The sequence below is a fragment of the Cupressus sempervirens genome, chromosome 9 (genome assembly GCF_028749045.1).
Source record: "Cupressus sempervirens isolate cs-2001-9-10 chromosome 9, ASM2874904v1, whole genome shotgun sequence".
Taxonomy (NCBI): Eukaryota; Viridiplantae; Streptophyta; class Pinopsida; order Cupressales; family Cupressaceae; genus Cupressus; species Cupressus sempervirens.
The window spans coordinates 604628924-604701012 of record NC_143126.1 but is presented as its reverse complement, the minus strand read 5'-3'; the positions used below and the strand labels follow the sequence as shown (position 1 = coordinate 604701012).

At 36.1% G+C, this 72089-nt stretch overlaps 3 protein-coding genes across 5 annotated transcripts; all 3 read left to right on the top strand.

The window, feature by feature from the left end:
• The first annotated feature begins 20094 nt into the window (after positions 1-20094).
• On the top strand, positions 20095-20676 carry LOC149540133 (uncharacterized). Its single transcript, XM_089802659.1, has one exon. It carries the CDS (start codon positions 20095-20097, stop codon positions 20674-20676), a length of 582 nt encoding a protein of 193 aa, XP_089658785.1.
• Positions 20677-21324: 648 nt separating this feature from the next.
• On the top strand, positions 21325-21774 carry LOC149540132 (secreted RxLR effector protein 78-like). The gene has a single exon (XM_089802658.1). The coding sequence runs from the start codon at positions 21325-21327 to the stop codon at positions 21772-21774; it is 450 nt and encodes a 149-aa protein (XP_089658784.1).
• Positions 21775-33226: 11452 nt separating this feature from the next.
• Positions 33227-63404, top strand: LOC149540131 (uncharacterized). Of its 3 annotated transcripts, XM_089801314.1 has the most exons (7): positions 33227-33840; positions 50413-50553; positions 50682-50867; positions 50999-51059; positions 62588-62712; positions 62855-62918; positions 63000-63404. In XM_089801314.1, the coding sequence occupies exons 1-6, from the start codon at positions 33412-33414 to the stop codon at positions 62912-62914; spliced, it is 1002 nt and encodes a 333-aa protein (XP_089657440.1). In that variant the 5' UTR covers positions 33227-33411; the 3' UTR covers positions 62915-62918; positions 63000-63404. The 3 variants fall into 3 exon arrangements, with proteins under 3 accessions (XP_089657440.1, XP_089657439.1, XP_089657441.1); XM_089801313.1 differs by having other exon boundaries at positions 62855-63404; XM_089801315.1 differs by lacking the exons at positions 62588-62712; positions 62855-62918; positions 63000-63404 and adding an exon at positions 59042-59357.
• The last annotated feature ends 8685 nt before the right edge of the window (positions 63405-72089 follow it).

Sequence of the window (72089 nt, the reverse complement as noted above, 5' to 3'; positions counted from 1 at the left end):
CAATGGAATGGAACAATATAAGTGCAATGCACGTTCATTCATAGATCCACACATAAACACAAGGTTTTAATTTTTACCATTCCTCAAAGTTCACTAGTTTAGCATCAGGCAGTTGTATAAATATATCCAGTTGAATATTCAATTGAATAAGCATTAAGGCTCAACCAAGTAGCAGTTGTTTTTTTTTTAGGGATTGAGTCGCGTATTTTAAAATGGGTGATTTTGCAATATAAGTGATCTTATGAAGTGTATTGCTTAACATATTGAATGCATGCAATTTTGAGTTACAAACCTCTGCTTTTAAGTCTATTGTAAATCTGCTCTACAGTCTCCCACAAATCTACCATTAATCACCTCTAAAAGTCTATTATAAATCGACTCTTAAGTCTACTACAAATCTTCCATACAACAACTTCAAATTTGGTGATGTAGAAAATATTGCAGCTCCTTGAAACATCTGCTATAAATCTACAAATCTGGTGATGATCTCCTTGAAACGCCTGCTATAAATCTAGTGATGTAGAAAATATTGTAGCTCTAAATTTGTAAGATATTTTTTTGACTGCGTACACCTTAGACAACTAACTTCCTAATTGGCCTTCCAATGAGGGAAAGAGTATTACTAGACTAAATCTGTCCTTTGGTGTAGATCATAGTATAGGATAAATGTGTTGTTTCATAGTGATTAGCCATTCAAAAGCCTCTCAACAAGATTGTAACCTGTACAAAGCAATAATAGTCATATATATAGACTCTTGTATTTTCAGGTTCCATGAATTTGAATGTGTATCATTAGTTGTATTCTTATTTTTTTATAATACGAGGATGGAGCTTTGTGATTTTTTAACAACTTACACTATGATATATTCATGACATGTTGATGGTTTTTTTCAAGATTTTTTAGCTACCCATTGATAGCTGAAAATGTCATTTACCAATCTCTTAACAAGCATGGATGAGAAGGTACATGTGACTACAGTTGCTACTTTAGCTAAAAATGCCAAAGTGGTGTAGTCAAAAGGGATGGAATGTAAATTGATAGTTGAAGGTAATCTTCTCACAATATCTTTATCTAAGTAAAGTATATCTTAATCAATTGAAATTAAAGTCATCTAATCCTAAATTTTTCCATCATGGAGAGAAAAGATTTAAAAAATTCTAGTCTACAAGAGGCAACCCTTCACCTATTTCAATGGCTTAGCAATCATTTTTGGCAATGACATAGCTGATGGAAATGGAGCAGCAACAAGTCCAGAGGCTCAAGATGGACATCTCTTTGAAGAGGCTATTGATCTTGACGATGATGGGGGCTTTGATATGCACATAGATGATACTCCTCAATTTGATGAAGCAATCCTTCATTCAAACAATTCCACATCATCTGTTAGACAAAATCCATCTCTGCCATTAGCAAGAAAGCCAAAGAGGAGGAAGCCAAGAATGACTTCTTCTTTGGAGATCATGCATGACTAAGCTTCATAATGTCAACATTGATAAGAGGGAAGTCAAGCATGATATATCAAGTGCATTTACTGCCCTCAAGGCCATGCCTGTAGTTAAGAGGGAGACTTTGATTGTCGCATATGATTTTTTTTCTTTAGAACCTACAAAAGCTTGGGCATTCGTAGAGATGATTGCAAAGGAGAGGGAATAATACATTAGATATAAGTTTGGAGGAGTTTTCTGATAAATTACACTCTTTATGAACTTATAAATTTTTTTTTAGACTATGTATGAACATACAATCTTTGTCACACTTGGATGGATATAAAGCATTTTCAGCTCTTTTGGTTCCATTTTTTCTTGAAATGGATGAACAATGCATGTTTTTTACCTTCATTTTGTTCAACATAATTATTTATAGTTCTAATGAGTAAATGTTGTATGTACTATTGTATGCACTATTGTACGAACTGTTGTATGCACTGTTGTATGTACAAAGTAACCCATGTTATTGTTGTATGCATTGTTGTGTTTAGCTAGTACTAGGAATTTGGTGAAACACTTTTGTATGTGAAGAGTATTACTCGACTAAATTTGTCATTTGGTGCAAATCATACTACAAGATAAATGTTTTTTTCTACTTGAGCAAGAATATGTGATCAATATTTATAATTATAATGAATTATGTTTTGTGGATTACTTGCAATAGTTGTTTGTATTCTGCTAATTGTGACATATTGTTGTATGCACTGTTGTATGTACAGAATAAATCACGATGTTGTTGTATGCATTGTTGTATGTATAGAATAAATCATGATGTTTTTGTATGCACTGTTGTATTTAGCTAGTACTTGTTATTTCATTGTATCATTATTCACAATGATTACAAATGAAATAATATGGCGTACCTAATGATTTAGATTGTCTTTGCTATGATACATTGCTTGGAGTTTATTATGACATAAAATAAGTTCCACAGGATTCCTATTTATTATTTTTTGGTATTTGACATAGAAGTAGTTACAATATATATGCTACTTATACAACATCAACAGTGACAATATATTTCATTGTAAAATCACATCTACCTGTTGTATATTGCTAGTTGTTTTTGCTTAAAAAGTTAGAAGACCGTGATGGATTATTGTGTTGCATTTTGGGTTGTCGCTAATATTTGCTTATTCTCTTCTCAATTGTTCAAACATTTTATTTTTGCATATGAAGAAAGAACTATAGTTAGTTATTTTTTGTTGCATGCTTTTAACATACTTTTCAGAGGTATGTTTACATTGATCTATAGGAATATTTTGTTTATAATTTGTTTGTTATTTATTTTCTCTCATTATATTTGTTCATTATTTATATAGGGTTAATGGCTTCAAATACTTTGTCATTGTGTGACTGCGGCATTGGCACCTATAGTAACGAGGACCTCATGCACAAACCATAATCCTGGGCGTAATTTTTTTTGTTGTCCAAATAGTCAAAAGGTTGTTACTATTTTTTAAATTTATTTTTGATGTACTAAGTTATTGTGGTGATCACTTATGTATTTTTGGAATGCAGAGGGATAATGGCTGCAATTTCTTTTAGTGGGCCAAGGATGATCCATCTACGTCAACTGCATCTAACTATACAAAAGATGAAAGGAATGGTTGCAAATTGTGCAACGTTTGAGATATTTCTGCCAAGGAGATTACTTCCATGGAAAAAGTTCAACTCATGTTTCAACGATGTATTATTCATGTTCTAATTGCTACAATCGCAGTATTGGTTATTGGTGGTTTGGGACCAAAGTTGTAAATATGGTTAAAAGACAAATATTGGAGATGTAAATTGTATTATGACTATGTATACTTGATGGTGGAAAAATTAAATAATGATATGTCCTTTTTGTTGTTTTCAACTTAATTATGATTGTGGATAGTATTTTATTTGTGATTTTATATATAAGTGACCAATATATGGGTGATGTTATCTATTTATTTAAAAAATAGTTGACATAATTTAAATTCTCAATGAATAAAACAAAAATAAATATACATTCTTTGAAAAAAAATCAAAACAATATTAAACTAAAACAAATAAAATTTGAGGAAAAAAAATATTAACTTAATCCCATTCCAATTCTGTTTTTGTACAACCAAACAAGGGATTAACATATCCTCAAACAAATTCCAGGTGAACCAAACAAGATTGGAATACATATTTTCCATTCCCATTCCCCATTCTTATTTTCAATTCTAATACTCAATTCCTATGCCTGCAACCAAATAGGCCCTAAAGAAAGTGCCTAGCTAGTGCAAAACCACTTCATGCTTGATTTTTGCATTTTACAATACAATATTATCTTTAACTCTCATTTTCAAAGAGATATATGAATTATAGTCTATAGAAGTATATGAATTATAGTCTAGGGAAGCTAAAGATTCGTTAATGTGAGGACTCCAAGCTTTAACGATCATGGCATCTAAGGCTCATAGTCACAACAATTCACAATATCAAGATAAAAGTTCAAGCATTTCTATTTATACCATAAGCTTATCAAAATTTGATCATCATTAAAATATACGTGTATTATATGTAGCACATGCATAAAGCCTATAAAGGTGCTGTGACATCTAAGATTATAAGATTAGTACATTATTATTAGGATTTGTATCCATGAACACAAGGCATGTCTTAAATAGGCTTTGCACATTCTTAAATAATTATTAAGATTCATATTCATAAATACAAATCATAGCTTCTAAGACTAGTAAGATCTGCATTACTTACTACAGAGAGTAAATTAGAAAAGACAAAATGTATTTAGGTCAACATAGAAGAGATATAAATATCTTGATACTTTGCATCATTCTAGAAGACACCATTAGAACAAAATTATAAGAAATTATATTTGTGAAAACAAGTTTATGAGAAAATTGAAAGAATGGAGATAAAAATAGTATAATCCATAATAGGGTTGGTCCCTTTGCGGCCTTATATCAAGATAAAAGTTCAAGCATTTCTATTTATACCATAAGATTATCAAAATTTGATTATCATTAAAATATACATGTATTATATGTAGCACATGCATAAAGCCTATAAAAGTGGTATGACATCTAAGATTATAATATTTGTACATTATTATTAGGATTTGTATCCATGAACACAAGACATGTCTTAAATAGGCTTTGCATATTCTTAAATAATTATTAAGATTCATATTCATAAATACAAATCATAACTTCTAAGATTAGTAAGATCTGCATTGCTTACTACAGAGAGTAAATTAGAAAAAACAAAATGTATTTAGGTCAACATAGAAGAGATATAAATATCTTGATACTTTGCATCATTCTAGAAGACACCATTAGAAAAAAATTATAAGAAATTATATTTGTGAAAACAAGTTTATGAGAAAATTGAAAGAATGGAGATAAAAAATAGTATAATCCATAATAGGGTTGGTCCCTTTGTGGCCGTGTATGAATGGATCACCAAGGGTCATCTAAAGAGAACTTAAGAAACAAAGGATACACCAAATACGACATGACAAGGATCATCATAGTTTGCTTTTCAGTTCATATTGTCAAACTCTTTCAAGCTAGTTTTCATGCATATGTTGGTTGATTCATTGATACTTGGTGCAACATAGTTGTTTGACACTATTTCATGTTGGACCCATAGATATTGTTGAGGACAAAAATGACATCAATAAATTTAACAACATAAACTAGATGAGATGAGTTCATTAATTAAACAATTTCACCCTAAGTCATTCAATACAACAGAAAGGGGGGATTCCAAACATAACTCTAAATACAACTCAAGTTAGATTAGCAAAACCCTAAGAGGATGACAAGATATTAATGCTAAACCTCAAATATGTTGGAAATATTATAACAAACTAAGCTACTGAGAGGGGAGGGGTAAATCAATAACTTCTAAAACTTTTATCCCAATTAGCAATTAATCCTTTATATGAATTCTGATCCAATTGTGTGCATGAGAAACTGAAAAACATACACAACACTTTAACACAAGATTTGGTGACCCAAAGACCTTCCAAATAGAAAGTAAAATTGGGGTGGGGATGATACACACGAGCTTTAGTATTGCAGTATAAAGTTGGCTTGTTAAGGCTTACAATGATCACTTCTGATGATCTACCCTATTAGGAGCAATAAGGATTGCTAGGTCCACCTTGCAAAAGGATTTACAAACATACAATGAAGTGTGCACTTGGTAAATAGATTTACATAAGATTGTTAGGTCTACCTTGTTAAAGGATTTAACTGATCCATCTGTTAGGATGAAACAGTAGCTGATCTCTGATCTACAACTTGCTTTGCTGAATGATATTCCTCTAAGTATACAAATCACCTTGTTGTGATAGATGAATCTTTGCTACTCCTTATATTGTTGTAGCCTTTGTAATTCACTCTTCTACTCTTCTTTTATGATTACATTACTTCTTCATTTGATTCAATATATTTGGATGTGATACATTACATATATATCAATCCAACTACATAATTATAAAGTTGACCACAATACAAATTTACACACATATTACAAAGTCAGCCAAAGTGTAAAAACTTGAGCTCTGAAGACTGACTCGGTGAGGTTCTGATACTCGGCATTCATTATCAATGTCCAACATCATCATGCACTTGGTAGATGTAGAAGCTTGGTCCATACCGATCACTTCCAAGTAGTTCTTAACTCGGTTTGCACTAGCGACTCAACAAATACTGTGAAACTCGGCATATAAACTAAATCATTTGATTCACACTGCATAGCTCGGTAAACACTATCACCTCGAGCTTGGTATAAACTGAGTCTCTTGGTTAACACTAAGTAGCTCGATCAACACTAGACTTGCATCACATCAACAGTGAACTTGGTAAACACTACACAACTCGGTTTACATTGGTAAACTCAAAATACACTGAAATGCTTGATTTACACTATTGGTCATCAACTCTATAGTAATTGCTCGATTCAAATTGAAATCTGTCCATAGGGCTCGATAGCAATTGTAGGACTCGGTAGCAACTGAAATGTTTGGTTAACACTGTTAACTACACAATATGCTGAGTATGAACTCACAATCTGAATAAGTGTATGTCACTAATAACAAATATGACTAGAATATCAACAATCTTCCCCTTTAGCATTAGTGACAAAAACACTTATTAGTCAAAACTAAATTATCTATCACCTAATATCTCCAACTTGGTAGAGTATACTATTTTTGAGATTTTTCAAATTTGGTCTTGTAAAGGATACATTTCTATACATGTTAATGCTCTTCCATAGTATAATATGCATTTGCTTTATATTCTTCTTACAATCTTCTCCCCTTATCTTTTTACATCTTTCTCCTCATGACTTCTTGGTTTCTCCCCCTTTATATCATCTTATATCTTCTCCCCCTTTTTGACATTAATGCCATAGATTTATACTATATGTATTTACATAGTAATGCCAAAATGAGACAAGAAGTTTGAATGTACCTTTAGTATGAGTGCTAAGGGCTTGTCCCAATTCTCTTGCAAGACCCTGCATGTGTGCAATGCCACCTGTACTTCTACTAATAGTTCAATCATATGGCCTACAATAGAGAAATTATTATCATGGATAAGGGTTTTTTAATATGCAATATGCTTTTGTAGTAGATCCATGTTAGGGAGAGTCATATTTTGAACATCTACCAATGTAGATATAATTCTGGCCTCTTCTTTGAGCAATTCTGCCTATATATCTGTCATAAATTTGATCTTGTTGAAATGGGCAGAGCTTGAACTTGGGTCAAGCTGCAATTGTTGAGCACTAATCTTAAGGTCTTCATCAATTTGAGACAATTTGTCTTTTATTTCCTTTGTAAAAATTGAAATGTCACATAATTTACCAAAAAGTAAAGCTACATTAGTGCATAAGATTTCAAGGGAATTCAAAATAGTAGATAAATCTACTCGGTGAATGGCAATCTTTTGAGAAAATAAGTTCTAAGACCTTATTCTCAAACTTTTTCTCTACTCTCTGTAATAATTTATCTTGTCCATTTAGATCTTCATTGTATTTGTGGAGTGCCTCTTCCAATTGATACAAAACTAGTTGAGAAGAATCAACCTGTATACCTATAGCTTCTGCCAAAATATTCTTGGCATCCTCAATGATTTTGAATTCTTTGTCTTTTTCCTCTCTTAGCCTCTGTTGCTTGGCTTTCTTTTGGAGTAATTCTTCAAAGGTCTACATTTGATCAGGATTGAGTTTTGAAATATCCCAATTAGGAATCACAATTTCCTCATCAAGATCTACATCCTCCTCCTTTTCTTTACCTTTACCCAAAAATTTTGTTCTTGGGTGAGGCTTGATCTCAACTTTCCTTGCACTTATTGTTTCTGTACTTGGAAGGGAAACAATAGTTGAAATAGTAGGGCTCGTTGCAAAAATTGATACTACATTCATTATAGAAATACCTAAAGTATCCAAAACTATTGAAGAGGGAAGAGTTTGTAGCTTGGTAGATGAAGTAGTTAACACTTCAGTCAATGATGTGCTAAGTTGAATTGCTGCAAAGATTTATTGGATGCTTGTGCTTGTAGTGCTAGACACAATCAATCCTGTTCAGACTGTCTTTGTGCTTGATATTGTCACTATTTTGCTAGGAGAGTGAGGAATTGAGGCAATAACCGTTGCAACAATCTTGATTAGGTCAGTTTCCTCAACATCTTGAGTACCTTCCTTGGTAGCCTCTTGCTCTTGTTCCTCTTCATCATCAATGTTATCAAAATGTGTTACTTCTTCATTATCTTTCTCTTCATCCTTTTCTTGATCATCTTCATCATCTTTGTCACTTATACGAATCGAAAAATCACTCAGTTTGTGAGGAAGATAGATATTTTTCCATGTATTTGTTACATTCTTCACAACATGATCTATTTCTTTTAACAAAATAAGACACGTATTGAATCTTAAAGTTATTTTTTCTTCATTTTTCTTTAAAGATTCTTTCACTTCCTTATCATTCAAATTTGGCATAAGTTGCCTCAAGGTCTGCTCATGAATTTCCCTTGTAGTTTGCATTGCATGTTCCCATCTTGGCTTGATTTTGTTCATTAATGCATCTGGAATTTGCTGAGTGAGCTGGTCAGGTGAGTATTTCCATTTGCCCATTTTAGATATCAGAATATCTTCAATCTACTCTTGCTCGTCAACTATTGTAGTCTCATATTTTAATGCCTTGAAATTTGTTATCCTAGAACCTTATTCCAATTCCTTCATCCTTTCTTCCAATGTGGGTGGAGACCTCTTGAAAACTATGTCTCCCCCTTCTTTGTATGCTTTCTTTATGGAGGATCTCCTAGTGAATATTGTAGTGGATGTCTTGGAAAGCTTAATAATGATTACCTTGCCCTTTTTCTTTAGTGGTTCCTCTTCCTCTACTTCTTCATCCTCTGCTTCTTCATCTTCACCTTTTCCCTTGGTTAACAGGAGAGTAGAACTTGTTTTCAACTTGGCAATCCTTTTCTTGCCTTTGCTAACCGCCTGAGGGAGCTTGATCTCTAGCTTTATTTGGGCCTTAGCCTCATCACATGTGCCAAAATATGCAACCTTGGGGTCAACTAGTTCATTTATCAGTGCCTTGATTATATCTTTTGTTTCATCAATATTTATCTCATATCCTAGAGGTTTCACCCATGCAATTCTAGGTCTAACTACCTGAATGTATACCTTGTCACTATCCACCATTAAACATACATCATCCTTATAGTCCTCAACTAGTTTCTTGGGGATCTAGTATTTGTTATTCATTTTCTCCTTGAATGCATCAAAATAATTATCCATAATACTAGTGTAGTTTTCTCCCATCTCAGCAATGTATTCATTTATCTGATAAAGTACTAGCACATCTTTCCTCCAAATAATAGTTACTTTTGATGGAAATAATTTCTGAACATAAAAGAATAAACATGTCAAAAGTGAGCCAAACTTACATGGATTGTTCTTTGATGTTTTGATGCTCTCCATGTTCTTGTTGAATTGATTCAACAGTAGCTTGATAAGGTCAAAAGAAAAGTTATTCTTGACTACTTTGTATACCAAGTCAACTACTTCACACAACACACTATTCAACCTACTTGAACTGTAGATCTTATGTGCAAAGACATGAATACCAAACTTCAATTCCATGTTAGTGACACTACTAATTTTCATTCCCCTACCATCCCACTTGGCTAGGGTTTTCTTCTCCAATTAAACTCGACCTAGGGTTTTTGTTGTTTTAGCTTTTGTCAACATTGGGAGACCAATGATCCTATGGATCATCTTCTTGGTAATCAAAATTGGTTTCTCTAACCACAATTGTCCATTGTGTACATGATTGAGGATATACCTAATCCATTTCACTTGGAAGTCATGGCGCATGTGAGGAATATGGATTAAACCTTTTGCCTTGAGATGTTGATGCTTAGGTTTCAACACACCATCAATGCATAACTCCTTTAAACATTCATCCATTTCTAGAGTACCAATATCCTAAATCACACATTTAAAATGAGAACAAATGTCGTTGATCAATAGTACCTTGGGAGGGATTTGTGAGTGGCTCCACTTGAGTCTAGGGTTTTAGTGACTGCAGGAGTGACCTTAAAATTCGATGCCTTCCATTCTATTCTACAAACCAACATGTCTAACCCTCATTTGATTTTGTTGCTGATAGCTGCCATCTTCACTTGGTAGGGTTTGAGAGAATTTGAAAGCTTTTGGTAATAATTTGCTCAAATCGCTTGAATGCTCTTGAAGATCCCTCTACAAAATTTGCTCTTGAAAATTCATGGTAAAAATGACTTGGATTTCATTCCTTTTATCAAATTTTGCCATAAATGTGTGGTACAAAAGTTAGATGAATTTGATAGATTGTCATCCACTTTGCTTGCATTGATTACTCAGTAGAGTCTTCATTCGGTAACCATATAAAACTTAGTTACTCCCAACCTTGCTCAGTTGAGTTTGTGATCTGACCTCACTCAGTAAGGAAGGTAACTTGGTAGTAACTGGTAACTTTTACTTGGTGATCACTTTCACATCTTGAGTGCTGATATGGATCTTTTGTCCTGACAACTAGAACTTATTTGGATGTCTTCTTTGGTAGCCTAGTTCTAGTTCTCCTTTGAGAAATCAAGTGGAAATAGTGGAGTCACCCAATTCTTGAGTGACTTGATCATCATTGCTTGGACTTGCATTTTCGGTAGACTTTGGAACCCATTGTTGTCTCATTTGTTTTACGATGTTATCAACTTTTGCCTTCTTTTCATCTTCTATTCTTCTAGTATTCATACATTTCTTGGCAAGATGACCAAGTTCTGTACAGATGAAACATCTTTTGGTAGTATCTCTTTTCCTCATATGATTTTTTACACAATTAATTCCAATGTGTCCAAATTCTCCGCAGTAATGACATCTGCACTAGGTGTTATAGTCCAAACCAAATATAGCTTTCACAATTTGTTCTACTAGATTCAATATCTTGGTTTTGCATTCTGATGACTTATGCCCATGCTTCTTACATTTGTGACATTTTCCTTCAGATCTTGGTTTATTTTTGCATTCATTTGCTTTATGACCATGTTGATTAAAATTATAGCATTTTCCATTGAATTTTTCTTTTCCATTTCTCTAACATTTGTTTGAAGTATGACCTATCTTACCACTGTGATTGCAAGTAGGTTTTTGGTTCCTTTGAGCTCCTTGCTTAGATGATTCTCCTTTTGTGCATCCAATTCCTACTTTTCCTTTTTGTCTAAAGTGACTTTGTTCATTCAACTAATTCATGTCTACTCAAGATTTCAACACTGTTTCATTGGTTTTCCTTTCAATGTTTAGATCATTCTACAATCTTTCATTCTCTGATCTTAGGTTCATGATTTCTTCATTTGCATTGGTGAGTTGATCAATGAAGTCTACTTGCTGAAGGGTTAGGTGCTAAATTTTATTGTTCTTTCCTTCTATCTCTTCTCTTATCTTATTTTTCTCTTCCATGACTTCACATAGTCTCACTGACTGAATTTCTTGCTCTCTTCTTAGTTTTCTTACTTCTTCTTGAAGAGTATTATTCTTTTCCAGTAGTTCTTTAGTTGCTTGATCGGCTTCATCTAAATTGCTCGAATAAATGTCTTCAATTCTTTCTTCAATGTAGAGTGAAACATTTATCTGGATTGCAAGATCTTTTTTCTTTTCAGGGATTGAGAGAGTTGCTCCTTTGCTTTCTTGAGTTGTCCAATGGCCAATTCCAACTCTAGCTTCTCGTTGTCAATAGCCTTGTCAAATCTAAATACCTCCATTGCCTTTGATCTTTTCTCAAGCTATTAAACTTTTTCACTGAGAACCACAATGCTCTAATACCAATTGTTGGAAATATTATGACAAGCTAAGTTACTAAGAGGGGAGGAGTGAATCAGTAACTTCTAAAACTTTTATCTCAATTAGCAATTAATACTTTAAATGAATTTTGATCTAAGTGTGTGCATGAGAAACTAAAAAACATGAAAGCATGCACAACACTTTAACACAAGATTTGGTGACCCAGAAACCTTCCAAATAAAAAGTAAAACTAGGGTGGGGATGATACCCACAAGCTTTAGTACTACAGTATAAAGTGTTGGGCCCATTTACCGTTGCACCAAAAGCCATGACTATTAGTGAACATGGAACACCACATAATTAACCACCTGTGGGCAGGGGAGCGCATCGCATCACCCAACAATCTCCCCCTCGACGCGCATACCAGGTGCTTACGCGGGTCGAGAAGGCACCGGGGAGATTTGAACCCATGACTAGGCCAAAACCAGGCTCTGATACCAATTGTTGGGCCCATTTACCGTTGCACCAAAAGCCATGACTATTAGTGAACATGGAACACCACATAATTAACCACCTGTGGGCAGGGGAGCGCGTCGCATCACCCAACAATAAGTTGGCATGTTAAGGCTTATAATGATCACTTATGATGATCTGCTCTATTAGGAGCAATAAGGACTGCTAGGTCCACCTTGCAAGAGGATTTACAAACATATAATGAAGTATGTATTTCGTAAAGAGATTTACATAAGACTATTAGGTCTACCTTGTTAAAGGATTTGACTGATCTACCTGTTAGGATGAAATAGTAGCTGATCTCTGATCTACAACTTGGTTTGCTAAATGAGATTCCTCTAAGTGTACAAATCACCTTGCGGTCATAAATGAATCTTTGCTGCTCCTTATACTATTGTATCCTTTGTAATTCATTCTTCTACTCTTCTTTTATGATTACATTACTTCTCCATTCGATTCAATATATTTGGATATATATATATATATATATATATATATCCAACTACATAATTACAAAGTCGGCCACAATACAAATTTACACACATTACAAAGTCAACCAAAGTGTAGAAACTCGGGCTTTGAAGACTGACTCGGTGAGGTTCTGATACTTGACATCCACTGTCAATACTCAACATCATCATGCACTTTGTAGATGTAGAAGCTTGGTTCATACTAATCACTTCCAAGTAGTCTTGAGCCCGGTCTACACTAGTGACTCAACGAATGCTATGAAACTCGGTATATAAACTGAATCATTTGATTCACACTGCATAGCTCAATAAACACTATCACCTCGAGCTCGGTATAAAATGAGTCTCTTGGTTAACACTGAGTAGCTCAGTCAACACTAGACTCGCATCACATCAATTGGGAACTTGGTAAACACTACACAATTTGCTTTACACTAGTAAACTCAACATACACTGAAATGCTTGGTTTACACTGTTGTTCATCAACTCTGTAGTAACTACTCAGTTCAAATTGAAATTTGTCCATAAGACTTGGTAGCAACTGTAGGACTCAGTAGCAAATGAAATACTTGGTTAACACTGTTAACTGTACAATATGCTTAGTATGAGCTCACAATCTAAATAAGTGTATGTCACTAATAACAAATATGACTAGAATGTCAAAAAAATATACTAAAAAAGTGCGCAAGAAGTCATCTTCCATGCAATGTTCATTAACCTTAAATTTGCAGTGTAAAATGAACCAATTGATTAAATGACAAAGATGAGATGATCTAAGAGCTATTTGTATGCAATTAATGTAATTAAAGCATGAAAATAGATCTTTGATATAAGATGAAATATGGGAAAGATAATTGACCTTGGGATATGCAAGGGAAAGTGTTTTCTACTAAAAAAACTATGAATTTGAAGCTATTATAAAAAATTAGCTAACATTGAATTCGGGATTAGAACATAATACCCAGAAAACCTAAAACTCACGTATATCTAGGAACAGGCTGATTTGGGTGACATCTACTGGTAGGTTCACGAGATGATGAACATGTTCCCAAAGCATAGAAATAAAGCTCACCCATATTTTTTTGAAGCCCTTGACTGATAGTTTTCAAATTCAAATTTGTAATTTTGATAACCTATTCTTGTACACACAAAAAATTGGTGTTGTTGTTGGGGGAGTACTTGCCTTGGTCATTCCCTAGATTGGAGAGTCAACCTTGATATTGAAATGATAATATTGATGAAGGAACTTTTAGCAAGTGTTGCAAGTGTTGATAACAATTATTTAATTGCATATTGTCGTTGGTGGTACACAAATGTTATACTCTAATTGAGCACTTTCAGTTGTAACCGAACTCAAAAGACTCTAGTATTAGCGGAGCAAAAGTTTAGAAGTAGCCAAGTTTAGTGATCAAGTGAAAACTGAGTTGGGTTGATTACCAAAGGGGTTCAGTGTAAATTGAGTGAGGTTGGTTACCAATGAACTCAATGGTAATCGAGTGACCCAGTTTCAATGTCAGCTGACCTACAATAAAATAACTTTATTTATTATTTGGTTTATGTAAGCCAACTTAGTAGATGTTATTTGTTTAGTTGTAAAGGTATTTAAGTCGACTTGACATTGGATCTCATATATATGAAAGGTCAAGTTATGGATTGAAATATGGAAGTTGTGAAAAAAATAAGATGCAAATAAAGTAAGATATTTGATTAAGGGCAGAACATCCAAGGAGATGCAAAGAATATTCTAATCAGGACAGATCTAGAGGATAAACTGGAACAGTGATCTGAATGTGCAAACTAGTTGCTTTGTCAATCAAGTCAATCATTGTTACTATCTGACAATTATAGTGGTCAAGATCTCTTAACATAGTTGACTTAACAGTCTTTTTGTAAATCCTCTAACAAGGTGATATTTCTAGATTGAAATGTTTTAAGACCTCTAACAAGGCCACTCCCAACAAGGCTCACTTCAGAGGAGTGACAAGATGTAACTAGTTGCATTGGTGGTTTTCTAAAATTGGGTTTTCACGTTAAATCTTGGTGTGTCTTGTGTTCATGTTATTTTCTTATTACTTTATCTTTCTGCAACTAAGTTACTAAAGGTTAGTGTTAGAGAAATAAGATATTTCCTTATCAATTAAATCATTTTGATTTAATTTTTAAGTCACTTATTATCTCTAGTTTACTTAAGCTAGACTTTAGGCATATAATAATTAATTATTATCACACAACCTAGGTTTTATCCTATTGGGGTTTTGATCTCCTTTTATAATGATTGATCTCTTTATAATTTTATTCATTCAATTTTGATAATAGCAATCTCCTTTTTGCTCATCAAGAATGTCTGATTTGTGGTTCTAGAAATTCTAGCCTCCATAGCTTTTTGCTTTCTCTATTTGCATGTAGGTGATTCTTGGGAGCTGTGGAGTTGATATTTCATCAACTTCAACATGCTATCAAAGCTCCAAATCTTCATGCTCTTGTTCTGTTTATAAGAGATTTGGCTTGGCTTTCAGATCTATGGTGTTTCTTTTAGAGGGTTTCATTTTTCAAATTTATTTTATATTGAATCTAGGGGTCACCTTTTTTGGTGCACCTTGATCCCAAACAAACCTCGCCATTGATTAAAAACCCCTATTTTCATATAAAATTTGTTCAATTTGGACATAGTTGGAATTTGAGGCAAAAAAAAATTGCCCCCAGATCGAGTACGCTCCCTGAGGCAATGCCATTTATTTATTTAAAAAAAAAAGTGGCATTCACTTTTTTAAAGAGATTTTTTTGGAAAAATATTTTTTCAACTTTCAAGAAAACACTTTATTGCATGCAAAATTTCATACAACTTTAAAAAAAAATGGTTTCTTTCCTTAAGTCACGTCAAAGTCTATTTTGTACTTCAGTATGGTACAACAAGTCTATCAACGTTGACAGTAGTACAGGTGACATCAGCAAATTGAAGGAAAAATTTGATGGTCTTTTAATTGTCGTGCATTTGATTTGTTTTACCTTTTTTGAGTTACCTTTGGTATTTTGGTCATATCTTTGTAATACAGAGGTATTTTTTAATAAATCTTATATCTTCAGAAATCTCTTTCCAAGCCTATCATGATGGTGAAGGTTATTTGGACTTTTGATGTTGTTTGGTTTCTTGTTTATGTAGTCAAAACCATATGTTCTATTTTGCACTCTGAGAGAGATATCTTGAGCTTCCGATCTCCGATTTGGGAAAACTTTATATCATTGGAAAGGTCTTTCTGAACTATTTCCAGTGATGCTGGTTATTTTTCCAAATTTTTCTCCAAGCACATTTTATTCAGTCTTCTGCATTTTTGTATTCTGATGGATAACTTAGTTGTTTTAGGTCCAAAGATTGATTTCATTACTTTAGATGATTCGTCATGGGTCTATCTATTATATTAGCCTTATATCTCTTTTGATCTTTGTTGACATTATTTTTAGTATTTTTGCAAATGCACTGAAATAAAGTGCCACTCTATTGCATTCAGGATCTTGCACATCTTTGTGTTTTGTTGTACTCACGCTACATTATAAAGTGCCTTGGGGGGTTTCATTTTGGCCATATTCACCATCTTCCTTTGTCAAGTGAGTGTTCCTTCCATGACATTAGCTTAGTGATGTATCAATGACATGTGCCATTATAGGTGTTTGTACTTCTTTTGCACTCTCAATATTCCTGATTCTTCTTTCTATAGGAGATATTGCATTCAGTTTCAATGTTCATGTCTTGCCTCTCAACATTATAGGGGGATTATGTTGGTTCTATTATTTTCTTGGTTCGATGGAGTGAGCTATATATTCAATATTTGATCCTATGTACTAGGCAATTGCAGTAGTTTGATACCTATGCATTTCGGTGAGATGGATCATTTATCATACATACATTCTTTCATTCCTATTTTTTGAGGCCATAAAGATACCTTCCATCTTCAATTTATTAGATATTCAAACTTAGCCTTCTCTACCTGGTCATGTTCTAGATAGTGGAGGTTCTTTAGATCAACAGTTTGGCAGTGTTTGCAGCTTCATGCTTTAGTGGTGTTCTTCATGGTCATCTTTTGTTCCTATCTTTTGGAGCATTCTTTCCATCTCTTTTTGGAGTAGGGTTTTTCCCAAGTGGTTTTCTCTATTTCTCCTCTTTATAGAGACTTGGTTGTGCTTGGGTACCTCATCAGGCCTTATTTTCGAGACCCAAATTTTCTTTTAGCAGTCATTTCTAGGTTTTTAACTACTCCCTAAGTTTATCTTAAGGGGGGTGTTAGAGTAATAAGATATTGCCTTATTAATTTAATCATTTTGATTTAATTATTAAGTCACTTATTATCTCTAGTTTACTTAAGCTAGACTTTAGGCATATAATAATTAATTATTTTATTAATTATTATCATACAACCTAGCTTTTACCTTTTAGGGTTTTGATCTCCTTTTATAAGGATTGATATCTTTGTAATTTTATTCATTCAATTTTGATAATAGCAATCTCCTTTTTGCTCATCAAGAATGTCTCATCTATCAATCTCAGAATTCTAACCTCCATAGCTTTTTGCTTCTCTCTTTCTGTGACAAATATTTGCATGCAAGTAATTCTTGGGAGTTGTGGGGTTGATATTTCATCAACTTCAATAATTAGTACACATTAATATCTCAAGATTACTTTGTTAATCGATTTACTATGAATATCTAATTGTAATTGAGTTGTGAAAAGATTTGAGTTAAAAAGAAGTTTCTATTGACATCTAAAAGATTTGGAATTGTTTTAGCAGTAATTGATTCACCCCTCCCCTCTTAGTTACTCCTCTTATATTTCTAACAATAGGAGCATCTGTGATGGTGTGTTAACCCCATGTTTTTCATCTATCAAATGTTGTGTCATCCAAACACATAGAAACTATTAGTGGTACTTGAAGCATTTAATGTAAGAGTTTGAAATTCTAAAGCATCTAGACTTAGGTGCCCCATTTTGAATTTCAAGTTGGTTTGGGCACTCAAATTAGTATACCCTTTGGGGACGAGGAGATGGCACTCTGCAGGTCAACGGTGAGCGCTAGGGCCTATGTGCCCTAGCCACTATTCCTTGCTTTGCATTGGCCGAAGGTGCAGGCATTTTCGTGCACGGGGGGGGGGGGTGCCTATTTTTGCTGATCCGCGAGGGCTGCAGGGGTGGGGTTTGCTAACTGCGTGGGAGAACTCATAGCTGCATTTTGCGCAGTATTGTAAGTTTATATTATTTATTTTTGTTAATTGCGGGTGAGTGCACATATCTGTGATTGTGCATAATAACAGGTTTTTGGGCTAGTGGTTGTGGGGGGAATTGGATACTATAGGTTTTCTATCCCTTCCTCCTTTACTGGTGAATTATTGGGTTGGCTCTATGGTGAATCGAGGCTCAGTATTATCGCAGATTGCTTCTGAGGATATGGAGATGATTGAGCCATCTTCTTCAGTGTTGGTCAATGGTGTAGATCTGATAAGTAAATCCGCATTGGGAGATGGAGGTTCATCCTAAAAAGGAGTACCCTGAATTAAAAAAGTTAGTGGATGTTTGGAAAGATCTAAAGATCGATCAGTCTTAGTCATCCAACCTAAATAGATTTTTGAGGATCTTGAATATTGGCAAAATCATGCCCTCATTTGCAAATTTTTGGTCCTTCATCTTTCCTTACTAGTGTTGGATTCCTAGGCTCGTTAGCTTTGGAATCTCGAAGGCGATATGGAGATTATTCTAGCTGCAAATAATTATTTTCTAGTTATCTTCTCATGCATGTCAGATAGGAATAGGGCATTTGAAGGCAGCCCTTATTTCTTTAATCAGGCGGGGCTTTTTATCAAGCCTTGGCACATGGGCTTTAATTCAATTGAGGAGATCCCCTCGAGGGTACCTGTGTGGGTTCGATTGTTGAGACTTCCATTGGAGTTTTGAAGGGAAAATATTCTTCACTCAATCTCATTACTACTTGGAAAGCCTATGGGAGTGGCTACACAAACTCAAGATCGTAAGGTAATCTCTTATGCTCGTATTTGTGTAGAAGTTGATTTAACCAATCCATTACCAGATTCTATGGAAATTCGTATGGGATCGTCTTCATGGATCCAACAGTTGGATTATGAGACCCTTCCTTTCAGATGTTGCATTTTCCATGAATATGGCCATTTACTCCGCAAGTATCCCAAATTCAGGCTTGCTCCTTTGGATACTTCCAGACCTCTTAAGGGTGACAAGGGGAAGGCTCCAGTATCTACTGATCTTGTGGATAAGGATGGTTTTACTCAGGTTAAATATCGTAACAAAGGCAAAGGTAAGAAGAGAACTTGGCTAGACAAACACAATGATGGTATGTTTAACAAATTTGATGTTCTTGAAGACCTAGTTCAGGAGGAAGGTATTCTGGTTGAGCTTTCTTCTAGGGATAAGGGTTTGCACGTAGTTCAGGAAGAAGAGGAAAAGAAAGAGGATGAGTTGCTACCTTTAGAGGACCCTCAGAATGTATCGATTGATATGGATTTACATCCTCAAGTTTAGAGTATCGGGGATCACCAGGGGTCATAGGTTATGATGAGTCTGATAGAGATGGTTCCAACCTCCCCTGCTCCTAAAGGGGCCGTAGATCTGGCCAAGGGAAATAAAGCCCATCCTACATTAGGCTTATAGTAGAAATATTTTAAAAAGGGGCCTCTTGATAAACTGTGAAGGAGTGGTAGGAAGATGGATCAAGAGAGGGTGAAGATTATGGGGGATACTTTGGTTGAATCTGGGTCTGTGAAACCCATTGATTCTCACTTCTCTCACCCCCAAAAATGATTGTTCTATCATGGAATGTTAGGGGGTTGAATAACATCTCTAGACAAAAGGCTGTTCGAAAATTAATTGATTCTCAGTTACCTGATGTGGTTTTTATCCAGGAAACTAAGCTTGCAATGGATGGCTTAGCTAATTGCGCTCCTCACATTTGGCCCCAAGGCAATTGGCAAGGGGTGGGAGCTCGAAACAATTTAGGGGGGTTTCTTTTTTCTGGAACCCGAGAAAAGTTCTTCCCTTATGGTGTGTTTCTAGTCGATCCTCTATTTCTTTGGTTGCTTCTTGTTTGGACACTGGTGAAAGATGCCTTCTCTCCAATATTTATGCTCCTACTAATATTTTAGGCAAGTCAAATCTTTGGGCTCATATTAGTTACATCCAAGCCTTCGATCCATTTCTCCCATGGATTTTGGCTGAGGACTTTACTCTATTACTAGTCTAGATGAAAAATGAGGTGGGATTGCCAGGTTGGACCCTTCTGCAAATCTTCTTAGAGATATGATAGATTCCTTGCATCTCATTGATGTGAAGCTGAACAATGGTGTTTTCACATGGAATAACAGGAGATGTGGTGCTGAGGCTATCTCAAAAAGAATGGATAGATTTTTGGTTTCCTATTACTGGATGAACAACAAGTTGATGACCAGCTTTGAAATTCTTGATTGGAGAGGCTCTGATCATTGGCCCATCAAGATCTCAGTTACTGCTTATGGAATCACCAAAAACACTTCTTTTAAGTTTCAATTAATGTGGTTAAGAGACCAGTCTTTGCATGACTTAATGGTGGATTGCTGGAATGAGGGGATGCCTGCGCATGAGATGACAATGCACACTTTCTGCAAGAGGCTCCAACATGTTAAGTACAGGCTTAAGAAGTGGAATAAAAAATGTTTTGGGAACCTACAGGCACAGAGAATTGTTGCTCAGTCTAAGTTAGAAAACATTACTCGATTGATTCGAGATCAAGGGAGGACTGTTGACCTAAGTGAAGTTGAACCCTTGGCCCTTAAAGGACTAGAAGACTGGGAGCTTCGGGAGGAGATTTTTTGGAAGCAAAAATCTCGTGTTGACTGGCTTTAGGAGGGGGATAGAAACACTGCATTCTTCCATAGTTCGGTCAAGGCTCAGAGATAGGGGAATTCTTTATCCTCTTTGATTTCACCTGAAGGGGATCACCTTTCTTCCAACATTGATATTTCTTGGGCTGCAATCAACTATTTTTCAGATCTCTTTTCTAAGGAGGACATTGATGTGAGGGAGGAGGAGAGGGAAATTTTGGATTGCATTCCTCACCTTGTTTGTGAGGAAATGAATGAGGCTCTCTTACGTCCCATTTTGTTGCCTGAACTGGAGAAAGTGGTGTTTAATATGAAGAAAGATAAGGCTTTTGGCCCTGATGGATTTCCGATTGAGTTCTTCTAGGAGTTTTTGGAAATAGTAAAATTTGATCTCCTTGAGGTGGTTCAAGAATCTCATAGGAACAAGCAAATGCTCAGGTCCATGAATTCTACCTTCTTGGTTCTTATAGCTAAACAGGAGGGGGCTAATCAGATGACTTAATTTAGACCTATTGCTCTTTGTAATGTCGTTTATAAGATTATCACTAAACTAATTGCTAAGTGACTTAAGCCTCTTCTCAGCTCTCTGATCTCTCCAAAGCAGGGGGGTTTTGTTGAAGGAAGACAAATTTTGGATGGGGTTGTGATTGCAATGGAAGCTATTCATTCTATGGCTAATTCTAAGGAAAGGGCTATGTTTATGATGCTTGACATGGCTAAAGCTTATGATTGGGTGAGCTGGGAGTTTTTACAAGATATTCTTTTAGCGTTTGGTTTTGCTGAGGAGTGGGTGAACTGGGTTCTTAGTTGTGTGACTTCTCCTTCCTATTCAGTTCTTGTTAACGAGGAACCATCTGATTTGTTTAGTGTTTCTCGAGGACTTCGACAAGGGGACCCTTTATCTCCTTATTTATTAATTATCATGGCAGAAGGTCTTGGAAGATTCATTAAGGCTCAAGTGGAGCAGGGTCTCATTCAAGGTTGGAGTTGGGACAACTCTCTCCCTTCCTACTCTCACCTTCAGTTTGTGGATGATACTATATTGATGGGCATTGCTAGAATTAGTGAAGCTGTGAACTTCAGGCGAGCTCTAGATATCTACTTGAGGGCTTTAGGTTAGTGCAACAATGATGAAAAATCTTCCATTTACTTCTTCAATACCCCTCAGCCTATTCAAAACAAGATTGCTAAGATCCTTAGATTTCAGATTGGTTCTCTTCCTCTAATATACCTTGGGGTCCCTTTGCCTCTGGGATCGTAGTATCGAGTGTATTGGCAGGGGATCTTGGATAAGTTCCAAAGAAAAGTCAATCATTGGACTAACAGGTGGCTTTCTTCTGCTGGCAGAATGGTTCTTCTAAAAACTGTGGTGCAAACTCTCCCTATTTACAGATGTTGTGTGCAAGTTCCCCCTTCCTCCTTTGTGAAGGATTTTGATGCTCTTTCTCGACAGTTTCTTTGGTCGGGTACCCTCCTCTCTTCAAAGTGGAGCTTAGTTAAGTGGGGGTATGTTTGCAAGCCAAAGCATGTTGGGGGCCTTGATCTTAGGTCTATGGAACTTGTTGTTACGACATTGGCTACTAAGTTGTGTTGGAGATGGTGCAACAATCAGTAGTTGGATTGGACCAGGATTCTTACTCACAAGTATCTCCCTAGGGTTGATAGTTCAGATGTGTCATGGATCGCTTTGGTGGGGAAAGGTTCTTGTGTTTGGAATACCCTTAAGAGGGGAGCCCAGCTGATTAAGGAGGGTCTATTTTGGATTTGCAACAATGGATCAGATGCTCTGTTTTGGCAGGACTCTTGGGATGGCCACCAACCTTTGATTACTAGCTTTCCCCAACTTTAGCCTCTTTGTCATGCTTTTACTAATGCTGGCTGGTTTAAGGTGGAGCACTTTAAAACTGTCAAGCATTTGGGCCAAGTGGAGGGGACTTGTTGGAAAGATTCTCAAGAATGGCCTATTGGTGGATTTGAAGAGGATCGCACTCTTCTTTCTCATGTGTTGAAGGATAGGTTTTGTAGCTCCCTCAAGGAGAGGGATGTTTTGGCTTGGAGTCTTAGTCCAAAAGGAAAATTCTTCGTGGCTCAGGGCTATGCTGCACTGGATAGGAACCTGCATGGTTTAGCAGAAGTGCCCTGGTGGAAGAAGGTTTGGAATAATTTTTCTTGGCCCAAGTGTAATTTTTTCTAATGGTTGTTAGCTCAGAAGAAGTGTCTCACGTGGGAGAATATTCACAAAAGAGGCTTCCAGGGTCCTTCTATTTGCTTCTTATGCATGTACAATGAAGAAAGTATCTCTCACATGTTTTTCCTTTGCCCTTTTTCAAAGGAAATATGGCATGGATGGTGGGAGTCCTGGCGCCATGGTTGTATCCATGCCGCTTCTCTCATTGACTTTTGGAAAAGCTTGGGTAGACCTCCAACGAAGACCTCCTTTCTACAGGTTGCCTAGATGGTTGGACCGACTCTTATTCTCTGGAACCTTTGGTTGGAAAGGAATCACATAATTTTTTGTGATTCCAAATTGGATAGCCTTCAGCTATGGAGGAAGATTCTTGGTAGGCTTCAGGAGACTATTTTCGCAAAATGTGATATGTCTGAAAGCATAGAGCCGGGTGATCAAGCTACTGTGAGGAATCTGAACTTGGATGGTATTAACCTGAGGCATACTTTTGGAAAAAGGTAGAGTTATGGTAAGCAACGAGTTTGTAGGGTTGGGAGATGGACCCCTCCCCTGGTTGGAATCTTGAAGATTAATATAGATGGTTCTTCTAGGGGGAATCCTGGCCATGTTGGCATTGGTGCTATAGGTAGAAATAATGAGGGTGGGGTGGTTTTTCTTTTCTCTATCTATAAGGGTCAGCACTCTAATAATTTGATGGAGGCCCTGGCCATTAAGTCTGTTGTTGAGAGAGGATGCTCTTTAGGCTAGAAAAAGATCATTTGTGAGTCTGACTCTTAGATTGTTGTTGATATGCTAAATAACCAGAGGTTGGAGAATGTTAATTGGGAGCTAGCCTCTTTGGTAAGACAAATTTTATATCTGTGTTGTGCCTTGGAGTCTATCTCCTTTTTCCATATCCCTCGTGAATGGAATAAAGTGGCAGATTGTTTGGCAAAGTGGGCTTCAGAGAATTTGGATAGTTGGGATATTAGTGGTAGGGATGGATTACCTCCTGATTATTGTGGGAATATTGACCAACTTTTATTGGAGGATAGACATATGTAGTGCTTCTATGGGCCTCAGGCCTTTTCTTTGTAATTTGAAGTTGATTGAATAAATTTTTACCCCTATTTCCAAAAAAAAAAAATAGTATGCCCTTTTAAATATCTATAGTGGATCTTCTATGTTAGTTTTAACAAAAGTTTTAGAGCGTCTTAGAGAGAGTTTTGGAAGAGAAGAGGGAAGAAAGGGGAAAGCTTGTTGGTGACTCCATATTGTTGAAGAGGATGAGTACCAAGTGCCAAGAATTAGAGAGTAAGATAGATCTCATCAAAGAATGTATGTGAACATTATTTGAAATATAATAGAATATAAAGTTTGTATTTTGTATTCATGCTTTGTACACATGGCATTGCATTTTCATGTTATCCCTATATGCTTACTAAGAAATGAAGTATTTTGTGACAACATTTATTGTGTGTGTGTGTGCGCGCGCGCGCGCGCGCGTGTGTGTGTGTGCAACATTTCTTTCTCTTGTCCTTTAAGTTAATCTTGTAGGCTTAGCTTGCCCTGGGTTTGGTTGCAACCCCTCTCTCTCTCTCTCTTTGATAGGACACTAAGGAGTTGGACTACACCAAGTGGTATCAGAATAGAGGTTCATTATGTTGGCAAGAAGACCTATAGGAAACACAACACAAGATGATGGGGTCAAAGAAGAAGAAGAACCATGGATGAGGAGCCTAGGCTTGCAGGGGTAGTTAGAGGTCTTATGGAATGGATGGAAGCAATGGAAGATGCTCAAGGAAGAGGAATGCACTTAGAGGACCTTAGTGAAAATGAGAAAGAACAAGCCAATGAGAGATTTGAAGAATTACAACAACCCAAAATAGGTCCTTAAGAGGATATAATCATTAGAGCTCTCACTAAAGCAAACACTGTGCCCAAACTTGATCCTCCAACTTACAAAGGGGGAATGAATGCTAAAGAATTGTTAGATTGGATCAGTGAGATGGATAAATATTTTGGGTTTGAGAACATTGGAGAAGAGTAGAAGGTTAAGTATGCCTACAATAAGTTGAAGGGTTGTGTATCCCTATGGTGGGAACATGTGCAAATGGATAGGCAACAAAGAGGAAAAGATAAGATTCGGCCATAGGATCAAATGGTTACAGAGATTAAGTCCAAATTCTTGCCACAAAACTATCAAATCAGCCTATTCAAGAAAATGTGAAATCTGAAGCAAAGGGAGAGTAGTGTAGAGGAGCGAAGGGAGAGTAGTGTAGAGGAGTACACCAAAGATTTTTATAGATTAAACATAAGAGTTGGTCATATTGAAGAGGATGTAGAGAAAAATTTCCTATTATTTGAATATATTACACATAGCCATCCAAGATAAGATAAGCATGGTTAATGTGCATAGTGTGGAGGATGCATATCAATTTTCCTTAAAGGTTGAGGAAAAACACAATAAGAAGCAACAAAGTAATTCATGGGGAAAAGGAAAACTTTCACATGGAAGAGGACAACCCAGTAGTGGTAGAGGCTCCACCAACAAACAAGATACAACAAGGACTTTGAGTGTGAATATGCAAGAAGGAAGAGGAAGAGGAGGCATTCCTAGAGAAAAAGAGGGTTATTCTCATGGAAGGGGGTCCTTTGGAAGAGGTGGAGGAAGAATTTTAAGTAGTACTTGTTACCAATGCAGAGAAATAGGGCATTGAGTGTTTGAGTGCCCATGAATTTAATATGACAAAGGAAAAGGAAAAGAGGCTAGAGTGCATGTGTTGGAAGCTGAAAATAAAAAGAATAATCCATCAAGGCAATGAAAAGACCCTAAATATGGAGAATCATTGATGGTGCAAAGAGTTTTGGCAAATCCCGAAAAGGAGAAGTTGGAACAAAACCAAAGGAGAAAATTGTTTCGGACAAGATGTAAGGTAAATGGTAAATGCTACAAACTCAATGTGGATAGTGGTGGCATTGATAATATTGTGTCTGAAGAAATGGTGAGTACATTGAATTTGAAAAGAACCAAGCATCCTAGTCCATATAGAGTCTTGTGGTTGCAAAAGGAGCATAAGTTGTTAGTGAATGAATAGTGTTTGGTAAGCTTTCACATTGGGAATTACAAAGATGAAGTCATGTGTGACATAATGCCAATGGATGCGCGCCATCTTCTTTTGGACAGACCATGGCAATTTGATCGACAAGTTGTTCATGATGAACAATTAAACACATACAACATCGAGAAAGATGGAAGAGAGTACCTCTTAAATACCATAAAGGATAGTGAAGGTGAAGGAGAAGATAAATCAAGAGTATGTTTGGTCTCTAGAAAGAAATTTTTGAGGGACTGCAAGAAAGAGGAAAATTGTTTAGGTATTGTTTCTAAATCAGTCACCATTAGAACAACCAAGGAGGAAGATGAGATACCAAAATTTTCCAAATTTATGCACATTATAGAATGCCACCAAAGTAGATTGAGGAAATGAACAAACAAGCTCAATAGTTGCTGGATAAGGGGTTGATTAGAGAAAATTTGAGTCCATGTGCGATTTCAACAATGTTGGTATCAAAGAAAGATGGAAGTTGGAGAATGTGTACTGATTCAAGGGCAATAAACAAGACAACCATCAAGTATTGATTTCCATTACCACAAATTGATGATCTTATGGATTGCTTGGGTAGAGCTGGATACTTCACAAAATTGATTTGAAGAGTGGTTACCATCAAATAAGGATAAGAGAAGGTGATTAATGGAAGACAAAATTTAAGACCAAGGATGGATTATATGAATGGTTGGCGATGTCATTTGGATTAACAAATGCTCCAAGAACCTTCATGAGATTGATGAAAGAAGTTTTGAAGCCATACCTCGGCAAGTTTGTGATTGTGTGTGTAGATGATATTATGATTTTTAGTAGGACTAAAGAACAAAATTTACAACATATTAAAGTTGTCCTACAAGGCTAAAAGAAGAAAAAATGATGGTGAATTTAAAAAAGTGTAGTTTCACGAAAGAAGTGATGGTATATTTAGGCTTTGCTATTAATAGTAGTGGTCTAAAGATGGATCTAGAAAAGTTGAAAGCAATAGCTGATTGGCCTTCTTTGAGAAGTGAGTTTGAGGCAAGGAGTTTTCATGGTTTGGATAGCTTCTATAGGAATTTTATTCAAAAATTTAGTGTGATATGTGCACCAATAACTAAAATAATGAGAGGAGATAAAAGAGATTTTATTTGGACAACAACAACTAAAAGGAGTTTCAACATTTTTAAGGAGAAGGTCATAGAGCAGTCTATACTAGCATTACCTGATTTGGAAAAGGTATTTCAAGTTGATTGCTATGAAAGTGGGGCTCTAGTAGGGGGAGTCCTAAGTCAAGAAGGAAGGCCCATAACATAATTCAGCGAGAAGCTCAATGAGGCAAAGAGAAAATACTCTATGTATGATCAAGAGTTCTATGCAATTGTGTAAGCCCTTAAGAAGTGGAGGCATTACTTGCTACCAAAGGAGTTTGTGCTATACACAAACCACTATGCATTATAATTCATCAATAGCCAAGGTAATTTGAGTCAAAGGCATGTGAAATGGGTGGAGTTCCTTCAAAATTTTCCTTTTGTTTCTAAACATAAAAGTGGAAAGTCAAATAGAGTTGTAGATACATCAAGTAGAAGATGTCTGTTGCTAAATGAATTGAGAGTAAGTGTTGTTTCTTTTGATCATATGGGAGAGTTATATGAAGAAGATGTAGATTTAAAGGAAGCTTGGGCAACATGCAAGAACCTGGTTGGGGTTGATAGAACTCCATGGTTGGAGTATTTCATACAAGAAAAATATTGTTTAAAGGAAAGAGATTATGCATTCCTAGAGGTTCAATGAGATAGAGCTTGATAAAGGAAAAACATAGTGGAGGTAAGGTGGATATTTTGGAGTGGACAAGACATTGGTACAATTGAGTGGATGTTACTTTTAGTCAGGGATGAGTGTTGATGTGAAAAGGATGGTGCAAAATTGTTGGGTATGCCAATATGCCAAGGGAGTAAAACAAAACACCAAATTATATCAGCCACTACCAATACCAAATAAGCCATGGGATTACATTAGCATGGATTTTGTTTTGGGGCTACTTCAGACACAAAGAGGTAATGAATCTACCTTTGTACTAGTGGATACATTTTTAAAAATGGCCCATTTTATACCATGTTGAAAGTGTAGTGATGCTTCCCATATAGCTTCTTTATTCTTTAAAGATGTGGTTTGGTTGCATGGTTTGCCAAAGAGTATTATTTTAGATCAAGATACAAAATTTGTTGGACATTTTTGGTGTACTTTATGGAAGAAGATGGGAACACAATTGAGATTTAATTCAACATACCATCCTTGAATTGATGGTCAAATGAAAGTTGTAAACCAAAGCTTGGGTAATCTTTTAAGATGCTTGATAGGAGAGAAACCAAATCAATGGGATGTGATTCTAGCGGAAGCAAATTTTTCTTATAACAACTCAATTAACCAAAGTATAGGGAAGAGTCCATTCCAAATTGTGTATGGATACAAGCCAAGGGTAGTTGATGAGTTGAGAAATAATGCTTATTTGACTATAAGGAGTATTATAGTAGAAGATTTTGTAGAATACATTCATGAAGTGCACAAGTAAAAAGAGCTCTAGAGAAGAGTACCATGAAATACAAGGAAGATGTTGATAAATATAGAAGAGTACAAGAATTTGAAGTTGGAGAGCTGGTTATGACACATCTACGTAAAGAGAGGTTTCCATAGGGGACCTATAACAAGCTGAAAAGTAAGAGGATTGGTCCATGTAAGGTTCTACAAAAAATTTCAGCAAATGCTTCTGAGATTAGACTTCCCATTGGGGTAGACATTTCACCAATATTCAATGTAGCGATTTGTATAAGTATTATGAAAGTGAGTCAAGCAAAGAGAAAGGTTCACTTCTTGATTGTCAGATGCATCAAAATGGACACATCAATTGCTAGACAAAAGGTTGAAGACATTGAGTAGATTATTGATTCACACATAGCAAGGAAAACACAGGGAAAATAGTATTGGGAGTATCTAGTTCATTGGAAGAACCGTGCAGCTGATGAGGCTTCTTGGGTTAGTGTTGCAAAATTGGAAAAGTTTAGAATTGAGGTTCCATCCTTGTAGGAACGTTCATGAGCTTTATGCCCATGAAACATTTTTTGTACTCATGGCATATGATGTAGGAGCATCCATGATGGCATGTTAACCCATGTTTTTTTCCTATCAAGCATTGTGTTATCCAAGCGTGTAGGAGTTGTTAGTGGTAGTTGAAGCATTTAATGCAAAAAATTGAAATTTTGAAGCATCTAGACTTAGGCACCCCATTTTGAGTTTTAAGTTGGTTAGGCTGCTCAAATTATTATGCCCTTTTAAATATCTAAGGTGGATCTTCTAAGATGGTTTTTAGAAAAGTTTTAGAAAGTTTTAAAGAGAGTTTTGGAAGAGAAGAGGGAAGAAAGGGGAAAGCTTGTTGGTGACTCTGTATTGTTGAAGAGGTTGAGTACTAGGTGCCAGGAATTAGAGAGTAAGATAGATCTCATCAAAGAATGTATGTAAACAATATTTGAATTTTTTAATAGAATATGAAGTTTGTTTTTCGTGTTCGTGCTTCATATGTCTGGCATTGCACTTTCGTGTTATCCCTCCATGCTTGCTAAGAATCTAAGTATTTTTGACAACATTTATTCTGTGCTTGTAGAGCATTTTTTTCTCTTATCCTTTTAAGTTAATCTTGCAGGTTTAGCTTGTCCTGGGTTTGGCTATAACCCCTCTCTGTCTGATAGGACACAAGGGAGTTGGACTGCACCAACAAGTAGTAGAATTGAATCTAATAATAAGGAATGATATTACCTTTGTAGATGCAATTGAATTTATTATGTAACCAAGTATGCAAATGTAATAGCCTTGACTCAAAGAAACCAAGAGGAAACCATGGAAGTCAAAACCTCGTGAATGGAAATGTTTGTGACATGCCATGGTGAAGAATAAATAAATTTAAATGAATGAAAGATCTCCTTTTTGGAAGAAAAACTCCACTACCACCTTCAAAGAAGAAGCTTGATGCAAGAAGAAAATGTTAAATCTTGAAGAATGCTTATGTAGTTTCTTGAAAGTACTTGCTTGATGTCTCATGCATACATGCATGCTTGATCATGTGTGTGGATGGATGAAAACAAAATTCTCATGCCTCCTTATGTACTAGCTTTTGGGATAAAAAATAAAGCAAGTCAACCAGGGGACAAAATAAAATAATTTAAGCACCTAAGACACTTTGAGCTTTGGGACCTAAATCACTCCGATTATAGGTAAACCTAGCTAGATTGACATGTACTTGAGAATATTTCAAGGAAAGGGGACCCCAAGGTATTGGGGAAAGTGCAAAAACATTCAAGAAATAATGAAAATTCCAGAAGATGTGACCAAAAAGGTGATAAAACAACACCTAAAGGGCTATGCATAGAAATGAGAGATGACCTAGAAATTTGAGCAAGATTGGAAGAAGAGAAAGGGACCATAGCAACACTAATGAGGGCTAAAAGGTTTCAAAATTAAGTGCTTCCATTTTAAAAGGGTACAAAGCTAAAGGCTTCGAGTGATGGAGTGATGTTCTACAAATTAGCGGTAGGATCCAGGGATATTAATGATGAATGAGTTGCATCTGAGCATGATAAGGTCTGTTTTTTATGTCTAGTTGTTCTAGAATGTAGAATGGAGTTGTTTACAAACTTTTTCGGGATCTTGGAATTATCGTGTTTGATGCTTTATTTTAGTGGGATCTAGACGAGTTTCTTCACAACTACGATCATGGTATTGTTTACATCAAAGTAACACAACATATTGGAAGAGAATCAATCATGAGGTTGATATGAGATCCATACATTTTCTTGTAGCATACAGATGCGTATTTCTTGAGGCTAGGCAATCTCCAAGAAGGGAGGAGTACAATGTCTCTTTTTTGGTACATTAGAAGTCAATAAAATAATTAAGTTTTATGTTGTCAAATTATATCAAATTCAATGACAAATTAATTTAATTACTTAATAAATTATTAAAATGACTTAAGTGGAGCTTACTAAAAATTAATAGAGTTGTTTCAATTCAAGAGGGGGCACAGGGGGGAGGAGGGACAGAATAAAGAGACAAAGAAAGGAACACGAAGAGATAGATAAATGGAAAATAAAGAGTTACATGAATGTACTATAAACAAAAATAAAGAGGCTTACTCCAACGATGCTTAATTTTATGATTAGTTTATTATTTTCTCTTGAAGAATTTTGGGAGCTTTTATCATTCGTTTTGGAACATGAGGATGGAAAAATTTAGGATTTCTTGGTGGATTAGATGGAAACCCAATTCAATTTCTTGTTAGATTCGCACATGAGGTTCATAGATATGAAAAATTGTGAGGTCTTATTCTAAACAAAAACTTACAACATTAGAGGTATTTCACAGCTATTAAAAAATAAGTTTATAATGATTTATCATCATATTGAATTATAAGAATCTATTTAGTCCAATTCTATACAATTTTTAGTTTACTTTGTTAGATTAAAAGTGTACCATCTTAAAATGGAAGCACCCATCATTTAAGACCTTTTAGCTCCTCCCTTTAGTGATTTTATGATCCATGGATGCATTTATGCTCAAACAACTCTTTTTCTTGCTCTCTGTTATTTTTTCTAATTATTTTTGCACCATCCCTGAAACCCTGAGATTCTCTCTCCTCTGAATAATCCTAGTATAGGTTGACCAAGTCAAGTTGTACCATGGCCTATTTTAGTCTTGGGGCCAATTTTTCCTCGGGTGTTTGAATCTTTAAATGTTGTGACCCAACCATCTTTCTTCATTTTCAATCCCAAAAATAGCATATAAGGAAGCTTGGGCACTTTATTTTCACACCTAAGAACACGTAAGCACATCATAGAAAGATTCACACATGTATGAAGGACAGTCAAGCAAACATACTCAAGATATTCATCAAGTTTTCAAGGCATTCTCAAGCTCTTCTCAAGATTCAAGGATCCATTGTGAGAATTTCCTCTTCAAGATCTAGCATTTTGTTGGCCATCAAGGGATGGGATTTGCATTGTGGCTTTCATCCTCTTCTTCCTTTGCACACATCTACATCCATGGATCCATGATTTGGTATTGAAAACTTAACTTTTCACATGATTCTAAATAGCGACAATTCTATCTACCTTATAACACGACATTATATATCATATTTAGCAAACATCTAATCTTATTATCTTAAAATTGAACCCACTTTGACCAATGAGAAAAAGATTTTCATTCATTTAATCCACCTCAAATGACATCATTCATGTCACACTATATCAACGTCCATACACAGAAGACATTACAATATAACCTACCATTAACCAACACATTCCAATTCACTTATCAACAACCAACACACTATCAATAACCACCATATCACACCAACTTGTCTTACTTATCAATAGTGACTCCTATGACTTCTTTTACCAAAGAGTAACAAGAAACAAATGGACACACTCAAAAGGGATAAAAATAGAAGCTCCAAACAAAATTGAAGATAAAAATATAAAGAACTATGTCCCTAATTGTTGTTAGGTTGATAACACTAGTACCTTACCCTCAAAATTTCTAGCTACTTAGACAAATATAAAAGAAAGTGAGATTCATGTTACCACATGCACACAAACACACACACATAACACGCTAGGATGTTTCTTGTACTAACATGTATCTTATGACACCTTTTCTCATATTTTGGGAGGACAAACACTTGAGTGGATTTGTTACCACTTTTGCACAATTTGTCGAGAAATTTGTAAACCAAGTCTTGTATAAAGTAGAATATGAACTTGTTATGTTCAAGCTTTGTAATGCCAAACAATAAGATGACAAGAGCTTTGTTTCCTTTCTTCAATGACATATAAGTCTCTTTAGTGGTCTAAATGTGCATTCCAGTGCAAGCACTTCTTTAACTACTATAAGTGAGCTCCCAAAGGTACTTCTTATGCTTAAGACACACAAACAATCATGAGACTCTTTGATATATAAACGAATGCCTTTAAATACTAGAATATAATGAATTGTCACACACGATGATATTCACAAATTAATAAAACAAGTAAAAATAAATATTTTAAATTTTAAAAAAATCACTACCATACAAAATTAATCCTAGACATCAAAATAAAAAAAAATGTAAAAATACAAATCTATAAACATAATAAAACAAAGGATATCTCATACAAGAGCCTGCAAGATATCCGTAAATTGCAATAATAATAAAAGTAAAAAGTAAATTAAACTCCAAAAATAAAGAATATACCATTTATTACGAGATATATATATGTTAAAACGTTTCTGAAAATAAGCCAAATGGAAATTGAGATGAGTATACTACTTTCACCATTAGAATCCTTTCCAATTCCTTATCTGGAATGGATTTAAAATCGGTTTTCCGTGTTTCCAAAGAGGGACAGTGAATTTCAAGAAAACAGAATTTACCCCCATATCTGTGACTATCCACATAAGTTTCCTAAGAGAAGTTATGCGGAAGAAGAAGAACCCGACACCTTTTGTTGATGAAGATAAAAAATCATCAGATGCATCTTTCAATTCCTCAGACAAGGAGGAATTGAAGGCCAGAGAAGACAAAAGCAAAGCTAAAATATCTTCTCCAACCATAACAGACTATGAAAAGCAGAGGCAGAGGAAAATCGAGGAAAACAAGGCAAAATTACAAGCTCTTGGCCTTCCAGCACTTGCATCCTCCCTCCCGCAGCCTAAGGCCAATAAGCAGAAAATATCAATTTCCAAAAAAGGAAAACGCAAACAGGACGACAATGACTATCAGCCCTCAGAAGAGGAAGACGAAAGAGAACAGTCAGATTCATCAGCTGACGAGGAAATCCAACAAAAAGTGTCTACAACCAGGAAGAGTACTCCTGCAAAAAGAAAAGCCCCTGCAAAGCCAAAGGTAATGTATGACCTAAAATTGCGTTATACTAACATTAGAGGGAATTATATAGCTATTTCGCTCTCTAGTGTCTAATGTTAGTAATCAAGCACTGGCTGCAATTTTATATCGCCGATGATGGATTAGCAGTGACAAATTTAAGGTCGGATATAGTTTCATTCACACAGTTGATTCTTGAAGAATATACTACTACTTTGAGGCGCCATGAATAAATTATTCTAAAATATAAGTTGTAGAAAGTCATTTGCAACAGTTGAAAGCAACTCATGTCTATGGCAATCGAAGTTTCTTTTCTAGAAAGTTTAGTTTGTGGTAATAGATATCCATTAATGCTACTTGGTTTCTGCTTGAGTCTCATCCTTAAATTTTTAAAACATGGTGTAGAATGAACTCCGTAAATACGCCATATGTTTATCAAAGTTATGGGACGCCTTAGCGCAATTGGAGGATTTGAGCCTCTCTTATGCTGGTACAGTTGTCCAGTAAGAGGGAGGATGGGAAGGTCGTGTGATTGTCTCTAAGTGGCGATTGAAACCGGTAAATGTTGAATTATAAAAGTACCCAATTTTTTTTTTCAGATGAGCGTGAACTACACTAATGAAATTTTTAAGCAAGAGTCATGCTACGATGCACCTGTGAATTTTAATAGTTATAAACATGGGTTAAGCTAGATTGGATCCCTAACCATTACACAACAACTTGCCAAGTATGTATTATGGTTGGTTGCTGTTGCAGGATACGTACTTGGGTCACTCTTATAAGTTTATGTATGCATCTGCATTGCAGGAGCAGGAACGATTTAATCAATATAAACATTGCAAATGTGTGCATTTTTGCTTAGTAAAATTGGTACAAGGTTATGTCAATGAACTCTTCGGTAGTACTCTGGGTGTAGGTGATACGGCAAAGTTAGACTTAACACCTAGCTTCCTCACAGGGTCAAGCCTGAGCTACTGAATTTGAATAATATAGCAGGGAATTGGAATCCATCCCTTTTTAGGCTTCTAGAAGACAAGTCTGATAGACTTGATTTGTGCTCTCCTTGTTGAAATTAGAAACTCAAGCGGGGTGTCCACTTTGTAAGATTTCACCTCGAACTTTACTTCAATTTTGTTTGTGTGGCTGCAATGTTTTTCCAACATTAACGTCAAGAACATGTTCATGGGATTTGAACTTGGGTTGTCGTTGTTGCTCCACTTTACCAGTAGCTAGCAGCTAACTTGACATGTAGAAAAATGTTCTAGCGTCGAGCAGGGGCAGTTGCTTTCATTCTTCCATTCAAGAAACCAGCTTTTAGCTTTGTGGATAGGATGTAACTGGTCCCATCGGCAAAACTTGGCTCCAATTTTAAGGAAGTCAAGGTGTAAGACTATAAGTTGAGTGACTGTTACCAACTTACCACAAAGATGTTGAGTCTCTTCAGACGCAGGCCCAGTTATATGGAGATATTCCCTTTAATGGTTTTCGTACATTCAATATAATATGTTTTAGGAAAAAAAGGATAGGGACAGAGAGGCACAATGGAATTGCTTTTAAGAAATTCTCAATAAACAGTCTTAGTTTTTTCGTATTTTCTCATTGACAATTTGTAACACTATCTGTATGCCTTGTCTTCTTCATTCCTTTGATAGTTTTAAAATATTAATATTAATACAGTTTAACTATCTCCGATCAAGTCCATTTATCCTTATTTCTCTGTGTTTTCGGTTTTTATCTGATTGTAATATTAAGGCTATATATTAGAATGGTAAGTCAAGATTGCCTAGTTATCTTGCCCAGCTTGTAGGCAAAGTACTTTGTCCCTTACTTTCAGTTTGTATTCTATTGAATTCTCATTCATGTAGTACATGAAGCAAATGTTCCCCTTTCCTTTTGCTATTTCTTTGCTTTGCCATGAAGAATATTTTTAGCTTGTATTTTGAATTTGGTTCAGGATTTTAGGTGCATTATTGATTATAATATGACTCGGTTAGTAATTCCCTTCTCCTTGTGTACAAAAGAGGAATCAGCGAATCTTCTCTATTATTAGTTCTGTCTGCTGTACTTTATTTTCAGTTACTTTGTGGGGTTGAAAATACTTTTTCCTCTGAAAATTATGCTAGTTCATTCTGGTTTTATGCATAGCTAATAGCATAAATGGTTTACATGAGTATTAAATAGGGAAATGCAAGTAAAACAGTTCTTTTAATTAGCACTCATCCCATTTCAAAAAATGAGCAGCATAAAATTGTGATTTGTGCTTTAAGTTTAAACTCATCATTTGACAAAAATTGTCAGCCTGAATACATATATATTGATGTAGTCTTGACAGGGATATTATCACAGTGCCCCATCATGCACTGAAACTACACCAAATCCACAAAACAAAGATAATCAAACAACTTTTGCAATCATAATTACTCGTGGAAATGCTCCTTGCATTAGACACATTGGGTAAGAGGTCCATGAGCTGAGCTTACAAAATGAGGTGAAGTAGGAGAACTACCTTTTCAGTTGTGGACAACCTAGAACAGACTCGAGTACTACATCAGGTCCAACAGAAGTACCTCCTTCTGCACCTGGCTGGGAAACAAACCCTCCTCCACCAAGTTCGCCCTCTCTTCCTTGAGAATTCATGTCCAACACAAGCCTGTCTCCTCCAAACACTTTTTCTCATAGTTCTCCTCCTCTTCTCACCTTTCTCAACACCTTTGCTCTTGCTCATTTGATTCAACTGACTCCACCAAAAGTACCCTGCAACCCCCTCTACATTCACCACATCACAGAACCCTCCTTTAGCATCCTTTGCTGCAAAATCTGCCATCTTCTCTTCTTCCATTACACATCTCTTCACACCCAATCGGTCTGCACTATCTTGTTTTTGCACTTTTAGCATCTTCATGTCCTTGAAAGGGCTTTCAACAATTTCTGCAACATCGTCTTTCTCCTTTTCAACTGCTGCTACAATATTCTCTCCACCCTTTTCGATAACATCTCCATTTCTCTCCTTTGTCTGTACTGCAAGACTCTTTTTCTGTCTCTGCACATACAGATTCGTCTGCACCAAATCATCCTCAAAGAAAGAATGGGTCTCTTTCTTACCCATCTTCACTTCTGCTTCTCAGTTCCTTTCCATTGCTGCTTTGGTCTCTTTCAAACATCTTAGCATCTCTTGCATTTCACTAACATGGATCGTATACTTTCTTTTTTACCAAAACTAGAGTCCTAACACCCTTCCAATGGGTAACCTTACATTCTCTCTCTGTTCCAGCCCATGAACACACAAGCACACAACTCGTCACAAAATTTTTCCACATTCACTGATCCTCTTTCATACCTGCAACAAACTCACTCTTGCCTATCCTCTACCCAACAAAGTTTTTGGAAGACATTTCCTCTACCCACCTTCTCTCAACAAAGGAACCTGACGCCTACCCAGTTTCAACCTCTACTGGAGGACAATGCACAATCTCTCTTCTCAGTAGTTACAAGAGTCGCCCAACCAGCTTACACACACACACAACTATCCTCTACTGAACAAGAATCCTGGAAGCTGCACCTCTATGCACCCTCTATTCACTTCTATTGTGAAGGAAACCTCTGCACCTTCTACCCAGCTTCAATGCATGTTGGAGGGTAGTCAACACTCTCTCATCTTTTATAACTCTCTCACACATCTTGTATTAGCTAGTGACACTACCCAGCTTCAACCTCTACTGGAAGACAATGCACAATCTCACTCTTCTCAGTAGTTACAAGAATTGCACAACCAACTCACACGTACACCTATCCTCTACTGAACGAGAATCCTGGAAGGTGCACCTCTATGCTCCCTCTACTCACTTACATTGTGAAAGAAACCCTTGCACCTTCTACCCAGCTTCAGTGCATGTTGGAGGATAGTCAACACTCTCTCATCTTTTATAACTCTCTCACACATCTCGTCTCAACTAGCAACACTATACTCAACTCATTCCCAACCGCATTGTTCTTCATTCCTCAACACAGCTCAAGTAGCAACTTCACTTTCAATCTCTCCCATTGAGCAACGAGATCTGGTACCATTTGATGCAGTGACAGGGGGTATTATTACATTGCCCCATCACACAGCTAAACTACACCAAATCCATAAAATAAAGATAATCAAACAACTTTCACAATCACAAGAAGCTTTTATTTATGTGCAACAAGAGTAAATTAATTGAAATGAATATGGGCAACATACACCCTTATAGGAATACAGGCATTACAGGCCCTCACAAAAAACTCTCCCTCTAGTTTGGCAAGAATCATTCTCCTCCTATGCCTCTTCTCTAATATTTCAAACCCTTCAATACATCACCTTTTCTCCATTTTATATTTTTCGTCTAGCATTGGATCTGTTGCATAATTTGAATTGTGGTGGAACTGAATCAACCCAACCATTGGAACTAGACATGTAGTAATCATCTTACAAGTTAATTAAGTTTTAATGAAGGTCAAGAGGGATGTAATTAAGACTAGTGAGTCCCTCAACATGAGATATAAAAGGGAGGAGAGTTCATTTGAAAGGGGAGAGGAAGGCAGCAAGGGAAATTGGAAAACAAAATATGGAATAATCAGGTTGTATTTGGAAAAGAATTCAGAAATAAACCTGAATTAGAAAGGAGCAATTAAGAAAGAGGAAGAGACTACTCTTGGGAAGATAGATTAAGAAGTTGTGAAGTGCACTTGAGGGGAGGATGAGGGATAAGTGTTTATATTGGACTTACATTTGCAGATCTTTAAATGAGAGGACAAAAGGGAAGATTATCAAAGAAAGGTTCAAGGTATAATTGTAAGAATAGGTTATAGCAGAATTGTATGGAGAGTATATGCAGATGTAAAAGAGCAACATATGTTTTTGGCTGATAAGGAAAGTATATGCAAACTTGAAGAAGTACAAACAGAAGACATAGTTTGGAGGTGTGAATCAAGAAATAATTAATGAAGAAGAAAGAATAAGGACATAACTTCTTCAAAAGGAGAAGGTTGTGAAGGCTTATGATGCTCCCAAAGGTTGGTAATTGTGAAAGGTTGTGACCATTGCCAAGGTGTAGACATGGTGAAGGGATGTGACTCTCCTTCATATTGGAAGATACAAAAGGGAGAAGGTTTCATTTGAAAAGGACATCCAGGGAAGATCAATAGGGAAATAAATTCGTTATTCTCAAAGGGAAAAACCTAAGTTGCCGGTTCGGATGTGGGTTCTAGATTCGGGTTTGACATTTGCTCAATTTTTTTTGGGCTGGATTCAGGTTCATTTTGGGTTCCTGTGTACAAGATTTTTATATATATGTTAATTCTGTTAATATCTTTCCAGCTATGCTAATCTTCTTCTTGCCTCTGTCCTATAAAAACTTACCTTCATATAATAAGGGATGCTAATCCTCTTGCCTCTTGCCCTTAGCTAATCCTCTTGCCATTTCTTTAAGAAAACATAAAAACTTAACATTATAATAATACCGCTCTAGCACAGAATAAAATGCTGGAATATAGAAAATACTGGTGCTGTTAATTAATGGCGAAGTAAAGAATTTGTTAAATATAAAACTTTAAGGTACTGTGAAATGCCCCATGCTAAATTCTGTCTAGGTATTTTTATACTTTTTTAAAGAAACGGTAAGTTTTTAAAATCAAATTCTGTCAAAGTCATTTATACTGTCTTAGGACAGAACATGAATCCTTTCATTGTCAATTGTCAATTGACGCTGTAGAAGTTCCGTCGTGCAAAAATATAATTCTGTCGCATGCTGAATAAAATTCCAGTATCAGCAGAACAAAAAGAATTGTTACATATATTATATTCTCTGCTAAATGACTGGTGTAGTTCCGTCATATTATTCTGATGGTTCTTCCATCATGTTTCTCTGATAGTTCTTCTGTCATATTACTCTGCTATGCCTGCGTTTTTTGTAACTACTGGCCCGCAATTTTCTGTGTAATGAGTCCGTGATTTTCTATAAGTGCCGCTTTTTGCCGAGCTAGCGTTGTTGTTCCTTGTAGGTGACTTTAGATTAAAACTTTAGGAAAGACAAAAAAAATATTAAAAAACTTCACTAAAAACAAAATCCACATCAGCATCACAGGAAAGTCGATCCAAATTTGCTGCAAAACAGAGAAACGTGTTTCCAAATCGTTGGGAGAAGTCTGAAATTGGTCAAAGTCGCCTCTAATTCGACCAGGGTCCTGCCTGGTGCATTTACAGCAAAATTTCCAGGAAAAGAATGAATACGATACGAATTCATCAATTCGGGGGTCAACCAGTGAATACGGTAACTTAGGGAAAAAAGAAAGGTGGCGACCCTTTTACCAATGAAGTCTAAAGGATGATTCATTCCAAGCATTGGGGGGAATACATCAGATCGAACAAAAGATCAAAAGCAATCAGAAATACATACTGTGAACTTCTGAGATGTAAATAACCATCCACAGTTTATATGCTTATTTGGGGATAAAGTATATTGTATTGCATAATGACTGGGCTATCTAGTTATATATTTGATAAATGCAGATAATCTATACATGGAAACAGCAACCAAGCAAGCAACAAAATACAAACAGCAGTATATCTGAAAACATACAGCAGTCGAACAGGAGATGAAGAACAATCAGTGAACATGAAACAGTAATCAAAATCAGAAGTGTGTAAACAGCAGATAAATATTCCGGATCAGATTTTCACTAATATGATTCAGACATGTTATAATCAGAATCTAATAATCTGAATAACCACTCTTGTGGTATTATCATGGTCTATGCATCATTGTCAATAATATATCGTTATATATGTTTTTTTTATGATTTGATATAGATGAATATATCAATAATTTGTTTGTGAACTCCTATCATTATAGAAGGAAGAAAGTTTAAGGGGAAGTTGAACCATGAGGACTGCCATCTAGGTAGGGACCTCAGATGAATGTCAATGTTACCAGCCAAGAGGACCAAAGTTCCACTCTTGTGCTTGGATAGGACAATGTTTTTCCTCAAGCTTTTGACGTTTCAATGATTTTCATACCTTATGGTCTCGGCTTCCGTTCAACAAACTTGCCATCTAGCTAACTACATTGACCATGTACTGTTCTGGCCAGCCAGCCGGTTCATAAAATGGTATAATCTTGAACAAACTTTACCAAATTTCATCAAATTCCAACTATGGATAGCCATTTGGGGTTCTTTACTTAGTTGCCAATTCGTGAAACAAATCCGATTAGGGCACGTGAATCGGATTTGTGGATTCTGGATTTGTTTTTTCCCAATTATGATTCGTGGAGGATTCGTGTGTGTGTGTGTGTATATATATATATATATATTCTAAAAAATAAGAGAAATATACATAATTCTAAAACTAAATCATTTCATAGTATGAATCTATGATTCTAGTATGGATCTATAAATCTAGTGTACTTGATAATTGATTTATTTTCATGATTATAAAGAAAATCAACACATTCACATTGAATTACTGAATGACAAAATGGTATAATGATCCTTGAGGATCCTCGGGCTATGGCTTGGATCCTTGATTCTGTCTCGATTTTTTATGAAACCTAGACATTCAAATATCAATCATGATTTTTTTGTGGATAATAAAAAAAATCCTCTTGTAGAGAAAGACCCTTTTGTGAGGTTTTCACACCATCGCCCAAAATTTTTGGGACCCCCTTTTTTGGGCAAGCCTTGGCAATTTTTGTGGGTGTTGGGAATATTTCGGTTGCCTTAGCAAAATTTGGACTTGTCTAGAGGTTTTTAAATTGGTGATTTCACACCTTGGACGCCTTTGGGCTAGGAAGGGATTTGGTTTGTTTTCACCTAGTGCGAAACTAGATTTTTCGAAACATGCAATTTCGTCCTTAGGCCTAGCAGGTTTCAACAACAACATTTTTTCTGATGGTTAAGACGATATCTGGCAGGATAAAATTGCAAAGTTTGGACTTAGATAGATTTTGAAAATGAATTTTAGATTTAGTTGTTTTGGAAAATCTTGATTTTTTTCGGTAAAAAGAAATTTTGAGAGTGAAATTGAATTTAGAGTTTGAATTTCGATTGCCAGAAAAATGGTTTATTTTGTTAAAAAATTGAAATTGTAGTGCAAAATTGAAATTGGATTAAATTGCAAAATCTCATTAATTTGGTTGAAATTTTGGCTCGAGGATTTTAGAAATGTTAAAGGAAATTGGTAATTTGGAATTGAAAATTGATTTTTGACTTGCTAGAGTTTTTTTTAATGATATTTTAATAGCCAAAGTGTTGTTAAATGAAAATTTTGACATCTCCTAGGCTTACCTTATTTCTATTTTGCAATTTTGGACCAAATTGGTAATTAAAAGGGTCAATTTCACCATGGGGCTTAGTTGTTTTCATGTTTCATTTAAAACTGGGCCATCTTTGGGGGTTTTACTTAAATTTTTGTTTCCCTCCAGGCAAGTCGGCCCACTCAAGAGGTCAATAGGAGGATATAAGAAGGGGCTTCCCCTCTCTTATTTCCTCATTCATTTCCACTCCTCTTGCTTGGTTGAGTGATTTTCTCCTTGGCAGCGATTTTTGAGGGTCTGATTTTCCATTTTTGGGCAGCGATTTCTTCCTAGAGGATGGGCGATTTCTGCCCTAAGGGGAATTTGGAGGTGAAGATCTGATTTTTGCAAGATTGACAAAGATTTTTGGGATTTGATTTTCCTTCTAGGGCAACGATTTTTCCTCCAACTATGGCGATTTTGTTTGGTGGAGAGGCAAGGTGATTTGAGGTCCAATTTTTTGCAATTGTGGGCGAATTTAGAAGGTTGAAACTATGATTTGGAGCAGACTTTTCTACCCTAAGGCAGCTATTTTCCTTCAAGTTGGGCAATTTTGGCAAGGAGGTTGAAATTTGATGAAAGCGGCAGATTTTTGCAAGTAATCCATTTGCTAGGGCATCATATTTTGAAGGACTGAAATTTCTAAGATCAGATTTGAATTTGAAGAGGCCCGATTGTTGGTAGAGGGCAGATTTAAGGTAAGATTTTTCCGTTTGTCTTTTGAGGTGAAGGTTAGGTTTAAAGGCGGATTTAATTCCTTGTTCTTGCTTGGTTTGTTTCCCTTATTTTCTTCTTGCACTTTTCATCCACCACTTCATCATTTCCATTGATAGGCTGAAGTTGGGAGATATAAGTGTAGATTTCATGATAGGACACTTGGAGAGGCAGAAATAAGCTAGACCACCCTGGGATTGAAGTTGGGAGATATAAGTATAGTCCATCCTAAGGTAACGAAGAGGCAAAAATAAAGTGGTAGTCTCACCCCTAGGATTGAAGTTGGGAGATTGATAAGTGTAGAGATAGGATTTGGAGAGGCAGAAATAAGCTAGATTCCATCGATAGAAAGAAGTTTGGAGATTGATAAGTGTAGTCCATATCATTTAGAACAAAGAAACAGAAATAAGTGTTTAGCATGGTGGATTTTAGTACAAGCAAGAACCAAAGGGAATGAATACCAAAAAAGACAAGGAAGACATGATGCTTAAGACCACCTTCTCGAAAGTAAGGCGAATAAGTGACACCAATATAGGCACGGTGAACATGGCACAATTGAAGGATAGATTGAAAGAAGGACAATCCCCCATGGCAAAAAAGATCTACAAGAGCGGAATTGTACATGCGGTGGCTTTCCCTCCTAACTTGCCTTGTCCGGAATTGGTAATGGAGTGTGCATCTCGGTTTGATATTGTGACCAAGTTCATCATTTTTGATAAAGGGAAGAGAGTGTTGGCTAACATTAGCGGACAAGTGGTTGAAGAAGTATTCAATATTCCCTAGCATAAAGGCATGATAGTGATAATGATGGATCAAACAACCAAGTTCTTTCAAGATAATTAGGAGGCCTACTTCATTCATCTAAAGCAGAATTGGTTACACGAAGGCAAGAAGGGATTTACCAAGTCGTCAAAGCTCACTTGGTCAGATTTCAAATTGGAATACAACGACCTTATTGTGCTTCTCAACTGAATCATGGGCGTGGCTCAAGGTATGCAATTTGAAAACTATATGTACTATTTTATTGATGAAATTGAAAATGGAAAGAGAAAATTTGGTTGGGCTAGAATTATAAGTGAAAATTTAGAGTTGCAACTAAGGACAATACAAATTCAAAAGCAATTCTACATGGGATCCTACCTTCTCTATTTGATTGCGAGATTATATGAAAATCCTAGACTTAAGACGTTGGGAGTGATTGGCAATGGGCCAGGGCAATGTTTGGTGCATGAGTGCTATCCACAGCTTCATTTGCACAACACCAAAGATTATAAGATGTTTTATGACACCTTTGCCATGAAGACGGTAAGAATATTACAAGGGACACCTACTAGGAGGCTCTCATTGGAAGCGAAAGCAAAAGCTAAGAAGTATGGGAGTTGGTTCATCCAATTTCCGCAATTCACATATACTAGAGTGGCAGGAAGTATATTTTGTCCCAAGAGACTTCCAAGGTACCCACCTGACAAGATTGTTTTGATGGAGTTGGCTAGGCAACTTGAGCATTATGACAAATGATGAAACTTAAAAGGTGAGACAGGGATTACCTTCTCATTTGGAATAGGCAATGATACTTGCCCCAATCCTGTCGCCTTTGCGGCTGCGGAGGAGTTAGAATGGTATCACTACGATGGTATAGAGCAAGACAGGGATTCGATCTTAATGGTCTTATCAAGGCATCTCACGAAAACACATTTAAACATATTCCTACTATAGAAGATTTTTGGGCCAATGCATAGGATGACTTTCATGTGAGGAAGCTAGCCTTCTCAAGATTGTCAGTGGGCATGATGAGGGCAATCAAATGGAGAGGCCTTGATATTTTCGATCAACTGGAAGATGATGAAAACGTGCCAAGAGAAGATTACGATACTGTGGATGGAACAAAGTTGGGTCCTGGATTGGGATTATCATCAGGATCCTTCCTTGGAGGCAGTTACAAGAACGGTTGATCTACACACTGAGTCATGGTACAATGGGAAGTTAAGGCAATTACAAAGTCGGAAGGTATGCCTTACTTATGATAAGATGAAACCAGAGGAAGAAGGTCCAACGTAGTTAGTCGGATAGAAAGGTGGGGGAGTAGCCAGCAACAAAGAGTAGTTAAGAGCAAGATGAGAAATTTGGAGGTTGAGAAAAGTAAAGAACATCAAGAGCCTCCAACAAAGAGACAGAATGCAACACTGTTAAGGGAGAGCATAATTGAGGCTAGGAGCCAAGAGGTTAATACAAGTGGACAAAGGGTCTCGGTAGAGGTGAGCTCTGATTCGGAATCAAGTGGTTACAGTGACAGTACTGAATACTCTCCTCTCTTGGAGAACCAACATTGAGATGGTATGACAACCACTAGTAAAGAAGAGGATAGGCCAATTGATATTGAGGAAGTAAGCCAGGCACCTGAGGCCGTTGGTGATGCTTTACTAGTTGAACCGAATCCAGCTTTGGGGAGATGCACTACACCACTATGGCTAAGGCAAATGCTTATGCCAAGAGGCGAGGTGGTGACTGTCCGAACAGTTGAAGATATTCAAGGGTTGGTGGATGGAGGAATGAGTACAGTGGAGTCTTAGTATGTTGCCTTGACCATCAAATTGAGGATACTTAAAGAGATATATAGCCCAGGCGTTGACACTTCCATTTCAACCATGATGAGTGATGTTGGGGCTGCGCTTGATTTTGAATATATCAAGGAGGAGAACATCAATGAGACAGAGTTTGTATTGAGATTGGATGAGTTGGGGAAGGTTGTCATCAGGAAGAAGCATTTGGGCACCCTTGCCTCCCTCAGTGCCTTATTGGATATGCGAAAGAATATGAGAAGGATCATGAAAAGACACTGGAAGTAGCGAGCAACGTGATGAATTCAGTTGATCTCAAATGAAGCACACGCCTTGCCCTCCCATGAAGGAAGTCAACGACAGGCTAGCCAAGTTCATTGCCTCGGCTAAAAAGATGAAAGAAAAGGGTAGAATTATATTAGAGGATCATTTGATGTAAGCCCAAGTGGCAAATTCTCTTTATTCTTGGGTAGGATAGGTGTCTGATTCTGATTGGCTACCATTTTGGTGCCTTGTCATTGGTTGCCACTTTTCCTTTTTTTCATTGGTCCATTGATGAGGTGGCGTCTTCTCATTCGTTGATGGGGTGGCAACCCTAATTAGGGTTTCTAGGATTTGATCTGGATCATTGATTTTGCCTCTTAATCTCTATCGTTGGTTGTAATTTTGGCCCCTATATAAGGCCATTTTCTCTCATTTGTAAAGGTTTGAAGAAAATTGTTGCTTAAGATAATACCAAAATTGCTTCTCTTATCATTGTTGTGTCTTGCATGGTGATTAAGAACACTTGGTGTTATTGCATGGTTTCTACTTCCAATAGTTAGAGTTAAATTCCATTGAAGTTGTTAAAGTAGATTTCTTTTCAAGAAAGTTGTTAAGAAAGAGTAAGAATAGATGGATATTTGTATGGTGATATTAGTGGATGTTTGATAGGGATCTATAAACTAGGCCACTAGCACCCTAGCGGCTTGTTAGGAAGCCTTGCGTGGTAATCTAGTCTTTTTCCCTCGAATCATTGCATCTATGGAGGTAGCGCCACTGGTAAGCTTTAATCCCCATCCATTTGCTAATCTTTCCATTCATAGGAGTAGAAGAAAAGCAGCAAGTAGTTTAGTAGTTGGAGTTCATTCAAGAAGAAAGTTAGAAAATCAGAGCGTTATTGGTGGACATACCCCCCATTCATCAACATCAACATTATTTGGCGCTAATATACATTGCAAGGCTAGATTTCATCATCATCGCAACAAAAGTTTGACATCCTTGAAAGAACAATGTAAGCCCGCCTACGTGATTAACTAGCAAATCACATTAATATAACTGAGTTAGTATCCATAGGTGTAAGGAACCTTGGAGTTTTTCTCATGTTCTTCATGAGTATTTACTTTTCAAGAGAGGGTTGAGTGTTTGGTATTCTATATCAAATATTCAATTGCTATATGTTATGTAGTGGTATAAACTGACATCAACAAACCCTATGATTTTTGAATTTTTTTTTGTAAAAAATAAAAATGCAACCAAATGATTTTTAGGAGAGAAATAGGCAAAATTCAGATATAAGTTCTGAGGAAAACTTATAAAACCCATGGACTAATCAAACAAAACCCTTTTACAAACAAAAGTATGTTTCTCAAGAACTAAATGCTCAAAACCTATATAAAACACCACATTTTTTTGGAAAAAGTGAAAATTCCCATTGCTTCAAAAACCTTAGCAGTTGTAGAAGAGCAGAAACCCACAAATTTTGAGAAAAAATAATGCAAGACCCTAAGCATGAACGTGGGCATGAACACTAGGAAAACTACATCTCCACCAAATACAAAAAAACAGAGGTTGTGCAAGAGAAATGTGGACTTTTGATGGAAAAAAATGCCCAAATGTGGGTTTGTGAACTCAAACAAACATAATGAACTATTTTCATCTAAAATGGTTCACAGACATGACTTCTTGTTGCAAGTATACAGAAAAATGGACAGATTGTAGAGAAATAGTCATCGGTTGAAAGAAAATTGACAAAAGGAAGGTTGAAGCACAAAAAATGTGGGCAAGAAATAAAAACCCTCTCGTTGGCACTTAAAAACAGCTCCTTCAGAAAAGGAATGCTGGCTACTAGAAGAAACACTAAGAAACCCTAAAAAAATGTAGACAAACAGCTTCGCAATTTGCAGCAAATATACAGCCTTCAATTTTGCTGTAAAACAGTTGAGCCAAAAACAACTTCTCAAAATTTCTCAAAATTTTAATGATTTCCACAAATTTTATGAAAAATGTCATCAACCCACTTTGGTACCATGTAATGGTAATTGTATATTTCATGATAGTAATAGAGTTTACAATAAATAGGCAATAACATTTTGATGTTTCTAAAAGAAACAAACATAAAGGAAAGTCGGAAATAGAAACTACCTAAACTAACAAAGATGATCATAAAAAAAGTATTGCATTATTTAATACATTATGATATGACTATCTTGTGTACAAAAGAGGATCCACTACATCTTCTCCATCTTTAAGTTACTTGTGAGATTGGAAATAGTTTGTCTTGTGAGGATTATGCTAGGTTTCTGATTTTATCTAAGTCCATAGTTACACCGCCCTGCGGGATGGGGGACAAGTTTCCGAGGCGGGGGGACAAAGGGTCCTTGATTTGGGGACGGTGGGGGGGGGGGGGGGAGGGGGTGGTGGCAGGTGGAGCAAGGGTGTATATATTATACATATGATACTTAAAATGCTAGTTATGAAAATATGTACTACTATATAAGCTATAAAGATGTAAAAAACTTAAACATTGAACATTGCATTGAAGTTTTGAATTGGAACATCATGATTCATGATCAAACAATGAACATTAGCAAATGAACGAGTGGCAAATTATATAATTTTAAATTTATAATATATATCAGATCAATAGTATGAGTATCTACTATCTATTATCTAATCAATGATCATATGAGTCATGACATAAAGATGATTACAATAAGTATCATGTGCCATGAATCATGATATCAAAATAAGTATAAACTGCAAAAAAAAGTTACAAGTCTCGAAGAGCCCAAATCAAAATGCCAAATGAATGATCAATGATCATCCCTTGGAAGTTGAAACTCATCGCCTCTGGAACTATCAGTGTCTCCAAGATCAAGAGCCGAAAAGGAAGACATCCACGCATCCCCTTGCACCCAAAGGGGACGTGGTCGTGTCCACCCACACCTACAAGGGATGTGGGGACATCTCGCGGTCTTCGATGGAGGTGGCACTCCGAGTGGCACTGCTCGAGACGTCGAGACAATGTCCCCCTGTCTTGGGTGCGACTTGGTTTTGGTGGGGGGGACGCGTCCCCGTGTTTCATTGAGTCTCAAGATTCGCCGAATATCATCCATGAAGTTCGAATTTCAGCGAATTTTTACCCTTTCCAGATTTTATGATATTTAATGTAATACCTTTTTTTTGATATAATATTGAGTTATTTGGTTGAATTATTTAGCAATGTCCAACTATTTTGACAATTTTGTGGATATTTTACTTATATTTAAAAATAAATAAATTTATATAAGTTAAATTTAATGTTGATTAATTTTCAAATTTTTACCCTTGCCGAATTTCATTTGAATTTTATGATTGACAAACTTGAATTCAAATTCGAACCTTGTGACTTATGATTTTATTGATGGCTAATAGCATATATGGTTCACATGGATATGAAATTAGAGAAAATGCTCATAAAACAGTTTTTTTAATTTCAAGCAGTATTCGTCCCATTTCAAAAATTCATCAGCATATAATTAATCATGATTTGGTGAAAGTATATCGGTCTATAATTTTTACTTGGACTCTAAATTTCTCAAATACAAAATAAACTTAACATATGCATGAGATACATAAAGAATGAATTTAGAAAAAAATTACAATTCTGTTTTGATCATTGTAGCCTTACTCAGAATTGGGATTGATTTAGTTAATCAAAAGTATAAATGGAATTCATATATTCAAGATTTCATCATGATATTAAATATCTCTGAAAATTTCATAAAAGCAAGGGAGAAATGATGTTTTTGTTATTTCAATATAAAATAAAAGGAAAAAATTTCTGCTTGTCCAATTGATGTGGGCCAAAATGATTATTATAAATGGTTTTTTAATGAGAGTAAGAATATGGGGGTGGTAGTCTCCAATGGGACCATGGGGCAGCATTCTTGACAGTTCCAAGGGTTGCAGCCCTAGCAGGTTCTCTATCATGATACAAGGCAGAGCTGAGGGGTGAAGCGTGGAGCCCCTGCGCCAGATCCAAACTAATGACTTTGAGCTTTGAGGCCACTGGGATTTCATGCTGCATCCCAGTTTTCTTTATCTTATTGCTTTTAATGAAATGTATAAATACTTAAATTCACTCCACAATCAATTAATGCTGCTGAAATCTTAATTGTTGTGGAATGAAATTACAAAATCAGAAAAAAAGTTTTTAACAAGAGTTTTTGATTTTTTATAGTACCTGAATTGCAGACAACAATTCACAGGTTTCATTTGACAGAGTATGTAGTGAGTTGCTTGTATGGTAAAAATTGTCTGGAGTCTGGCGAGAACTTGTTGAACTTTTGGAACTATGGTTGAACTGTTGCTCCTCGTTATATGGGTTTTGGTATGTATTGTGCTCAACAATTAAAACGTGAAAGCAAGCAAATATCTCATCTAAAATGTTAACAACCATATTCCCGTTTGTCCCAAATCAAGGATTAAAATGATCATGGACAATTCGTAATTAATGGATAACAGATATTTTTCTCAAGTGTTGCAATAATATGTATAAACTGAATTTCTTTTGTATCATGGATTATCATATTGTAATACTGATAACAGTCTTCTGGACAAGTACTAGAACATTTCTGACTTGAGTAGAATTAGTTTGAGTGATTGCACATGCTGGTTGTCAAATGCGTAGAGATCACATCATAAAAGTTAATGGATTGGTTTCAGATTTGACAATCATTTGGTTGTTCTCTCTGTGGTGTCAGGGCAAGAAAATGAAATCTTTGAATTCTCTAATTGTGGATAAAGGATCCAAAGAATATGGATCTTCACTAGTAGGCCATGAAGCAAACAACAATATTGTATTACAGCAGATTGGATTGGATGAAGATGCAGCTTTACAGCAGGTTCAATAATATGCATAGTTTTAGCAATTTATGTAATCGCAAGGACATGTTTATCTGCAGAAAATTCTCCCTTATGTTATTGCATGTTCTTTAGTAAGCTGATAATGCTGTACTGAACTGATCTGTAGGCCATTGCACTCTCTATGGGGGTTTCTATGGAAGATACTGCTTCTGTAACAGAAGCTTTTAGACAACATTCACAATTTGGAATGCCAAACGAAAAAATAGATGATTCTGAACTTATAGAAAAGTATAAGGATATAGCCGAGGCTGAAAAAATTTCTCATGGTAAAAGGCAAAGAAAGAAAACAAAGGTATAATTGGCTCTACAGTTGTTTTCAAATATGTGTACAAGTAGTGAAGCAGATTTTTTAAAAAATTTTTGAAGGCCACATCATAGTATATTAAAGTAGAAGTAACTAGTGGTATTTTGATTTTGTTTCAGAGCGTTAACACAATACAACTGACTGAAGATGAAGTTATCGCTTATTTCTTTTACTTCGATGGTGAGTTTTCAAGTTAGCATTTGGTTTCTGTCTTCCATCTTGCATTCTTTATCAGCAATTCCCTTTTTCTTGAAAAATAACTACCCTTTCTTATTGGAAGAAATGCATTCCATTCAATTTTCATTTCAAGTAAGATTCTGATTGCCACTTGATCTTTTATCTTTGAGTTTTCACACCTCCGCAGAGTCTAGTCACACCTCCACAGGCACTTTAATTTTAATTGCATAACAAGGTAAGCACAAAAGGATGCAAGAGCATATTGCTAAATAAGAACATTATAGAATTTTACTGGAAACACTGTTGCTCTGCAGTTCAACTGAAACAATCTTTACCCCAACCAAGAAAGTCCCTCGGACTCCTACACCCAACTTGCCTACCAATGGCCCAGCAACGCACAATTAAACCTGCCTTGGCTCCTAAAATACCCTTTTTAGTTGCTCACAATCACCAGCCAAAGATTAGAATTAAAATGTTGCCATCTTTAGAGTCAGAGAAACTAAAATACAATTTACTCTTTACAAAACTTGTACCTACTCATTTTCTTCGATATTTTTGTAGTTTTGTCAAAAGCATTGGTAGGTAATTATACCTGTAAATGTGCACTCACAAACATATTCATGCAGACATATTCATATTGTGATAAATGAACATTATAGACTTGTATTGGAAACAATGTTGCTCCACAGTTCAACTGAAATAGTCTTTACCCTAACCATGATGAAATCCTCTCTCCTACACCAAACTTAGCTGCCATGGCCAAACACTGGAAAATTAAACCTGCCTTGGGTCTTAAATCACCCTTCTCAGTTTCTCACAGTCACCAGCCATAGAAGATTTACCATTACAATCAACTAGTAAAGCGCCAAGCTCTCAAGACAATGTTACCATCTTTGGAGTGAGGTAAGTCAAAATACAAGCTACTCTTTATAAAACTTGTCTTTACTCATTTTCTTGTATATATATTTAGTGGTTAGAAAAGATTTATACATGATTATATATTTTACACAGATTTAGTAAATTTGCACTCATATACATATTCGTTCACTCATAAACATGGTCATTTTACCTCTATGCTGTTCAACTAGGGATGATTTCATTTCAGATATTTATTCCTAAGTGAAAGCTGACGCCACCTCGTAGCATCTCATTTAAGAAGGAAAAAAATGTTTTATGTTGGCCGACTTGCACTAACTTAAGTGGCATCTTGGAGATTAAAATCAGTTTTATAAGACAATTCTATTGGATATTTTATGGGACTGACCCCATAAAAGTATTTCTGCTTTTGAAGGCAAAAATTTGTCGTGCTATGGCCAACCCATAGTGTAATCTGTTGAGGTCGGTTTTGTACCACTACATAACATATAGCAATTGAACACTTGATATGGGATATCAAACATTCAATTCCTCTCTTGAAAAGTTAATACTCATGAAGACATGAGAATAACTCCAATTTTACACCTGTGGATACTAACTCAGTTATCGATGTGATTTGTTGGTAATCACGTAGGCGGCCTTATGTTGTTCATTCAAGGATAATTTGGATTTTGGGTGTGATGGTGATGGTGATGGGTTTGTGAAATATATGAGTGCCAGATAATGTTGATGGTGGTGGTGATGGGGGTGGTGTGTCTACCAATGATGCCTTTCTTTACTTCCTTCCTCAAAGCTCCAAATATTAAACTATTCACTGCTCTACTCCTACTCCTATGAATGGAAAGATTAGCAAATGGACGGGGATTGAATCTGATGAAAGCTAACCGGTGACTCTACCTCCATAGATGCAATGATATAAGGGAAAATGACTAGATTACCGCACAAGGCTTCCTAACAAGCCGCTAGGATGCTAGTGGCCTAGTTTATAGAACCCTATCAAACATCCACTAATATCACCATGCAACTATCCATCTACTCTTACTCTTACTTAGCAACTTTCTCAAAATGAAATCTACTTTAACAACTTCAAAGGAAATCTAATTTTAACTACTGGAAGTAGAAACCATGCAATAACACCAAATGTTCTTAATCACCATGCAAGTCACAACAATGATAAAGAGGAACGATTTTGGTATTATCTTAGCAACAATTTTCTCCGACCCTTTACAAATGAGAGAAAATGGCCTTATATAGAGGCCCAAAATAACAATCGATGGTAGAGATAAAGAGGCAAAACCAACGATCCAGATTAGATCCTAGAAACGCTAATTAGGGTTGCCACCCCATCGGCCAATGAGAAGATGCCACCTCATCAATGGACCAATGAAAAAAAAGAAAAGTGGCAACCAATGAGAAGGCACCAAAATGGTAGCCGATCAGAATCAGACTCCTATCCTACCCAAGAAGAAGGAGAATTTGCTACTTGGGCTTACATCAAATGATCTTCTAATATAGTTTTACCCCTTTCTTTCATCTTTTTAGCTAAAGTGATGAACTTGGCTAGCTTGTCGTTGACTTCCTTCATGGGAGGGCAAGGTGTGTGTTTCATCTTGAGCTCAGCTGAATTCATCATGTTGTTCGCTGCTTGCAGTGTTTTCTCATGATCCTTCTCATATTCTTTTGTGTATCCGATAAAGGCATGGAGGGAGGCAAGGTTGCTCAAATGTTTCTTCTTGATGGCAACCTTCCCCAAGTCATCCAATTTTAATTCGAATTTTGGTTCATTGATGTTCTTCTCTTTGATATCTTCAAAATCGAGCACAACTGCAACATCGCTCATCATGGTTCAAATGGAAGTGTTAACGCTTGGGCTGTGCTGTGCAATCTCGTTCTGTACCTCTTCAAGTATTCTCAGTCTGATAGTCAAGGCAACAAACCAAGACTCCACCGTACTCAATCCTCCTTCATCTACCAACTTGGCTCTTTCCAAATATTTCCTTGGTAGCGCAATGAATGCCTGTAGCCTGGGAATGGTTAAGTCCTTGATGAAAGGAAATCCTTCCATTCACCTTCAAATATTCTAAATTTGTCTCTAATAGCCACTAATGACCGGAATGTCGAAACAAAGGAAGGCAAGAAATTTCACCCATCTTGGATTGTATCGTGGATCCAATCTTTGACTTCACCTAGTTGAGTCGATATCTCTTCTGTGTTGCTCCTGCTGTCTTGAGGAAGGGCTGTTTGGTGCAACTGTTGGATAGGCTGGCAATCTCTCCAATACTTGTTCTCGGCCTCCAACTTTATGATCTTTGCGTTTGTCTTCCTCAACCTTTCTTTGATTGAAACAATGCCTTCCTGGATCTCCTCACATTCTATGTCATCCGTGATTCTTCCCAAGTTATGTTCCACTATTTCATGTTCCTGAGCCACAATCTCATCCAATGCCTTGTTAACCATTGGTACAACAATCTGAACTTTTTGGTGACCATCATTGTCGCTCCTGATTACCTTTTCCACTGTTTCTACAATTTGTTTCTGGTTCTCGCTATCACCCTTTTCTACTAATCCTTGGATGTCTTCAACTGTTCGGACAATCACTACCTCACCTCTTGGCATAAGCATTTGCCTTAACCATGGTGGTGCAGTGCATCTCCCCAAATTTGGATTTGGTTCGACTAGCAAAGCATCACCAATAGCCTCGGGCACTTGGCTTACTTCCTCAATATCAATTGGCCCATCTTCTTCTTCACTAGTAATTGCCATGTCATCTCCATGTTGGTTCTCCGAGAGAGGAGAGTGCTCAATGCTATCACTGTAACCACTTGATTTTGAATCAGAGCTCACCTCTACTGCGGCCCTTGTCCACTTGTATTATCTTCTTGGCCTCTGGCCTCAATTATGCTCTCTCTTGATGGTGCTGCATTCTGTCTCTTTGCTAGAGGTTCCTGATGTTCTTTTCCTTTCTCAACCTCCAAACCTCTCTTCTTGCCTCTAACTGTTTCTTGTTGCTGGCTACTTCCTTCACCCTTCTGTCTGACAAACTTCGTTGGACCCTCTTTTGGTTTTATCTTTTCATAAGGTGTACCCTTTGACTTTGTAATTTCCTCAACTTCCCATTGTACCACGAATCGGTGTGCAAATCAACTGCTCTTGTAACTACCTCCAAGGAAGGATCCTAGTGGTCATCCCAATCCACCGGATTCAACTCCATTCCATCCATTGTATCATAATCTTCTCTCGGCACATTTTCATCATCTTCCAATTGATCGGGAATATCAAGGCCTCTCCATCTGATTGCCCTCATCATGTTCACTGACAATCTTGAGAAAGCTAGCTTTCTCACGTGAAAGTCATCTCGTGCATTGGCCCATAAATCTTCTATAGTAGGAACATGTTTGAATGTATTTTGATGAGATGCCTTGATAAGACCATTAGGATCAAACCCTTACCTTGCTCTATACCATGCTCGATGATACCATTCTAATTCTTTCTCCGTAGCTGCAAAGACGATAGAATTGGGGCAACTATCATTACCAATTCCAAATGAGAAGGTAATGCTTGTCTCACCTTTAAGTTTCATCATTCTATCATAATGCTCAAGTTGCCTAGCCAATTCCATCAAAACCACCTTGTCAGGTGGGTACCTTGGAAGTCTCTTGGGACATACTGTGCTTCCTACTACTCTAATATAAGTGAATTGTGGAAATTGGATGAACCAACTCCCATACTTCTTGACTTTTGCTTCTGCCTGTGATGAAAGTCTCTTAGCAGGTGTCCCTTGTAACATCCTTACTGTTTTCATGGCAAAGGCATCAAAAAATATCTTATAGTCTTTTTTGTTGTGCAAGTGAAGCTGTGGATAGCACTCGTGCACCAAACATTGCCTTGACCCATTGCTAATTACTCCTAAGGCCTTAAGTCCAGGGTTTTCATACAATCTCGCAATCAGATAGAATAGATACGACCCCATGTAGAATTGTTTTTGATTTTGCACGGTCCTAAGATGCAATTCTAGATTTTTGCTTATGATCCTAGCCCAATCAAATCTTCCTTTTCCTTTTTCAATTTCATCAATAAAGAAGTACATCTAGTATTTGAATTGCATACCTTGAGCTAAGCCCATGATCCGGCTGAGAAGCACAATGAGATTGCCATATTCTGATTTGAAATCTGACACGGTGAGCCTTGATGATCTGGTAACTCCCTTCTTGCCCTTGTGTAGCCAATTCCGCTTTAGATGAATGAAATAAGTCTCCTGGTTGTCCTGGAATAACTTAGCCACTTGATCCATCATTACTACTATCATGCCTTTGTACTGGGAGATATTAAATACTTTCTCGACCACTTGTCCACCGATGTTGGCTAACACTCCTCCCTTCATCAAAAATGATGGACTTACTAATCAAATCAAATTGGGATGCACATTCCATTACCAATTCTGGACAAGGCAAGGTAGGAGGGAAGGCTATCGTGTGTACAATTCCGCTTTTGTAGATTTTCTTTGTCATGGAGGATTGTCCTTCCTTCAATTTGTCCATTAACTATATCATGTTCACTGTGCCGATATTGGTGTCACTTATTTGCCTCAATTTCGAGAAGGTGGTCTTAGGCATCATGTCTTGTCTTTTTTGGTGTTTGTATCCTTTGGGTTCTTGCCTGCACTAACATCTACCATCCTAAACACTTATTTCTGCCCCTTCATTCTAAGTGATATGGACTACACTTATCAATCTCCAACCTTCTTTCTATTGATGGAATCTAGCTTATTTCTGCCTCGCCAAGTCCTATCTCTACACTTATAAATCTCCAACCTTCAACCTAGGGGTGGGACTACCACTTATTTTTGCCTCTTCTTTACCTTAGGATGGACTACACTTATATCTCCCAACTTCAACTTAGGGTGGTCTAGCTTATTTCTGCCTTGCCAAGTGTCCTATCATGAAATCTACACTTATCTCTCCAAACTTTGACCTATCAATGGGATGATGAAGTAGTGGATGATGAGTGCAAGAAGAACGTAAGGGAAACGGAACCCAGCAAGAACAAGGAGTGGAATCCACCGTTAAACCAATCTTCACCTCTAGAATGAGTAGAATTTTACCTTGATTTTGTCTTTTACCAATAACCGGGCCCTTTTTGGATTCGGATCAGACTTTAGAAAATGTAAGCCTCCTTGCAAATAGTGAAGCCCTAGCAAAATCAGAACTTCGACCTCTTTGAAACTGCCCGACTTCTGCCAAAAATCAGACTTTTGATCATGTATTTCCTCCTCCTAAGTGAAATCGCCTAGATCTGGTGCAAAAATTCGCAGCCCTTAGCAAGAAAAAATCAGATTCCTTAAAATCGCCAAGCAAGAGAAAATAATCAGGTCTGCCTCCAAGTCGTCTAGGTCAGAGATTTGCTCAAATTAGAAAGAAGGAGAATGCCAAACAATGAGAATGTCTGCCCCAAGGAAAGTCGGTTAGGGCAGAAAATTTCAGATCTGCTCCAAGAAGAAAATCATCTACCAAGGAGGGAGAAATCTGCCAAAGAAAATCGCCCAAGATTGCAAACTACCACTCCAAAGAAAAATCGCTAAGCATAGAAGAAAGCTCTCCTCCAAAAATCGCCAAACAAGAGAAGAAAGCTGAGATGGAATGAGGAAATGAGAGAGGGAGGAGCCCTCTTATACCACAATCTCCTTGCTCCCTCAAGCTGGCCGACTAGCCCTGTAGGAGAGAAAAAATTAAATTAGTTTTTTATCAATGGCCCAAATTTAAATGCCAGGCCAAAATTTATTTTGCCTATCGTGAAATTTGCTCATTTAATTACCGGTTGTGACCAAAAATTGCAAAATACAATTAAGAAAGCCTTGGAGATGCCAAATTTTTTATATAAAAACATTTTAGCAATTAAAATATCATTAAAATCAACTCTAGCAAGCCAAAATTGATTTTCAATTTTAATTCACCAATCTCTTTCGACACTTATAAAATCTTCAAGGCGATTTTAATCAATTTAATGCAAAATTTTGCAATTAAGCCCACTTTCAATTTTGCAATGCAATTTTAATTTTTAAACAAAATAATCATTTTTCTAGCATTCAAAATCGATTTTTCCAATTTAATTTCACTATCAAAAAATTTTCTTTTTCCCCGAAAAAAAGTCAAGATTTTCCAAAACAATTAAATCTTAAAAAAAAAATTTCATTTTGAAAATGTTCAAGTCTATACAATTGTTTCCAATTTCCAAAATCCGTCTAAGTCCCAATATTTTGCAAATTTATCTTGCCGAATATTGTTCTGACCATCAGAAAAATGCTGTCTTTGAAATTTGCTTGGCCTAAGAATAAAATTACAAGTTCCGAAAAATCAAGTTAAGACTGGGTGAAGAAAGAAATCCAACCACACCCCTCCTAGCCCGAAGGTGTCCAAAGTGTAAAATTTCCAAATTAAAACTTTTGGACAACTCTGAAAAAATTCACTAAGGTGATAAAAAAAAGGGGTCCCCAAAATTTTGGGGCGATGATGTGAGAACCTCACAACATTATCCTTAATGGGGTTTAAATTTGTGCTTATTTGAGGGCGACATTCTCCAACTCTTGGACAATGTCACCCTAGGAGAGTTGTCTGTCCTGAATGAAGAGGCAGTTTGAAGGGATCATAATGGGTTCGTTTGAATATAGCTTAACCATGTGAAGGAATATCTAGAAAAGCACTTATGGCTAGGCAAGGACATGTGCTTTCATCAAACAAAGCACCATTGTATGATGGAATAAATTATGCGTATCAGAGCATCAGAATGGAAACCTATTTGAATGATCTAAGCTATGATATTTGGTAATCTGTTATAAATGGATACTTAGCCCCTGTAATGCCCACTATTGGGACTCAAGCTAATTTACTGTACTATTACAACTAGATTTAATATCCACTTGGAATTGGCAATCTAAACGTTCCTTGCTAGGAGAATCCTATTTGCATTTATATATACCTAGATCAGCTTGTTTACTCAATAGATGCATCTCCTTATTGAATTTTGCAAAAAAGTGCATTTCCAATTAAATTAAGCAATTTTTAAAGTTCCTGACGTATATCCGATATTTGCTGATATTTGTTTTTTGCCCTCAGCGATAAGTTGCAGATACCAACAAGTAAAACTATGGATAAAATATCTGGTCTGATGGAAAAATCTTCCTGAAGAGGATGCTGCACGGGAGGGTGCATGAATTCCTCAATAGCCAAATTTGCAATTACTCGAGGACAAGCAATGTTAGGAAAGGCAGGCTATAATACCCTCTATTAGAAACAACTGCAAATTTAACTACATACATATTATAACCGACCGAGTCTCCTTGAAAGAAATTGATTTAATCAAATCTGCCTCTCCCTTTGATATTTGTTGGTGCTTTGTGAACAATATATTTATCAAGGAGATTGCTTAATTAATGTTTGAGTTAGTTAAAGATTACCACATCATAGTCTAAGGAAGTTTTTTTAAATACAACTGCAGCACTTTAGGAGACCATTTCTCGTAAGGATGGGTTTTCATGTTTTTATTGATTGTTGCTTACCACCTATAGCATTGAATATACTCCTATGATTTTCTTAATTAATGGAGGTCCTCAACAGAAAAGGAAATACAAATTTCCCAAGGAATGATTTGTAATATAATAAAATAAATTATAATGGTTATCAAGGGACATTTGAATGGTTAAGACTTTTACAAGTAAAAGAGGTGTTAAAGAAAGACCAAGCAAGGCAGAGGATCATCGTGATTGAGAAACAGTTAATTTTATTTTATTCCTTCTGGAGCATGAAATTACAGTTCAAGTAATCTGGAGGCAAAACTTCTGTATGTTTGAAATTGGAGGACAAAAGGCCACAATTTCAGAAAGTGATTTCAGTGGGATATCATCTTTGTGCAATCAATAAACTCTGTTGTAATTAAAGTATTCTAACAACTGGCAGCAGGCTGTGACAATTTAAGGTCAGTTGTCAGGCAGATTTTAAGGCAGAAAAAAACACTTCACCAAGAAATAAATCGGTGCCTGTCCAGTATTGAGACTCATTGCAAGTCACGAGAAAGAAGTATTTTGGTCATTTTTGTGTCATTCTAAGCAATATTTTAAAGTATAAACTATTAGCAACAATTTCTGAGCTGATCTCCATCAAATAAAAGGAAGATTTCATGTTTATATATTAATATTATCGAGAAAACAAATATTATAATTTTCTAGTCTATGATATATTTAAAAATAAGAGAGATATTACACTTGATACCCTTAACTAGGATTGTGCCCTTATGCAAATTCAATTGACTGTAGTTATACCTATAACTCATGTTTGTGTCTACATGTGGCTTCTTTGTCTCCTGCATGATGTTTTGTAAGGATCTTGCAAAGATTAGAAATGCTCACGATCTACTTCGTCCCTTCCATGACCTTCAACTGTGCATAGTAATTTGAATTTCTATGTTTTCAGTTTTTGATTGGTATTAGCCATTAGGCTGTGATCATCGTTGGATCTTCAAAGTTGTGGCTGCCACAGGAATAATATGTTTGTTACCTTGTAAAAATTCTTCCAATTCATTCGCTGAAAGGCCTGCAAAAGATCTGTTTGTAAAACTAAAAACCTTGTAAATATGCTTGTTTTGAAGGATCTTGCAAAGATTAAAAATGCTCACGATCTACTTCGTCCCTTCCATGACCTTCAACTGTGCATAGTAATTTGAATTTCTATGTTTTCAGTTTTTATTTGGTATTAGGCTGTGATCATCTTGTGATCTTCAAAGTTGTGGCTGCCACAGGAATAATATGTTTGTTACCTTGTAAAAACCCTTCCAACTCATTCACTCACAGGCCTGCAAAAAACCCTTGCAATTCCTTTACTTGTTAACGACCACCTCGAGACTGAACTTGACATGCTCTTCACTACTTCCTGGACAATCTAACTTCTTTTCTTGATCGAATTCTTTTAGCTCTTACTAATGTTATTATGAGAAAAGAATGAGATATGAGAAGAGGCTTTCAATCTCACGGAGATATGGCAACCTTCTATTATTGAAGACTGTCTAATAACAGACAACAGTTTCACACACTGTAGTGATGGCAAGTACAGAGGAAGCGCTAACTAACAAGTGTAATAGGGCTTACACTATTCTTATTTAATATTATTCTAATATATTATTAATATCCTAATCTGATAATTTCAAATTATGTAGTTGAGGTGTGGCCAAAGATGTGCGGCTCTCTACCACATCTTAAAGGCTTGATGGAGGATTGGGGGATTCATCGCTTAAGATCTTGGATTTCCCAAATAATGATTTAATCTATGCTGTACTGCTTCATCTTTGTTCTTGCTTCTTAATATATGCTATCACTTGTTTTGATTGGTTGGGTACACAATTCTTTCTTGGGCAAGCTTCGATGCCCTGTCCAAGAATAGCACACAAATGGGTTTTCATTTAAATATATGGGCTTCAATAACTTGACATCTTCTATTGCAAATTCAACATACTTACATATTTTATAATTTGTGTTTTGTCTTGAAGCAGGCTCAGCCCATGGAGCTTGAACTAGCTTCCATTATAATCTTCATAGCAACAAATTCGATGAACCAAACATTTGAAACAAATGAAAACAAAATTATATATATAACCTATGTTTTAAGCATAGATTTATAGAAATTGAAGAAAATAACAGTAAAGTTCATGCATAAAACAAAAGTGCAGAAAAAAGACACAAAATTTACCTCTTCTCCAAAAACTTTATCTACGATCTCTTTGGCTCATGTATAGGATTAACAATCCAACTACTTTTAAACCTTCACTGACCAATCTTCAGCAGTATTTGTGTGATGGCAAGCAAGAATGAATGGTTTTTGTGCTTTGTATGGAAAAAATTGTTTTTTGTGGATTTGAATGCTTTACAAGTCACTTTTAGGTGTAGGGATCTTATTTTTCATTTTTGTTAGTCATAGTCAAAGTCAAATGCCAAAAATGATTAAAAGAACAAAATCTAAGTTAAAAAAATTGTCCAAACCAGTGTGATTTTGCTTTTAGTTCTGGTCGATCTTGTTGGGTTTGTACTAGGTTTACTCAGATTTGTCCAGGACAAATTTAGTCAGAATTATGATCCCTGTCCAAACCTTGGCTATCAACCCAGATACCCAACTGGGTTTGTGCGAGATCTGGATCTGGGGCCTACTCTAAGCAAACATATTTCTTAGTCTAAAAAATAGGTTGCATTTATTATGACGAATGACCTATGTTTGTAAAGGCAACCTTCTTTTCTTACCTCAACTCTCATCAAGGTTGAAATTAAAAAAACTGCCATTGTGGTTCAAATTGTATAAATGAGATTTTAAAATTTTATTTAAAGAAATTTTATGATACTTAAACCTTATCCCAATAGTTTTAAATCCACTTTTACTATTTATATTTGTCTCAAAATGTGAAAATGAACCAAAACAGATATATAAAAACAGTCAAAACCGCTTATTGAATAACTTAGGAAAAATTCTGGAAACAGCAAGATAAATGGTATGGCAGGTCACGATTATGCTGGGTTTATTTCAGGATTTTTGAGTGTAATGCTGCTATGACTTTACAGGCTCATTTATTTAATGCTTTTCTGTAAAATATATAGAAATAGTCTTAACACGTTTTTATCACAGAAGCAGGAAAGGGGAAAATTACAGTTCGAGACTTGGAGAGAGTTGCACTAGCCCATGATTTTACATGGAGTAAGCAAGAGCTAAGTGAGATGATTAATGCCTTTGACAAGGATTCTGATAGACAGGTTTGAAAGGGCTTTGGTGTTTTTTCCCATCATTTTTTTTCTTATGGACATTCACATCTATGGTTGAAATAATCATATTACATTTTAAAGAAATGGCGGGTAGGGTAATTCATCGATTTAATAATTTTGGGTTCTCCTGTAGCTAAATCTTGAAGACTTTAAAGCAATAGCTGCTCGATGCAACATGGTTGGTGGCACATGATAAAGTAAATGCTCACGAGATCATAGACTTCTTTATTGTTCTTAACTTCTTAAGTAGTGCCATTGTTTTACAAGACCTCGGATAGATTGCAAGCACATGGAAGGATAATGTGATGCAATGGATAAGATTTCATGATACACATCCAAGTTTACTGCAGCACGGTGAAAGGATAATCATCTCTGCAAGGAAACAGTATATCCTAGGATTAAGGGATCTCGCAATATCAAAAATGGGGAGTCTTAATTCTCTGTAATAATTACTTGTACTAGTATTTAATAGGCAAATATGGCCAACTTATTTGATTTTTTCAGAATTTGGAGGAGTGAAACATAGTGTGAAGTAACAAGAATTCTATTATTATTGTCATTTAGTGCATCCCTATATGCTGAATTTAAATTACATAGTTATGTACATGGCAATGATCATATATTTTAAGTCAGTCTGTTGAATTTAAGCTACATATTGTGAATCATAAATGAGTTTGATTTTAGATCTGTTTTCTGTTTGCACACAATATTTCTGAGAACGAATAGAGTCTCAGAGATATTTTCTTTGGAATTGCTTGTACAAATTCATTGTAATTCTTACATAGTTTAGTCACTCCTTAATGTTGATATCTTGTAATTCTTACATAGTTTAGTCACTCCTTAATGTTGATATCTCTTAAGTAATATCCATTTCCTCGCTTTCTTACATAGTTATAGAGTTGATCTCTACTGTAATATCTATTTCCTTTCTTTCTACCCATCATTGCAACTGTCAGCCAGAAAATTTTCTTTCCTGAGTAATTGAATTGCAACAAAAATGTCTTACAGATCATAGGATGAATAGGTTTCATTTCTATAAATACATCAATATTCTTCCAAAATATTCCCTTCGTTAGATATACACTTCCAAGATTGCATTGAGTAGTAGCTTAATACATGCTCTTCACATTTTAGAGATAGTTAATTTCCTCAGCACCACAAAGGTTATAATTTGCTTGCTGCATATTCTGATGGTGTAGATTCAATCAACATTAAAGTGAGGAGCTATCAACTTTCAAAACATATAAATCTCACTTGTTTGCTAAATTATGATAGATTGGACTATGGAGTTCTAGCAGATGATTTCTTTTTCTTTTGCTCAGTACACAAGCCCAATAGTAGTTGGGACACAGGTTGCCCTTCGACAAAATTAATTTAGCATGGTTTTTTCTTTTTCTTTGGTTTCGAAGTGAATTGTTATGGGTTCCTGCAAATTGGGTTTCGGCTCTTCTAGTTGCCATTATGGTTAATTTTCCATCTTGCTAGTCCACAACTTGGTAGGGACACAAGTAGGCTATAGCAAATTGTTCTGATCTTATTCATATTTGCAAGAAATTAGCCTAGTGACTAGAGTCATCATCTTGGTATTGTAATTAACTACAATTAGGCCAATAGGTAGTCCTCATTGCATAGACACGCTACATGATGTCTATTGGTCAAGTTTTAGTTCATATCTTTTTGCTTTAGGGTTTTGAGTCAAGTCAAGTGTTTTGAGTCTGAGTCTAGATTGCCCATAGGATGGCCTTTCTTCTCATCATTCCTTTGAGCTAACCTGATGTGGGAAATCATATGAGCAATGAACTAGTCCAATGCCTAGGTGATTAGGTTTTGGAGGGTTTGTTATGCGTTTCCCAGATGAGAAGAAAATTGATTTGAAACCCTAATGCTTTGATCAAGTGTTCGTGGTGAAGACATCATGCATCCAAGAAGAAGATCACAGACATATTCAAAACAAATGGCAGCAAAGAATATGAGGATCAAGGTTAAAGACAATACGTAGATTGTGAGAATGAGCTATAAGAAGGATCAATTGAATTTGATGCAGAGTGAACACTGAGAGATGCAGAAATGGTGAAAGAACTCGGTCAAAGGTGGTATGACTCTCTTTGAAATTAAATTGATAACACATATTTGATCTGACTGTTTACGTTGCAAAGCTGACAAGTCAAATGGTTCAAGGATTAAATTTGGATCGTCAGATGAAGATCAAATCGACAGATGATATTTTAAGATGAAAATATAAGTACTCAACGATGCATCTCCTCAGTTGTCAGATCTAACAAAGATCCACAGTCATTATTATGTCGCTATAAAAAGTTGCTCGATCGCTATTCATAGCGACATAACAATAGAACAACACGTGTCACTATGGGCCATTTACTTCTACGGCTGGTACAGTCTCAGACGAGGCAACAAGTGCCTTTATTTGATTGGTTCTATGCGAGACAAAGTCAAGGCTATTAAGAATTTCTTTTCACTGTTGATCTCTGGATCAATCGATGGTCATCGCTATATCGTTATGGAAAGTTGCTCAATTGTTAATCATGGTAACATAGCGATAGAGCAACATGTGTCCTGATGGGCCCATTATATTCCATGCAGTGCCACAAAGCAAAGCAGTCCAATGTCAGATTCTCCAAGCAATGGAATAGTGCCCCCTGTCTGCCACGATGTGTATAGTTGGAAAGTGGACCTGCATCGTGAAACAAACAAAAAGTTTATATCTTTTATTGCCACCGTCAGATCAAAAAAAGATCGATGCTCGTTGTTATGTTGCTATAAAGAGTTGCGTGCAGAATAATCATAGCGACATAATGATAATTTGACGCGTGTACACGAAGGGACCCATGGAGGAAATTAAAAAAGAAAAATAAGGAAATTGCTATGTTTTAATCGTGATCGTTGGTTTAAGATCGATGGTCATAATTCAAACCTACTGTGACCATTATAATATGAATTATACAGATTTGGCGCCAAACGACAGAATATGAAAAATTGAAGATTTCTATAGGATTTTCTGAAGTTGCAGGAAGATAAACTGTCATCGTATGTTTTTAGTAGTACCATGGATCCAAAATCATCGATAGAAAAGATGCCACGTGTTCATATCATTGGATAATTTCATATTTTATTCTCTTTGTGATTGTTGCTCTGCTGAACTGAGGGATCACAAAACCCTACAAATGCAATCTCATTTAACAATACAAGGGTCAACAAACTTGATGGTGAATTGTTCTGTAATTCCATTTACCCTATTTGATTGTCATGTTTTGTGGCCCATTCATAGAGTAGTTCTGCATTAAGAGTTGAAAGACAATCATGTATGATTTTGTGAATAATCAGATGAATTCCATTTCACTTTGATGTTTGCAATATAGTGTTTCCATTTACTTTCTTCATATATGGTTTTGTTTCTTTTCTTGTTAGTTTCATAACATGTTAGATAGTTTCATTGGGAAATGAAAGATAAATGTGTATGAATCTATTCGTTATTGGTTGGATTCCATTTTATTCAAGGCTGATAGTGAAAGCAATTCCATTTGCCCTCATGTGTATATCTTCTTCATTCCTCTTCTGCATTTAGATTGTTAATATGCATTTAGAATAGAAGTAAGGGTTAGAAATATCAAGATAATCTACTATAGTCCTTCCATTGAGTGTGATAGGTTATTCAAATCTATCTTGCCTGAATTGTTTGTGCCTACAAATAATTTGGTTATCCTTTACTGCTCTCAGGTTAAGAGCTTATGATGCCAAAAATTCTAATCTCATAAAAACAGATTCATTGCATATCATTGCAAATCATAGGGAGTTGTACCTAATAATTCAAAGGGCAGTGATATAATACATACATTGACCCATTTGTTGGTAAACATCTTTTTATCTCTCCAAAACATTGGGTATCAAAGAGTCAAGATATAAAATCTAATAGGAGGACAAACTGTTAACAACAATTTTTGACAACTCTGCTAAGGAGATTCAAATGAAAGCTCTGAAGATTTTTCCTTCATATTAATTTGCAATCTAATTCCATATATTTGAGTTGCAAGAAAGGACTTGTGGTAGTGAGGTGTTGCCATAAGAACTTAATACTAGTTTTACAGCCTCAACGTGCTGAAGAAAAGAAGCAAATTCAAAGTTGAAGATTGGTAAGGTAAATTCAAAACACCATTTTTCTGAATATTTGATACACTTTGGATTCCAAATATACTAGGAGTGCCAAGGAGAAAGGAAGGATTGACCCAATATCCGAAGAGCTCAAGAAGGCCAATTTTTCTATCCTAGAAGACCTTTGCAGAAGAAGAAGATCACGTGTAAGGGAATCTGTGACTGAACAACTCCTAGACACTCACTTGTTTGTAGTTCTTCCTCCTAATAGAACACAGAGAAGTCAATCTTCTTCTCCTCCCGTTGTTAGGACTTCTATTCCTCCTACTTTTGATACTTTGTTGTTGATTGGTCCAACACTTCCAGTTTCTGTTACTTTTCAGATAAACCAGTAGCTATGGCACAACTATGGGGAAATGCTATTGGTCCTCTTGCCCTTGGGGCTAATAATGATCTGCCAAGAGCATCAAGGAAGAACTTTCCAAAATTTAATGGTGATGGTACCACCTCTGCAGAACAACACTTAAGTGCTTTCCATAAGGCTTGTGGTGTAGTAAATCCTCAACACGAGGATGTGGCTATCAGAGTGTTTGTAATAGACTTGTAGACAATGCTGTTGATTAGTTTCAAGACCTACTTGCAGGTTGGGATACTATGAAACAAAGATTTGAAGAATGTTACAAAAGTACAGAGGATGCACAAGTAATGTTGTTGCAATTGGCACAAATGAAGAAAGAACCATTAGTTTCTATGAGAGATTTTAATGCAAGGTTCAATAAACTCATCAAAAGAATACTTGCTGCAAGTGTACCTACAAATGATAATAATAAGACTTTCTACATTAGCTCTATGCCTCTTGATCTGGAATATCAAATTAGAAGAGAAAATGTAGCAAACTTACATGTTGCTCAGACACTACCTATGGAGATGGAGGATGATATGATAGCTTTTGGTAAGTGGAAAAGAGAATTCCAATCTGGAACCATGAGTAATAAAGCTAGTACTTCAAACAATACAAACCATGCTTCAAAAATTGTCTAATGAGCTCATTTCATTGAAGAAACAAATCAACAGGCTAGCTGATTCTTTTCATCAACCTCATCAAGAAGGTTATAGAAACCCAAATGGAGGTAAAGCATTGCAAATACCACCTATTCAACAAAGATCAGCAATTGAAGGTGCCCCAAAAAGACAAAATATGTGTGCTTTTCATCTAAGGGCAAATCATGATGGAGATACATGTGCTAATATGATTAGATATAGATAGATGGTGGATAACAAAGAACAAACAATTGAATATCTTGAAAGTGAGGATGATCATGCTCCTTGTGGCGACTCTAAAAATTATTTCTTGGAGTATGAATCAAATTCAGAAGTAGGAGGTGACTATTTTGCAAATATAGAAGGACCTTAGTTAACAGTAATGACCAGAGGTCAAAAGAATAGAAATCCAACCAACGATTCAGTCCCTGTTAAAAATAATGCACCATCAAACAAAGTTGATAAAGACAGTGGCATGACAACTTCAACTTCACAAAAGGAACACAAAATTAAGTCAACTATTTCCTTTGACATCATACTATACCGTAAAGAGGTAAGAATCCATATATCTCCATTGGATTACTTGAAGACTAATCCTGATCATTTGCAAAGATTAGTTGAGCATTGTAATAATAAGGATGGGGTCATGTTAATATTAATGCTAATGTTGATCATCATAATGAAGCTAGCACTAGTGGAACTTCTTTGACCGATGAAGATTTTGCACTCCCTAAGTTGTTTAAAGAACAATAACCTGTTGTCTTAGCCACATGTCCAAATGAAAAATCCCTTCTACATTTCCTTGTTTATCAATGGAAATAGATTGAGTAACTACATCATAAATTTAGGAGCCTATGATAATGTAATGTCTACTTCTATAGCAAAAGCTTTAGGACTTCCATTGACTAACACTTTTGGTAGATGTTATTCAATGGATGCAAAAAAAGCGCCCTTGCTTGGATAGAGAAAAGATGCTCAAGTTGCTCTTGCTGCCTATCCTTCCAAAATGATAAAACTCACTATTCTAGTGGCATATATCCCTACGAGTTATGGCATGCTCCTAAGTAGAATTCTTTTCAAAGACATGGGGGAGAGATAAAACTAGACTGGTCTTGTGCCACTATCCAAGTTGGGGATAAAAAGGTGAAGCTAGAACCAGAAGAAAATGCAAAATTCACTGTCCTGAAATCTGATGATCTTAGGTCTCAAATCTTGTGTCATGAAATGCAGTTTAGTAATTATATGTTGTTCTCTGGCACCCCTAATATTTTAGAAGAATCAGAAGAAACTAAAGGTGATAAGTTGTGGACTTTGGAATTTGATGGCAGTTGTGCTAATGCTGGTTTAGGTGCAGGAGTAGTGTTGACGTTACCTAGTGGGGACATGACTTGCTTGGCTTATAAGTTAAATTTAAAAAACACAAACAATACTATAGAATATGAAGCCCTTCTCCTTGGTATAATTATAGCAAAACAAATGGGAGTCAAGGTACTTAAAGCTCAAGGAAATGCAGAGTTGGTGGTGAGACAAGTAAAGAACCAATATGCAGTAAAGAACTCAAGATTGAGGAACTATTGTAATAAGGTGTGGGATGAAATTGAGGGTTTAGATGCTTTTTCAATTATATTAGTACCAAGGGAATCCAATTCAAGAGCTGATTCTTTGGCAGTCTTTGCATCTTTGCTGCTACCACACCTTGATTTCAAAGATCAAGTTTATAAAGTAGAAGTTCTATTCAGGCCCAATGTCCTTGATAATGAAGATTTATGGAAGGTGTTTGAAGATGATAAACACATACTAAAATTCATTGAAGGGGAAGATCCTTTTGAATGCTTGTATTTTGAAGGAAGCACTAAAGCAAATGGTGATGATCCAGTGACAAGTGATAAAAAGAAAATAGAGCTTGATATGATTCAATTGAAAGGTAATAAGATTCCACCCTATCTAAACTCTTTAGAAAAAAAAATTTGATAGGCATAATGCATACATAAAGAGGGAAAGAGATAAGAAAGGAAAAACCTGTGGTGAATATGATGGAACCAATATAGGGACAAAAATCAGTCCAAAGATGATAAACATAGGCAAGTATTGCACACCAAAGGAGAGGGTAGAAATCAGGAAATTACTTATTGAATTTCAAGATGTATTTTCTTGGAGTTATGAAGACTTAAAGAATTTCGTGGGTGGAAAGTTCAAACATGAAATCCCTCTTAAACCAGAAGCAACACCATTCAGGTAGAAACAACGAAACTATAACCCTATAGTTGAAGGAGCAATCTCCAAGGAGCCTGCCAAAATGCTGTAGGCTAGGATTATATACCCTATTCATCATTCCACTTGGGTTGCTAATATTGTGCCAGTGAGGAAGAAGAATGGAGAGATAAGGATCTATGTAGATTTCAGAAATTTAAATCAAGCCTTACTAAAAGATAATTTTTTCTCTCCCTAATATGGATCATCTCTTACAAACTGTTGTAGGATCAGAAATGATGTCCATGTTAGATGGATTTTTAGGATATAATCAAATTAAGTAAATGAAACAGATCAGTTCAAAACTGCATTTACCACACCATGGGGTACTTTTGCCTACAATAGGATGCCTTTTGGCTTAATTAATGCAGGTGCAACCTTTTAGCGTGGCATGAATTTGGCCTTTGAAGATTTCAAAGATATAATTATTGTCATATACCTTGATGATTTGACAGTCTTTTCCAAGAAGAGAAAAGATCATATTAGAGATCTAGAAAAAGTGCTAGAAAGATGTAGAGATCATGGTGCCTCATTGAATCCAAAGAAGTTAGTGTTTTGTGTGACAGAAGGCAAGCTGCTTGGTCATATTGTATCCCAAGAAGGAGTGAAGATTGATCCAGATAGAGTTAAAGCTATCCAGCAATTAAGTCTGCCATTGAGTAAAACTAGAGTGAACTTCTTCTTTGGCCAGGTAAATTTCTTGCAGAGATTTGTTCCTAACTTCTCCAAAATAGTTAAATGTATAGTTGATATGATGAAAGACAATAAAACTTTCAAATGGAGTGATGTTGGGAAAAAGGCTTTTGAAAATATCAAAGGTGCCATTGCCAAAGCCCCTATGCTTGTCCATCTTGACTATACTAAAGAATTCATCATTTACTGTTATGCCTCAGAACATATTATGTTAGCTATATTGATGCAAGAAAATAAAGAAAGAATACAAGCTCCAATTGCTTTCATGAGTACACCATTAAAGAATAAGGAACTGAAATACTCACATATGGAAAAACATGCATATGTAGTGGTGAGAGCTCTTTAATTTTTTAGGTTTTATGTGTTGCATTCTTATTCAGTGATATATGTGCTAGATCCTACAGTAAAAAGTATTTTGACACAACAAGAGTTTGGTTGTAATAATAGAGGAGTTTGGATAGCAAAAGTCCAAGAATATGATATAGAAATGAAGCCAACCAAACTTGTAAGAGGTAATGCATTTTGTAAAGCCTTGGTAGAGGATCAACAATGCAAAGAAGAAGATACTCCAAAAGTTTTTATGGTCAGTCTTCAAGATCCTTGTTTCTCAAACATTGCTTATTCTCTAACATATGGTGAATGCCCTGATGGATTGACTACTAAGCAAAGAAGAGACCTAAAAAAAAAATCCTTGAAGTATGTGATTCATGATGATGTCTTGTACAAGAGAGCAATTGATGGAACATTTTTGCGATGTGGATAAGGAGCGTCAGGTAAAATTGTTGACATCTTTTCATAATGAGGCATGTGGAGGACACTTTTCTTCTATTGTTACTACTTTTAAAATTTTGAGGCAATGCTATTATTGCCCTGACATCTTTAAAGATGCATATAAGTGGGTGGCTAATTGTGAGATGTTTACTGGTAAACCTCAGCTTGCTGCCCTATCTCTTAGGCCAGTGGTAATTGAAGCTCCTTTCCATCAATGGGGTTTAGATTTTATAGGCCCAATCAATCCTCCTTCTAGTCAAGGACACTCTTACATACTGACTGCCATAGACTATTTCAGTAAATGGGTTGAAGCAAAGCCAATGTAGAAGACTTCATCAAAAGTAGTATGTGAATTTCTCAAAGAGCATATATTGATCAGGTTTGGAGTTCCTGTGAAGTTGATAATGGATAACGCATCTTATTTTTTCTCTTCAGAGATTATTGAATTTTTCTATGATAATGGTATTCAAGTTGGGCATTCCTTTGATTATTTCCCTCAAGGAAAT

Bases quoted from the DNA above. Each gene is read 5' to 3' on its own strand.
- LOC149540133 (XM_089802659.1), top strand. From the start codon at position 20,095: ATGATAGATTCCTTGCATCTCATTGATGTGAAGCTGAACAATGGTGTT.
- LOC149540131 (XM_089801314.1), top strand. From the start codon at position 33,412: ATGCGGAAGAAGAAGAACCCGACACCTTTTGTTGATGAAGATAAAAAA. The intron at 50,868-50,998 runs GTATAATTGGCT...ATTTTGTTTCAG, and splicing joins GGCAAAGAAAGAAAACAAAG to AGCGTTAACACAATACAACT. The intron at 51,060-62,587 runs GTGAGTTTTCAA...TTTTTATCACAG, and splicing joins TTATTTCTTTTACTTCGATG to AAGCAGGAAAGGGGAAAATT.
- LOC149540132 (XM_089802658.1), top strand. From the start codon at position 21,325: ATGGCTAATTCTAAGGAAAGGGCTATGTTTATGATGCTTGACATGGCT.